Source organism: Chenopodium album, chromosome 2 (genome assembly GCF_948465745.1).
Source record: "Chenopodium album chromosome 2, dcCheAlbu1.1, whole genome shotgun sequence".
Classification (NCBI taxonomy): Eukaryota; Viridiplantae; Streptophyta; class Magnoliopsida; order Caryophyllales; family Amaranthaceae; genus Chenopodium; species Chenopodium album.
Window position 1 is genome coordinate 59733077 of NC_137835.1, and position 72089 is coordinate 59805165.

A 72089-nucleotide genomic window follows, 5' to 3' on the forward strand; every position below is an offset into this window, starting at 1 on the left:
AAACTCTAAATTGCTAAGTACAAAGACACTCAAGGACTTAAGTGGATTATGACTCTTTTGAAAGCTAAAAGATTGTAATGCTCAAGTGTGTATTTCTCAACAGAAAAACCGAAGCTATTTATAGAAAAGTTTGGAAGTTAAAATAACCGATGCCTCAATAACCACTCAATCACAACTCCCTTAAAACTAGGAAGTGCAAGGAGTGGGATCTTGGGCAGCAAACAAAACGAAATACTAGGAAGTGGTTTTACTGCTTCCTAAATCATCTCAACTTATTTTGACAAAGTAAAACACATGTTGAAGAGAATATTTTTCCAAAACAGATTTTCCTAAGAATAGGATAAAATCCAAACAGAAAATCTTTTCACAAAAGATATTTTAACTTAAAAAGATATTTTCAAAAATTAACAAGTTAGAATATGGAAAATAAAATATTTATCATATATTAAATCCACTTAAATCCTAAATTATCATTGTACTTAACATAAATACAAGAAGCCTAAAATTAAAATAAAATACATTAGACTCCTTGAAACTCTGAGAAGCTTTGACTCTGAAGCTTCAGTTCCTCACTCAAGGAACTTGCCTTCGGAGCTTCAACTCTGGAGCTTCAGTTCCTCACTAAAGGAACACGACTTGTGATTGACTTCTTTATCCTCCCATAGCTGACATAGACCTTGTGCCATGCTCCCTTCTTATTCCAGAATTTCATAGCATAAACATGTCATTAATCAAAGCTAAAAACGAAAGTTAAACTTACATGGGTTTGCTTAGGTTCTTTGAGTCATCATCAAAACTTAAGGTCAACAATATTCCCCCTTTTTGATGAATCACAAACCTAAGCAAACTCAGTAAAATAAAGAAGTGACAATAAAAAAATAAAAAAAATAGAAAAATAAAAAAAAACAGAACAAAAATGTAGAAAAAAAAAACGAACTAAAAAAACAAACTAGAAATATCTACAAGACAAGGAGCTGAGACTGATGATATACCTCAACATGAAGATGGATGGAGAGCTTGTCAACAATTGAGTTTGACGTTCTTTTCTCCCTTTTGGGTTTCATCAAAATTAATGCACATATATATCTAAACACAGCACCATTATAATGGTTTGTGTCCAAAGCACAGAACAACGCACATATAGGCAGAACATCAAAAACAAAAGAAAATACCCTGTTTAATTGTTTACAGACCAAAAGAAGCAAAATAAAACCAAGTTTAATACAGACCAAGTTCAAAAGAGATAGTTTCATAGGGTAGGCAAAAAGAAAATAAAATTCGGCTTCAGGAGCTGAGGACTGGTGCTCGTCAGCTGCAGTGTCATCTGGAAATGCTTCAAGGACCATCTCTTCAAGTTTCTTCAACAAATCAGCTTGACCTTGAGAGATAGTAGAAGTGCTTTGCTGGAAGGATGAAGTGAGTTCCTTGGAGGTCTTCACCAGATCAGCTATTATCTTCTCAAGAGCCTCGAGTCTTTGAATCAGAAGAGGCTGGGCATCAGTCATCTGTTTCATTGATTCCTTGAGGGCTTTCAGTTCCAGAGTTGAGTTGACGGAACTAAAAGCAGCAAATCTAGTACCTGTGGGAAAGGACTTTTCAACTGAATGTTGTTCCATGGTGCCTTGTTCCCCCTGAGCACCTAATTTCTCCTCACTTAAATCCACATATGGGACAGATTCTGCCTTCTCACTCTTTCTCTTTGGCTTAAAAGCCAACTTGACACTTTTTCTTTTCCCTTCACTTGGAGCACTCCCTTTCTTTTCTGACTCCTCAATTTTTTATTTCTTTTTCTTTCTCTCTCTCACTCTCCTGTTCCTCCAGCCAATTCTCCACCTCTTCATCTACAGATAGTTTCTTGATCTCATCTTGTTTTGATTTGGGAAGCGTTTTTAGAAGAAACTGAGTTTTTCCATCCACAACATGCAAGTTTCTGCTTTCTAGAGTTTTAGGTTGAACAAAGTGGTTGGTTTGAAGTTTGAGGTGCTCATAGTTTGAGGTATTGATACCAAAACTCTCTATGAGAGTGATGATCAAATTAGCATATCCAACTTTCAAATGATTTGCGAGGCAATGGGTGAGATGTTTTATCATGATGGAGGGAAAGTTAATTTGGATTTTGTTTTCAAGGTAATACATAAGCATGGCATCAAGATGATTAGCTTTGTGTCTATGCTGGGTTCTAGGATTAATGACTAAGTGAACAAAGATAAACAACAATTTTTGAATAGGGGAAAACAAATTATGGTTGGTTTGCACCTTAGACATCTTTCCACCAATTGATTCCACAATTTCTTTAATTGACACATCACCAATACCCAAATCAGTAGCACCTTTAAAATACTCATCAAACCCCTCATTCGGAATTCCAAAAATAGCACATAGATAATCAGCATCAAAACTAATTTTCTTATTTTTAACTCTAGACACACACACACCATCAATATTCTTGAAATTTGCACAGAATTCTTTCAAAGGAGCATACAATTGCACCCAATTTTGAGCCTCAAGAATTTCAAGTAATTCAGAGTACTTACTTCGCACCAATTTAAATTGATGCAAAATCCATGGATGAAACGATCAGAGCTTGATTTGATTTTTTTGATGGATGGAGGTTTTTCCATCATAATCTTTTCACCCATTTCCTCCCAGCCTTGATTCTCAGGTTCCTCTTCCTCTAGCTTCCGTTTCTTCGATTCACTATGAGCTACTGGCATGTTCTTGGGTTTTTCAACAGAGGCTTTGGCTTGAGTTTCTTGCTCGATTTCCATAGGTGAGTCCTTTTGTGGGGTAATTTGGGGTTTTGGTGAAATATCCCTGGGGGAATAAGCTGAATCAGTAAAATTAAAGGTATATTTTACGGTGTGAGGAGGTGAGGAACAATGTTTAGGGTTTGGCTTCATTTTTATAGAGGTGGGAATATCAAGGGTTAAAAGAAATCGATGGAAGAGTGTGGAAGGTTAATTTAATAGGTTAGGTGTCGATTGAAGAAGAGTGGTAAAAATACTTCTCACTTGGTCAGATTGATTAAGTGTGATTTGACAAGGAAGGTCTAGATTAATTGTTTGATCTGAATCTTTGAACTAAATACAAGGAGTCTAGGGTATTTTAAAAAATTTGAAGATAGATTTGAATTTCTAAAGATAAGCATTTGAGGATAATTCAAAATCAAAATAAAGTGATATGATTTTTAAATGGATAAAATTAATTAACTGATTAGCTAATTAATTTGCAAAGAGATAAAACAAAATCTAGTAGAATATTTTGGAGGAACTTGGAACAAATCAACATAGTTTGTTATAACATAGATATGCCTAATGCAAGTTGATTTCTTCACATACAACCACAATCCCATATGCAATGCCATACATTCTTATGCTCAGGACTATGCTTCACACATTCAGTTTGTGTAAAACATATATTGCATACATAATTGACTTATACCTTTTGGGGGAACTTGAGGTCTTCTTAACTCAATTGTATCATACCAAGTTCGATGCGCATCTTTTCAAATTTATCCCTGTTCAAAGGCTTAGTAAGAATGTCAGCAGTTTGATTTTCAATATCACAAAAATCCAATTTAATTAAGCCTTTTTCAACATTATCCTTAAGAAAATGATGCCTTATGTGAATATGCTTCACACGAGAATGATGAACTGGATCTTTTGAAATGCATATGGCACTTGTATTATCACAATAAATAGGAATGCAATTGTACTTCATACCATAATATCTTAATTGTTGTTTTATCCAAAGTACTTGGGAACAACAAGCTGCAGCAGCCACGTACTCAGCTGCAGCAGCCACGTACTCAACTTCAACAGTTGATAAGGCCACTGTATTTTGTTTCTTGGAGCCGCAAGAAACTAGACATGGTCCGAGGAACTGGACCATTCCGGAAGTACTTTTTATGTTCACCAAATCTCCTACATAGTCAGCATCTGCAAAACCTTTTAAATCAAAAGTATCACTTCTAGGATAGAAGAGACAAAGATTGTCAGTTCCTTTGGGGTATCTTAGAATCCTCTTAACTGTTGTAAGGTGAGACTCTTTAAGATTTGATTGAAACCTAGCACACAAGCCAACATTAAACGCAATATCAGGTCTACTAGCAGTTAAATAAAGAAGGGATCCGATCATACCTCTATACTTGGTTTGATCTACACTAGTTCCTTGTAGATCTTCATCCAATCTTGTGCCAGTTCCCATTGGTGTATGGTTAGTTTTTGCTTGATCAAGGTTGTATTTTTTCAGAAGTTCCTTGGCATATTTTTGTTGGTGAATTGCAATTCCTTCTTCAGTTTGTTTGATTTGAAGTCCAAGGAAGAAGTTGAGTTCTCCCATCATACTCATCTCAAATTCACCACTCATTAAATCAGCAAAATACTTGCATAAGATTTCGTTAGTTGCTCCAAAGATAATATCATCAACATATATTTGAACAACTAATAAGTCAGTTCCTTCATATTTCAAAAACAAGGTTTTATCAAATTTCCCTCTTTTAAAATCATTTTGAAGAAGGAACTTGGAGAGCCTTTCATACCAGGCTCTAGGTGCTTGCTTCATCCCATAAAGAGCTTTATCAAGCTTAAAGACATGATTAGGAAATTGGGGGTTTTCAAAACCAGGTGGTTATTCCACAAAAACATTTTCTTCAAGAAAACCATTTAAGAAAGCACAATTGACATCCATTTGGTATAACTTAAAACCCATAAATGAAGCAAAAGCAATTAACATTCTAATAGATTCTAATCTAGCAACAAGAGCAAAAGTTTCTCCAAAATCAATACCTTCTTGCTGATTATAGCCTTTCACAACAAGTTTGGCCTTGTTCCTCTCGATGGTTCCATACTCATCCGGCTTGTTTCTAAAAACCCACTTGAGCCCTATTACCTTTTTGTTCTTGGGTTTCTCTTCAAGATGCCAGAGCCTGTTCCTTTCAAATTCATTGAGTTCATCTTGCATGGCAATTATCCAGTCAGCATCTTTGAGAGCTTCTTCATGATTTCTTGGCTCAATTATGGATAGAAAGGCTTGGAAGGCACAGAAGTTCCTCATCTGTGATCTGGTTTGAGTTCCTCTACCAATGTCACTTATGATGAGAACAGTAGGATTAGAGCCTTGATATTTGAAGGGATTTGGATGAAACTCTCTGGATGGAACTCCTATTTGAGGCACTTCTTCTTCTGCTTCCTCTAGTTCCTCTTCGTTTCCTGTTTCTTCATGACCTTGTTCCTCATGAATTTCAGGTGGAGGAACTTCAGCATTTTCTTGATGATCTTGTTCAGGTTCAATTTGCTTTTCCTTAGGATGAATAGTTACCTCTTCATCATCCTCCCTATCTCTAATCATTCCAATTTCATAATCATTAGAGTCTTGTTCCTGCACATTCATAAACATATAAGTTTCATCAAATATCACATGAATGCTTTCTTCGACACACATAGTATTTTTATTGTAAACTCTGTAAGACTTGCTATTAGATGCATAGCCAAGGAACACAGCTTCATCACTTCTTTCATCAAATTTTCCAATGTTCCTTTTACCATTATTATGGACAAAGCACCTGCATCCAAAATCTCAAAAGTGAGAAATATTGGGTTTTCTGCCCTTAAACAGTTCATATGGAGTTTTATTGATGATTGGTCTTATCATAACTCGATTTATAATATAGCATGCAATATTGATAGCTTCAGCCTAGAAGTTCCTTGGAAGTCCACTAGCTATGAGCATTGTTCTTGCCATGTCTTCTAGGGTCCTGTTCTTCCTTTCTACAACCCCATTTTGTTGAGGGGTTCTTGGGGCTGAGAAGTTATGATCCATGGCATTCTATTTGCAGAACTCATCAAATCTTGTATTTTCGAAGTCAGTTCCATGATCTGACCGAATGTGGATAATTTGATTTCCACTAGTTTTCTGCACTTTCTTGGTGAATGACACAAATGAAAGGAATGGTGTCCTTCGAACAAGTGTACTATTCCGTTAGTGGGTTCAGAATTATTAGGAAGCTAATATATTCAGTAAGGTCAAGTGATCGGAATGCCTAAGTAGAGGCCACATCCGATCAGTAATATTAATGCATAATTAATATTTCATCTTAATCTTCACTGAACCCTTCGGGTCACACCCTTAGCAGTAAACGAACCGACTCAACGAATTAATTTGAAAGAAATTAATTCATCGTCCGAGTATTAAATATTTAGATGTCGGTAATTCAAGCTTGGAGCGTCGAAATCGAGCGTCGGAGAATCTCAAATATCGAGCCAAAATTTAGGATTTGGCGAGACAGGAAAATGCTTCAAGTAACAAGTAAAATCCTAGCCACTCGAAAGGCTAGGAAAGCGCACTCAATAGGAGCGTGCCACATGGCAGCACACGTGGCAACCGCCTAGTGGCAGCCACCAAGTGGCAGCGTACCACGTGGCAGCGCGCCACTGTGGCGACACATGTGGCAAGGGCCGTGGACCCGAGGCAATGGGTCATGGACACAGGCCTAAATAAAATGGCCCAACCGAACCCAACTTGGGGCTCAAGGTTGGGTGACACATGGTTAGTTCACATTGAATGTAAAATGCCTTGGGGACCAAGTGGGAAAGTGGTCCTCACCTAACCATGTGACACTTGTTACTTGTTCCTTGGTTTATTTAACTAAAGATTGAATTCATCAATCTTTCCATGTGAGATCTTTTTGTGAAAAGTCCCACATTGAAAGATGAGTGGAATTCACAAGATATCCTTCCTTATAAATAGCCAAAGCATGGCATGAGAATTCCTTGCTTGAGTAGGAGTTCAATAGAGCATTGCATTAGCAAAAACTCTTAAACTCATATAATACTCGGGTTTTGGTCGGACCTCGCTAACCTCAAGGTAACGGACCCAAAGGTCGCTAGTAGTTTTTGCGGGTGGATTTCTGTAGGAGCCTCGCGTATTTTCGGAGCTTAAGCTTTCAAGTAAGAGCCCGACTTTGAGGGCGAAGCACGCTTCAAAGGTAAATTCTGATTTCATCCTTTTATGTTTATTTGTTATGCTTTATGGTTTTATTAATTTCGAGTGGTTCTTTGGGTCGGGGTTGTTTCCGCGGTAAGTCAGACTTACCAAACCCCAACAGCGGTTTCGGAGCCTCGCTCGTTTATTTTTAAAATCATAATATTTTTCAAGGTGTTTTTATGGCTTAATTTTTCTGGTATTAAGTTGCTAATTAGATTAGTAGCTCGTATTATCTATTTTAACCTCGTATTAGAGCTGACTTCAGCTCGCGAACCCAGATTTTGACCCAAAAATAGTGAATTTTGGGTAGAAAAGGTGTTCTGGAAATGGTTTTATCTTTTTAGGACTCGGTTTTTAGCCAAAAAACGACCAGAAATGCACTTTTCGAGGGATTTTTCGTTTTGACGAAAATTTTTAAGTCTTTCTAACCTTGAAAATTAATTGCATATTTATGGTGGTTATGTAATTGGTTCAATACATATTTTATATGCAATTTGAAACCTCTTTAGACATGATTACTTGGTGGTAATTTGTGCTTGAAAGCTTAGTTTTATTTTTCACATAATTGCAAACTAATTGCATCAAGTGTGAAATTGTTGTTCTTTGAGGCTTCCAAGTACTAAAGATTCAATCTTTAATTATGTTAAGTGATTGAAACTTTAAGTTACTAAATTCCATGAATTTTTGTTAAACTTTGTTGATTTAATCATTTTTTAGTTGATTGGAATCATAAAGTTTGAAACTTTGTGATATAAAATTGTTTATCTTCACATTGGAAGATATAATTTTTCAAGGATTCACAAGTATTAAAGTTGGAATCTTTATTGAACTTATGTTCATTTTTCCAACTCCCTCTTATTTTATCAAAAAACTTAAGATTAATTTAAATTAATTAAATTAATAGTGAGTAATTGCCCTCTTATTTTTTGCACCAAGTTAAACCAATTTAATTAAAGAATGGTTCTTGGGAATTATTTTGGTTAGATGCACTTTGAAAATTTTATTTTAAGTTAGACTTGTTTAAATTTTTCATTTTGCTCAATGAATTAGTTCTAAAATTAATTTAGAATTAATTATAATATCACGGAAAATTTTGGGATCAAAGTCCCGTGGCTATGGCACGCAAATCAAGGCATAAGCGCCCTTGGCTAGCCGGGCATGTGGCTGCCAAGGGGCTGCCTTGAGGGTGCATGCAACCAAGCCGTGGCTAGGTGCGCACGGCCGCATAGCAGCAGCATCACAACAGCAGCACACTACCTTGGTGCGTGCATGCGTGTTGTGGTGCATGGTGTATGGGCTGCTGTGGTGCGTGGAGCGTGGTGCACGAGCATGGTGTGCTTGGGCTTGGTGCATACGTCGAGTAAAGGGGAATATACGTAGACGTTGCTTGGGAAGCAATGTAGTGCAATGAGTTCGTACAACATGGCCATCAAGGGCCACGTTATTGATGTGTGAAAGTTCGCTGATGTGGGCGGTGTAACGCTTAGCGACATCGGGCCCACTCCCACGTTTATTGAGCATCAAACGGTTGTGCGAAATGTGAGCACTCCATGTCTTAGTGCTAGGCACTTAGACATTTTGGACTACGTAATTTTTGCTTAAATTGTCGTTTTAATTATTCTATTAATCTAATTTGGTTTTAATTATTTTAATAAATTTTGGAGGCTAGGCCTCGGGTTTTGAGCGGCATTGGCAAAATTTATTTTGACAAATTTTGGGATTTACCGGCTTAATTAATTGGATTAATTGAGTTGGATGCGGAATTTAGTAGGAGCTTCAAATATTAATTGCGCTTATTTACATAACCGGTTAAAACAACTTTGACTAGTTTTAATTAGGCGTGTTAATTGGATTAACCACCTAGATTAGTTACTAGTTCTCGCGTGTTTATGCATTGTTACTTGTTTATCGTTGTAAAATGCATGGGCCATTCACAGATAGTGAATGGATGAATGAAATGTATATTCTCTCACAGGTTTTAAGAAATGGCAACTAGTGGGGCCCGATTAGGATAGAAAATACGGACTGTGATCCGTGATGTATTTTTGTAAATCTAAATACGGTCTGCGAATCGTTGAGTATTTTTGTACCTTAATATTGCATAAATATGGTCAAGTCTTGAAGATGGAGGTTCTTGGAAGACAAAGCTATGAAATTGCAAAAGAAGACCTTTTGAAGATTTGAAGATCTCAAGGGGTCATGCTAGTTGCCAAATGCATCTCTATTTATGTTTTTCGATAAATATATATATGTTTATGTATATGAATTATATGTTAGATGCATGTTTAGGATTTCGAATGTTGTGATGATTAATTAAGTTCACTTAAATCAACCAACATAGAAACCTTAGGTCCCTAAATATTGAGTAAAACTTGCCATTCCAAAACAACACTTACCAACCGAACAAGGGTAGTGGTGGGCTACGCCAAAGCAAGGCATCACTACCTCTCCAAGGAACGTAAGGCATACCGGGTATGCAAGTTGGTTTTGGTTGTACTCAACGATATGAGTGATGGAGTCCTAACATGTCATGGCAAAGTGAATAAATTGTTGAGAGAGCATTAGATGCGACGATTTATTCAACTAATAATGGCTTAGAGCCATTAGCAAAGCGTTGCTTAACTTGGGAGATTGAGTGCTAAGACAAGCCAAAGCATGCTTAACCACTCTTTGTTTCCTTGGATCTTGGAATCGACTTATTCTCGCCAAATGGGGACAAATTTAATGCGTGGATAAGACGTTTAATAAGATTGAAAGTTTTCATGAATACCTTTTAATTTTCAAACTTATTATGTTATTTACTTGATAAATGGTTATACTTTGCACTTATATTTTTAGAATTCCAAATCAAACTGTATTGTTTTCCATGATTGGTAAAGGAAATCTTTGAGAATGGTTCTCAAAGAAAAGTAAAGCATTTCTAAAATACAATTCTCATAAATGACTTTTATAACAAAGTCCAAAAGGACGGTTGGACATCATGTATTCAAAATACTAGGTAGTTTTGATAAAACAGGAAGTATTGAGTTGCAAACTCAAATTGTCAATATTGACAACCAACATATCTTTTCGCTTAATACATAGATGAGTAGGACTCATTGATGTAGTAATTCAAGAGTGAATTAAAGGAAAAGATGGAACTTTGTTTTACGGCGCATTAGATGCTTAATTAAGCCTAACAAAGTATAAAAGTCAAAGACTCTTAAAGAAATGGTTCTTAAAAGATTATGAGATAAAGTATTATAAGAAACATAGGAAACGAGGAATGAAGAAAAGGAATAAGATTCCATTTCAACCCATGAGTTCATGTTATCATAGTTAACTTAGAAATTCGTTATCTTCACAAGTATCGGATACTGCTTGAGTGTCCCACTTTGAAAGTGACCTCAAACTATTAAAGATAAGCTAAGTTATCGACTTACAAGCTAAGAATGAAGCAAGTGGTGCTACATCAGTTGTAAGGTCGTATGCTTTGTTTAAAGACCTTTAAGCTAAGGCTGGAACAAATAAATGGTTATTGTGTTCCATAATCAGCAATTGATCCGTTTACACGCGGAAATACTCACATTCAAAGCAATAAGCAATAGTTGCAAATTTATTTGAATGACATAGTTGTTTAAACCATGAGTCAAGAATGCTAGATTATAAACAAACATTTTCTTAATATGATAAAATGGGGGCATGATTTGCGTTCCGAATATCTTTAGCAATGTCACATCGACAAGAACGTACTCAAGGCTCTATTAGATAGGCTCTTGATAGTTGATCGATTCGGAATCGTTCTAAGAGAAGCAAGTCTTACTTGTTGAAACCGACAAAGTAAAGAGCTATTGTTCTTAGTATAGACAATTGACTCCGAAAGCTAAAGAGGATTCATTTACTTCAACGTTTCACAAAGAATTTGAAAGAATATGGCTATATTCATCAAATGTGAACAAACTTGAACTTGAATAGTTCAAGAGTTCAGTGAAGTCTAGAATCGACTTGGCAAGATATCAAAACGTGTAGATTAGATCGAGCGATGTTTGCTTGAGCCAAGCATGACCATCACAAAGTTATGAAATTGAAATTTTCATAAATAACTCCACAAAGAACATAGTGTGTCTTCACGGAGACCTCGATGCCATTTAAAAATGACTCGAACAATGATGGATCACATCCCTTCCTATAAAGTTCTTAAGATTTGCACGAAGGACTAATGTTACACTAAAGAAAATGTCAAAGCTAAGAAAGGACTCCATATTCAATTATGGATAGAATTATCTTCTAAATGTCTTTTCAAGTATATGTCTAAAACTCTTAGCCACAGTGGGAGTTCACTGGCTCAGTGGGAGCTAAGTGACTCAGTGGGAGCTCACCAGCTTAGCAAGATCTAGGTGGTTGAGTAGGAGCTTAATGGCTCATTAAAGGCTAAGATAGCTTAATTAGGAGCTGACTGTTTGTTTTACAACGAACTTTTATCCAAAGACAATTTACATGTCTCTTTGTAAGCATTCAAGTGAGACCATGGGCATTACCTCCACAACCTAATTGAGAACATAGTGTTTGTTGCTCTAAGTGGTGTCTTTCTGGAAAGTAACACGTTTCTAAAACGACAAGTGGGAGGAAAATGAACTCGATGACCATCGAGCTTAGCAACAAACTAGAACTAAGAATCTCAGAAGACCTTAAAAGGACTTCGTGAGAATTCTTGATCAAGAATACTCAAAAGGACTTTACAAATGCCTTAAAAAAGAGAATTCATTACTCACAAAACATCATAAATGTTGGAGTAAGATCAACATAATAAAAGGGCTTTGAAAGCGCCTTGAACTCAGTGGTTGATGCAATTGCCCCGTATAGGTATAGAATTCACCAAAGGCTTGGATTGAATCCTATAAATTTCTATTAAGTTAGGACTTACAAGCATACTATTTACTATTAGATAGTAAAGGAATAATCTCTTGTAAGATAGCTACGATAAATCCAAATTCCGAATAATGGTTAGAGGCCATAAAAATCCGAGATAGACTCCATGTTTGATAATCATGTTTGAAGTTAATAAGAGGATTGACTTATGGAGAAACAAAAAAATTCTTATGAATAAGAAGTTTAGTGGGAGCAAAAGTAAATTATATAAAGGTCCAACGAAAAGTTTATGAACTATATTGTTCAATAACTATCAAATGCTAAATGCTTTGATTTGAAAGTATTTTCGACAATGGACCAAGAAAAAGACGATACTTAGTACATATTGGTATTAAGATCTATTGTATAGACTTAATAAAATGTTTGAACGTGTAAAGGATTTTACCGTGTTAAACATGAATTGAAGGACTTTGAAAGACTTTCGACCCGTATGTAAAAACTAAGTAAATGTTTGAACTAAGTATAAGATAGGCTAAATACTAAGTCAAACATGAAAGACTGTAATAGAGACTTTCAACCAGTGAAACTGAATGAGCTAAAATGACAAATTGATGGAATAAGATTGAGAATTTCTCTGCAATTTAATCCATCATGTACGCTGTGATATGGAATCGTCGCACGACTTACTTGCTTAGAGCATGTGAAGTATGTATGTAGTACCAATCAACCTGAATCTATGTAATACATCGTTAGATTATGGCCAAGAACATCCAAAGTACTTGGATAAGTAACAAGATGAGTTCTTGACTTGTGGAAACAAATTCAATTTGAGAATTGATGTTGCAAGAACAAACCTTAACAAGGATTAGATCCTTAACAAGAAAGCCATTTATAAGCACGAGATAACAATAAGTCATGGCTTGAGAATGGTAACATGGACGTGCATCCATGTGTAATGTGCAGGAATTTAAGGAAAATTTCAATGATCACAAGTGACTAGGGTATCCCAAATCATTGTGAGCCGCTTGGAGTGAAACCCAAGCAAATCATCATCAGGAAGTCTACTAAAATACATGTTGAGAACATTGTTTCCTTAATGACGGTAATAAAGAAGATGTTCTATGGAAAGTTCGTTGCTGAACGTTAATGATTGTAGGTTGTCAAGTTGAAAGTCTCAATCATGAAAATGAGTGGGAGCCATCACTTGGACAATAAATCCTAAATCACATATAATCCATGACACTCTCAAATTTTATCATCTTATTATGAAAGTGATCAGTAATAAAGATACTAAGATTAGCAAAGTAGTTATAACTAAACCTATGCAATAAGTGAACGACAAAATTCACAATTTCATGAAAGAAATCAAGCATATTAGATATGGGTGTGATTTCTATAGATGTTTTATAAAGAGTGATACTCTTAAAACATTCGGAAAAACCATTTATTATAAGATGAACCATTCAGGTTTTGGAGTAATTTAAAATTTCATGCAATTTTTATCACTCCGTTTGCTATTTAATTGTGGTATAGAATTAAATAATGAGTCCATTCGATTCTTGGAATATTCAAAATAGGGTATCAAGACCAGTCTTGGTAAGGAAACACCTATTAAGTGAACGTTGAATATTATAATAAAAAATTATCCCTAATATTTAAACGATGCACGATTAATGACCAATTGAGATTAGTGTGTAGTTTGATTCATAGCACCGTTTCATGTGATACAAGGACATGATTGTCATGAATCATTTACACAGGTATTGGTTTAGAACCATACTGGATCGACCTATGAGAATACTTTAAGAGATTAAAAATCGTCATAAGTATACTTCTCATTCTGGCTATCGGAACCTATTTCCTCGACCATGAGTATTGTGAGTTATCTTGTTTGAGTACTAATCCGCTTTGATGTTGTCAAACGTCTGCCATAATAGGGGATTATAACGGCAACACTCGGGCGGCTAGGTCCTCTCAGTAAGAGGAGATACATTACAAGACTGGGAATGTCCCCCTACTAAAATAGGGAAGATGTCTTTGTTGTATACAAGGCCTCTCGTAGAGCGAGACTGTGAAAATGCATGGTCGTGCTCAGATGGATTTTAGAAATCATCTATTTATTGACAGTCGGACTCGGAATCGAGAAACACTTCTAGACGTAATAAGGATGACAAAATAATCTTACCTTATAGTTCATGAAGAGACATTAAGCGACATAGGAAAAAGGTTGTACACTAAATGCGCACTTGTCCGGAAGGACAAGTGGGAGATTGAAAGGAATGGTGTCCTTCGAACAAGTGTACTATTCCGTTAGTGGGTTCAAAATTATTAGGAAGCTAATATATTTAGTAAGGTCAAGTGATCGGAATGCCTAGATGAAGGCCGCTTCCGATCAGTAATATTAATGCATAATTAATATTACAGCTTAATCTTGACTGAACCCTTCGGGTCACACCCTTAGCAGTAAACGAACCGACTCGACGAATTAATTCGAAAGAAATTAATTCATCGCCCGAGTATTAAATATTTAGAAGTTGGTAATTCGAGCTTGGAGCGTCGAAACCGAGCTCCGGAGAATCTCAAATGTTGAGCCAAAATTTAGGATTTGGCGAGACGGTAAAATGATTCAAGTAACAAGTAAAATCCTAGCCACTCGAAAGGCTAGGAAAGCGCGCCCAATAGGAGCGTGTCACGTGGCAGCACACGTGGCAGCCGCCACGTTGGCAGCCACCTAGTGGCAGCGTGCCACGTGGCAGTGCGCCACTGTGGCGACACATGTGGCAAGGGCCGTGGACCCAGGGCGATGGGTCATGGACACAGGCCAAAATAAAATGGTTCAACCGAACCCAACTTGGGGCTCAAGGTTGGGTGACACATGGTTAGTTCACATTGCATGTAAAATGCCTTGGGGACCAAGTGGGAAAGTGGTCCTCACCTAACTATGTGACACTTGTTACTTGTTCCTTGGTTTATTTAACTAAGGATTAAATTCATCAATCTTTCCATGTGGGATCTTTTTGTGAAAAGTCCCACATTGAAAGATGAGTGGAATTCACAAGATATCCTTCCTTATAAATAGCCAAAGCATGGCATGAGAATTCCTTGCTTGAGTAGGAGTTAAATAGAGCATTGCATTAGCAAAAACTCTTAAACTCATATAATACTCGGATTTTGGTCAGACCTCGCTAACCTTAATGTAACGGACCTAAAAGTCGCTAGTAGTTTTTGCGGGTGGATTTCCGCAGGAGGCTTGCGTATATTTGGAGCTTAAGCTTTCAAGTAAGAGCCTGACTTTGAGGGCGAAGCACGCTTCAAAGGTAAATTCTGACTTTATCCTTTTATGTTTATTTGTTATGCTTTATGGTTTTATTAATTGCGAGTGGTTATTTGGGTCGGGGTTGTTTCCGCGGTAAGTCGGACTTACCAAACCCCAACAACAAATTCATCAAAGGTTTCATCCTTGCTAGACAGAAAAATCACCCAGGTAAATCTAGAAAAATCATCAATTATTACTAGAAAATATTTCTTTCCACTTCTACTTTGAACACGCATAGGACAACACAAATCCATGTGAATGAGTTCCAATGGCTTTGTGGTGGTCACCATGTTTTTACTTTTAAGAGATGTCCTGACTTGCTTGCCTCTTACACATGCATCAAAGATATGTTGTATGAGGAACTTGACTGAGGTAAGCCCTATGACCAAGTTCCTCGCTCTAAGTTTATCCATGAGTGAGAAACTAGCATGTCCAAAACGCTTATGCCATAATAATGGATCATCATTAATGGAACACAAGCATGTAAGGTTGTTCCTTGGAACAGAATTGAGATCCACAATATATGTGTTCCCTTTTCTAGTTCCTTCAAGAACAACCCTTCCTGTTTTGTCATTAATGATGTTGCATAAATCATAAGTAAAACTTACAGAGTTTCCTTTATCATAAAATTGTGATATGCTCAGCAAATTGTGCATCAAACCCTCGACCAAAAGTACATTTTCAATTGAATGGGAACTTGACCTTCCTACTTTTCCTTTTGCAATAAATTCTCCTTTCTTGTTGTCTCCAAAGGTCACAGTTCCTCCAGAATAGGCCTCAAGTGAGAGGAATTTAGATTTGTCTCCTGTCATATGCTTTGAACAACCGCTGTCAAAGAGCTCATTGATTAGTTTCAGGAACCCAGGTTTCCTTGGGTTCCTTGGACGTTGAAGCAATGTCAGATTTCCTAACCCAAACTTGCTTAACATTCTTACTAACAGATTGTTCCCTCTTATAACAAGTATTCACTAAGTGTCCTGTTTTTCCACAAAAGGAACAAACTTTATAGCTAGGTAAATCAACATATTTCTTTTTACCTTTATTCTTAGATCGAATGTATCCTAGTCCTTCAGTTCTTTTGGTTTGAGCATTCTCAATCCACTTAGGTATGCCAAGCTGACCAGTGTTTCTCTCTTTTCTGATTGCAAGTTCCTTTTCTAAATTTGCCTTTTCAATTCTTAACTCATCAAGATTGTCTTTTAATTTTTCAAAATCTTCATTAAATTTAGGCAATGATTCAGAAGAGGAACTTGACGATTTAAAGTCAGCACTGACAAGCTTGTATTGAGTCAGTTCTTCATTAACCATAATATTTTCATACTTCAGTTTTTCATTCATCTCTTTTAGAAGAAGATTCTTATCAAAAAGGTCAAAGAATCTGCCTTGAACATCAGTGCACTAGTTTTCAATCCAGGTACTGTGTTCCTTGCAGATTTTAAGAGCTTTTTCAGACTCATTAAGCTTTTTAATATCAATTCTCCAATCATCTTCCATTTCTAAAATGAAATCAATAAGTACTTCTTTAGGAAGAGTTCTAAGGTGATTAGGATCAACAAATACCTCTTTAGCCAGTTCTTCATTGTAATCCTTTTCATCACGCTTGGCCATTAGACAGAGATTGTCTTTTTCTTCTTCAGGTTGTTCCTCCTCATCTTCACTCTCAGAATCTCCCCAAGCAGCAATCATAGCTTTCCTAATGTCTGTTTTGTTGTAAGGAGTTTTGTTGCTCTTGTTTTGTTCCTTAGCCTTCCCTTTTCCTTTCTCAGTTTCCCACAGAGGGAATTCACGAATGAAATGATCTAGGGACCCACATTTATGACAACAGGAATCAGCTTTTGAGGTAGAGGACTTTTTGGTGAAGTTCCTTGTTCTATTGTTTCGATTAAACATTCTTTTGAACCTCCTCACCAACATGGAAGCCTCTTCTTCATCCACCTCAGATTCTTCTGGATCACCAGCTTTGAGAGCTAACCCTTTTCCTTTGGTTCCTTCACTACTGCTTATTCCTAAGTGTAACTCATGAGTCATGAGGGAACCAACAAGTTGCTCAATGTTGAATTTTGTGAAGTCCTTAGTTTCCTGTAAAGCAGTCACCTTGGCTCTCCATCTTTCATCTTGAGGGAGGCTTCTTAGAACTTTCCTAACCTGCTCATCAATGGGGATTTTCTTTCCAAGAGAAACAAGCTCAACTCATTAATAATGTTAGTAAACCTGGTTAACATTTCCTGGATTGTTTCTTTAGAGTGCATTTCAAAACGTTCATATTTAGACATAAGCAGATCAATTTTAGAGCGTTTCACCTCGTTAGTTCCTTCATGTGTTACTTGAAGTAAATCCCAAATTTCTTTAGCATTTTTACAGCCCATAACACGATTGTGTTCATGGGGAGCAAGACCATAGTGAATTAATTTAATAGCAAGTGCATTAATTTCCATTTTTTCAAAATCTTCCTTATCAAATTCAGACATGGGTTTAGGTACTACCTCCTTTTCACCAACGGTTTTGGAGATTTTGAAATCACCAACTTCAATAACTCTCCAAACTTAGTAGTTGTCAGCTTTGATAAAAATTTCCATCATGTTCTTCCAATAGGTGTAGAACTTCCCATTGAACATAGGAGGATGCTGCGTAGAGTAACCTTCTTCCAGTTTCTCGTGATTGTTCATGTTGCTTCCAGGAACTTAACTCATCAGGGTTTCCTGATTTGTTCGAGGAACTAGCTCTGATACCAATTGTTGACTCGGATGAAAAATACAAGAGGGGGGTGAATTGTATTGTAGAGGAACTAGGGTAATTTTTGCGAAATTTATAAAGGAACTCAAACAAAAAACTAAAAGCGCAAAGAGAGATTTTACGTGGAAAACTTCTTGGCCCTAATCAAGAAGAAAAACCACAACCACAAGAGATTTTAAACTCAACTCTTAATAATAATAGGGAAAACAACCTATTATAAATTAAGACTCTAAACTCAAGTTCCTCAACGAACTCAAGCTCCCTTCAATTGATCCCTCAATCAGTTGATCTCTTTAACTCTCTCTTTCTCCTTGCTTCACTCAAAGCAATAAAACACATTTAGAGTTTCCCCAAACTCTATCCCAATACAAATCAAGATTAAACTCTAAATTGCTAAGTACAAAGACACTCAAGGACTTAAGTGGATTATGACTCTTTTGAAAGCTAAAAGATTGTAATGCTCAAATGTGTTTTTCTCAACAGAAAAACCGAAGCTATTTATAGAAAACTTAGGAAGCTAAAATAATCGTTGCCTCAATCACCACTCAACCACAACTCCCTTAAAACTAGGAAGTGCAAGGAGTGGGATCTTGGGCAGCAAGCAAAACGAAATACTAGAAAGTGGTTTTACTGCTTCCTAAATCATCTCAACTTATTTTGACAAAGTAAAACACACGTTGAAGAGAATATTTTTCCAAAACAGATTTTCCTAAGAATAGGATAAAATCAAAACAGAAAATCTTTTCACAAAAGATATTTTAACTTAAAAAGATATTTTCGAAAATTAACAAATTAAAATATGGAAAATAAAATCTTTATCATATATTAAATCCACTTAAATCCTAAATTATCATTGTACTTAACATAAATACAAGAAGCCTAAAATTAAAATAAAATACATTAGACTCCTTGAAACTCTGAGAAGCTTCGACTCTGAAGCTTCAGTTCCTCACTCAAGGAACTTGCCTTCGAAGCTTCAACTCTGGAGCTTCAGTTCCTCACTAAAGGAACACGACTTGTGATTGACTTCTTTATCCTCCCATAGCTGACTTAGACCTTGTGCCATGCTCCCTTCTTACTCCAGAATTTCATAGCATAAACCTGTCATTAATCAAAGCTAAAAACGAAAGTTAAACTTACATGGGTTTGCTTAGGTTCTTTGAGTCATCATCAAAACTTAAGGTCAACAATATGTTATTTGAAGCATGATACAAGTTAAATATGTATTAATCATAGAAGTATGTATTATTTACAAGTATCAAGGAAGCATGTAATTAATAAGCAAGAATTATATAAAATTATAAGATCTAAAGTTAGAATTACTGAGCATGATTCATGAATTTATTTCTCACCCATTTATTATTGGTGTTGAGTCTATTTACTCACTCATGTAAGTTGAGTTTGAGTCAAGGAAGTTTATTTGTGCATCTTATGCACCAAGGTAGTAATCGTGCAATTTTGTACGCAAAACTAGACAAGGAACCATAATTAAAATAAATGGCATGTGCTCACTAATAAACTCAAGAATGAATTGGAAGTATTTGTTGGTTGTTGTCATGTTTATTCTTGATTGATTGTTTGGAGTCATCATAAGTTAAATTGGTAAATCAAGTAAAATGTAAGAGGCCAAAAACTCTTGGAACGTATATACATTGAGTATGAACATATGGAGAGAGTTATGGGGTTTTTTTTTTTTATTTAAACATAGATTCTACAGGGGTACAGGACGCTTTTAGACACCCATTTGTGTCTCCCCAAAACCAAACCCAGTGATGAGTACCTTTCGCGTCGAATCATAATCGAATGAAGTGAAAGTGTGGAAAGTTTAGTAGTGCGGATAGTTTTAATTTCTTTTCTCTTCTCTCTGTTTTTGAAAACTTATTTTAGGAAAACATCCAATACAGTTTGGTTGGTCCATGATATGGGTCCAATAATAGTGTAGTTGGATGGGGCTTGGCAAGAGCTTTCCAACGATATATTATAAGCCCAATTCCGATGAATATTGAGGAAGTTGTGGCCAATTTACTAAACTGGGCCCGGTTTGAGCCTTATATGCGGCCCAATGATCTAGGGGAGGGCCTAATATAGATTTATCATTCCTAATGCAATTAGGAATGGTTTTAGTCTTCTAGATTCTTCTAGAAGGTTCTTTTCATTCCTAATTCAATTAGCATTGATAAATTGACTTTGGTTGACTTTTCAGAGTTTTAATTAGAATCAAAGAGCATTTTTTAGGGAAATACGATTTTATCCTCCTGTACGACAATTTTTATCTGATTTTAAGAAAACGCGTGATTTTCTTAATCAGCGCCAAACGCCAGCTGTAGCGCCTGGCGCCAGCATTGGCGCCTGGCGCCAGCATTGGCGCCTGGCGCCAATGGCCAGCGTTGGCGCCAATTCATTTTTATCTGCGCCAGACTCTGTTTTGATATTTTATCTTTTTGGCTGATTTTCTTTATAAATAATCTCGTTAAAACTCCGTTTTCGATAACCAGTTTTAATCTAAAAACCAGTTTTTACCTACATTCACCAACTCTCATCAAGATTTTCTTGATTACTCTCTCTCTCTCTCTTTTCTAAGTTAGCTTCTCTCAAATATAAAAATTCCGCATTCATTAGATCTAGATACACCTATCCATATTCGAAGTTGCCTTCGCCCTAGACGTGAAAGGTTTAATTTCTGAGAGTTTGGTCCCAAATCTCTCTTTCCATTATTTAATTTAATTATTTTGATTTTATTATTTTCCTTGAAGTTACTAACGCGTGTATTTTGTTATTAGAAAGAGGTACGAGGATAGGGAAATAGGGCTGACGTGTAAAATCAAAAGTAAATACCTAAATCCTCTAACTAAAGTAGATAGGGAAGTAGGGTCGATCTCCATAGGGAAACAAGTCTTTTTACTCCTAATTAATTATTATAATCTAAATTATCTAAGTAACCAATATTTATATTTGAGTATGAAACTAAACTGCAAAGAATAGGAATAGGGAGAAAACAATATATAAAAGGATCTAGGGCATAGGTTCACCAATAAATAATACTCCAGGGTAAAACATAGTAATCAATCATTAACATTGAATAAATAACATGATTAACAGGCTCTCGCGATTTATTAATCAACATAGATCTAACAGGCTCTCGCAATTCATTAGATCTAAGTTCTTATTGAAAATAGCCTTTAATATCAAATTAACATCTGCTCGATTCATCAATTTAATATTGCTATACTTTTACAAGCCGCAATTGTAAAGCGTTAAAACAATTCAATAAGAAATTATCATGCAATATCAATAATCAATAATAGTCAATCATCAATGCATCAATTAACCAGATTGTAAAGGGCTTTCGCTACGTATTACAATCACACAATTAATTTATCGGTATTAAATCTCATCTCTCGAATCTCGACTTAACCATTTATAAATTAACCTGCCTATTGAAACTAGACCTAAACATCAATTCTCATCTCTCGAATCTTGAATCAATATTGTCAAACTCATGCATAAAAGATAGGCCTAATCTAGTCATAGAGCATTAAATCAATCAATAGGAAATTAATCTAGCATTGATAATCAACAACAATAAATTACCCCTTCATATTATTTATGGATCCCCATAAACCCTAGAAATAAAACTACTCACACATAATTAAATCTAAACTAATCAAAGTAATAAAATAAGTCATGATGAAAGGAATAAAATAACCAACTAAGATTAAGGGAAGAGAAATCGTTACCAAAATAAATCTGGAATTAAGAGTAGAATTAAGAACAAAGGTTTTTAGAGAAAGAAATCTAAGAGAACAATTAAGAGAGAGTAAAGAAAGAGTAAAAAGGGAAGAAGAGATCCTAAAATCGTATTACGGAGGAGTATTTATACTCCGTACAAAATCCTAAATTAAAACAAATTAAAACTACGTTAAACATCTACTAAGAAATACACGCGCCCGATCGGGCGAGGCACCGCCCGATCGGGCGCGCCTTTTTTGCTCCTTATACTAAACTTGCGCCCGGCCGGGCGCGTCACCGGGCGCCAGCCAAAGCTTCTCCCGCCCGGCCGGGCGTGCCTCCGGGCGCCAGCCTTTTTGGCCGGGCGGCTCATTTGGGCCACTATTTGGACTTCGATTGGGCTCCAATTCTTCGGGCCAATCTGGGTTTCCTCTTCCGGTCTTGAATACTCGGTCCAAATGCCCTGGTATCACCTATACCGAGCCCTTAATCACCGGTTCGATGGCTCTAACCGGCTATAGAATCTGGTCGTGCTTCTCCAATGCTCGTGATTGCTCCAAAATATCTCGGGAAAATACTCCAAAAGCATAAATCCCTGCAAAAGTCAACCAAATCTATGAAAACACTAGAAAACACCAATTAGTAATAAAAGTGGCTCTAAAGAGCCAAAAACACTACTAATTATGACCAAGGGACGGGGGTAAAATACTATATAAAATGGACACATCAAACTCCCCCAAGCCAAACCTTTGCTTGTCCCTAAGCAAATATCTCATCAATGAATCAATAAATATACTTCACCCCAAAAAGTAAAAATCAAGCACAAACGATTCAGGGTAAATCAAATAAACATGCTTCAAAGTCAACCAATCAAATCCATCTAATCACCAATCTTCCCTAACAATTTTCAAATAGAGCAAACCACAAGAGCATATAGAATTCAAGACTAGTGCTCACGCACTCAACTCTCATTTTTGTGGCGAGTAAAAGATGTACTCGATCGCTCTCCATCCAACCCCTTTATGTGAACAATGCCCTCCCAACTCACACTCTCGTGTGTATAAAACAATAATGAACGCTCAATACTACTAGTCGACTCGAAATATGTCAAATCATAACTTGCATTGATAAACAACACTTTCACATTCATACAATTCTATGCACAAAGGTCAGAAGGTCTTTAAAGCTTGTAATGTAAGGCTAGGGTAAAGGGTAGGATAAATTTGTGAATAAGTGAGAGAAAAGCTATGCTTAAAGGAGCCATATCCTAATAAAACCCATGATCAAAATAAATACTGATCATACATCTCCTACATAACCAACTCTAACATCAACCAAATAAATTCCAATCATAATAAATAAACCCAACTCTTACAATTTCACTCATAAGATATAATAATGAAGTAATAGAGTGAATAAACAAACTTTATTTTCCAAACTTGAAATTTTTTTCATTGAGGCTCTATCATTTTTTTTTCTTTTGATCAACCTCAAACTAGAACATTTGAACACTTTTTTTCTTTTGAAGTTCACTTATTTTTTTTCACATTTTTTTCTTGAACTTCTCTTTCTTTTTTTTTCCTGATAATATCATGCTTTATTTTTTCAAGAAAATATAACTCTCAAACTCATCAAAAATAAACATGAATAACAACAAAACAACTTCTCAAATCCCACCCAAATTGTGCAAATAATAAGCACACTACAAACTCCCTCACCTCACTCACTAATAGCTCCCCCAAGCCAAGCTTGGGACTAGTAACCAATGGGGCAAAATAGGCTTGTAATGCGGCTAATAAACAACAAAAAGTCAAGGCAACAACATGGGTAGCAAGAAGGGAACAAATGTATCTACAATATCTGGAGGCTACCTAAAAGAACAAATGTCTTCGTCCTCCACAATGTGCATAACAATGAATCATATAAACATTACTTATAGTTGCAAACCAATACTCAAATTCATTGACATACCAGGAACTATGGAACTATCACACATTCCTAACCAAATAACTAGTCAAGCACTATATTCACAAGCAGTTGGGCAAAATTGACGCAAGTTAAGGTTTCAAGACAATCAAACATCAAATCATGATCAACTAATCCACAATGCCTATCATCAAATACCAAGAATCAAAACAATTTTCTCAAGTGAGGGGCACAGGGAAGCATAATTTATAATTCATTGGAACGTATTTTTGGATTTTTTTATTTTTTAATTTTTTTTGTATTTTTATATATAAAGAAAGAAATAAAACTAACCTAAAAAGCAAGAAATCTAACCTAAGAAAACACACCAAAAATAAAAGAAAAGAGAAAAAGAAAAATACCAAACCAAAACCTCCCCCAAGCCAGAATCAGACAATGTCCTCATTGGCTCGGAAACAAGCCCAGCATAGCTAGTCCTCATCATCCTCGTCCATCGAGCCGAAACCCGCACCTCCACTGCCACCTGCACCAGAAGAGCTACCACCAAAATAATCAGCGTGAAAACTCCCCCCCCCCCCCCCCCGCCGGTCCCCCAAAAGGAATGTCCTGCCCGTACCCGAAGAAAGAAAAATAGTCAGTGTAAATACCACGGGCAGTGGGATCCCTATCGTATCCCTGGGGTGGAGGCTGAAACCAGTCAGGGTGAATAGCGTCGTCGGGAATGTTGCCCCGACGAGCATAATTATCGTACATAGGGTAGAGAGCTCTACCCTGGTTCCTCTCTAGGTACCCTAACCTCTGGTCTAAGGAGCCTACCATCCTCCTAAGGTCAGTATGTGAATGCTCGATACGTCCTAGGGCCTGACCTGTACTCTGAAGATCCCAAACTGGGTCAAAGTCAACATGAGGGACAGAGTGGGACATACGAGGTGGAGAGAAAGCCACCTCGGGCTGAGGCTGGGGTGGTGGAACTGGTGGTGGTGGTGCCTGCCCCCTAGCGTTGGCAACTAAAACATCATAAGTGTAAGAAGGTTGCCCTGGGGGAAAGGTGGTCAAGTCAGGACTAGGTAAGGGAAAATAGGCAAAGGTTGCTCGCTCCCAGTCCGAATACACCAAAAGGGTGTCCGCTCGCTATCCGGTCTAACCCACCCCACATCCTCAAAATACCTAGCAGTCATGTAGGTATCTGGTCCACAGTTAGTCAGCTGGTGGGGTCCGTCTACTACAAAACCGACCTTTTTCACCGCTATTCGAGTGATAAGGCCTCCTAAACAGATAGGGGACTTGAAAGTGGTGCTGGCTGTGGCATGCCTACTCAAATGGTGAACTATAAACCTACCTATGTTCAATTTCCCGTACCCGTACACATAATGTCCTATGACAGCTAGTTCGTTAGTTTGAGCGTTATGGGGCTCGACCCTACCTAAAAAACACAAACCCGCAAATCTTTGCCAGATTTTTGGGACAGGGTGGTGAATAGGTTTGGTACTAGCATGTTGGGGGTCGGGGGTAGGTAAACCAGTCAAAGCATAATATAAGTCACCCATTTTATAGTCCGCATGCCACTGGTGAGATAATTATGAATTTAATTCAAAAATTTTACAAAATTCTACAAAAGTTAAACTAATATTTCTATTATTTAACCTGAAAAATAAATTTGGCCCATTTCTACTACTAACAACATGAAAAGTGGACAGGAATTCACAAGTAAGTTCTCGGTATGTAGGATAGTGCATGTCAACAAATTTTCTCATGCCAATGTCATTCAAAAATCGTTTAACAAAATCATACAAACCAAATGATTCTAGGGTAGGGCGGTGTAACCACCGAGAAGGAATTACCTCACGACCGACCAAATGCTCTAGCCGTTCCTTTTGTTCCCGGCTCACAATCCGGATCGTCGGCCAGTATGGGAGTTGCAAGTCCGGGTCGTATTCCTCCCTCGAACTGGAGCTCCTACCAAAAATGGACCTAGCCCTCTTTGATGCCATGTTCAAGAAATGGGTTTGAAAATTTATTGAATTAAAACTGAAAAAATTTTATATGAAAGTGAAGAGGATGAAAAGAGGATCACAAATATGTAAAGAGTTTTGAATTTGGATAAGAAATGGAGGAGAAATCTTAGAGAGAAGTTAGAGAGAATTTGAGTTTTAGAGAGAGAAAGTAATGGAGAAAGAAGAAATAGAGGAAGAAAGAAGGAAAGAAAGAAGAAGAAGGGGGGCAGACGCCACTCGCGCCCGGTCGGGCGATCTGGGATAATTTATGTGCTGGTACTCGCGCCCGGTCGGGCGGCCTTCGCCCGATCGGGCGATATAAGTTGCCCAATTTTAACCAATTCTCGCGCCCGGTTGGGCGATCTATATGACCCAAAATTTACCTGGTCTCACGCCCGGTCGGGCGCCCATTACCCAATTGGGCGATCTTGAGGTTCAAAAATTTGCCCTTCTCGCGCCCGGTCGGGCGAGGCTTGCCCGATTGGGCGGACAATTAAGTCCGTAAACGATAAGTTCCGCGCCCGATCGGGCGCCACTCGCCCGGTCGGGCGAAATTACTTATTTTTGAACCTTTCTCTCGCGCCCGGTCGGGCGAGCTTCGCCCGATCGGGCCCGAGGCTAAATCGTCTAATTATCATTTTCTTCTTATCTCCAAAATTTGGCTAACTCTTTTCTTCAAACCTGTACAAACACTCATAAACCTCATTAAATTCCCTCATCTCTCCTCTCATAAGAAAAAAAAAAAGGAAAAAACTAGACTAAAAAGCATTTAAAATACGGGTTGCCTCCCGCAAAGCGCTGGTTTATCTAGGTCCCGCACGACCTTCTTACCAAGTACAATATCTAGGACCCTTGGCCTAACGCTTGATCGGGTGGTTTCTCACCCGGTCTAGCGGTGTTCAGGCTGCGGTGGGGCTTTCTGACATACCTTGTGGGACGCCAAAATTCCTTATCTGGTGGATCCTCCTTGACTTGGATTGGGGGATCTTCAATGCTACGCACTAAAAACCCTTCTTCGATCGAATGTTGCTTCAAATTGTCATTGCGTTCAACACTTGCAACTCGATCTAGCGGAACACTTACCGTAGGCTCGATTCGCACAACTTGCTCGATCGGTTCCACTTGTTCATCCTCGAAACCATGACCAACATTATAGAGTGCTCTTTCTATTGCATCGACTTCCTTATGCCATTTGTCTATCTCATCTGAAAAGGATGCAACACAAGATACCGCCTCCAAGGGATCTTTTTCAAGAGCTTGGGGCTTGTTAGAATAATTTACAACCACGTTAACACTGAAACATTTCTCCTCAGTCATGGAGCTTTTAGGGGCATTATTCAGATTAAAAACAACTTTATCATCCCCTACTGATAGTGTTAACTTACCACTTCTTACATCTATGACTGCTCCTACAGTGTTAAGGAATGGTCTACCTAAAATAATTGGGGTTTGCATATCCTCAGCCATATCAAGAACAACAAAATCTACGGGTATATAAAATTTACCTACTCTAACGGGGACATCCTCTAAAACACCTAAGGGGTATTTGAAAGAACGGTCGGCCATTTGTAGAGTTATATTGGTAGCTTTTAATTTACCCATATTCAACTTAGAACACACAGATAATGGCATGATGCTAACACTAGCACCCAAATCACATAATGCATTATCAATCAAGAGATTACCAATATGACAAGGGATAGAAAAACTACCCGGATCTTTTAATTTAGGTGGAGACTTATTTTGAAGTACGACACTACACTCTGCAGTGAAAGCTACTGTCTCTACCTCACTGATAGACCTTTTTCTCGTCAATATTTCTTTCATAAATTTTGCATACGAGGGGATTTTTGTGATCAATTCAGTAAGGGGAATTGTTACCTTCAAATCTTTTACCACCTCCAGGAACTTACCAAACTGCTTATCCAAGTTTGTCTTCAATTGACGATTGGGGAAAGGAAGTTTGATAATTGGCTTTGGAGCATTATTATTCTTGTCTGGAGTAGCCACCTTCTCTGGAGTTTTACCCTGCAATGTAGAATTAGATATGTTAGTATTATCCTTTAGCCCTGCAGGGCTATCAACTACATTGTTTGGTTTAATGGAATCAAGATTAGCATTATTTGATAAAACAGGTTCATCAACTTTGGGCATAGAGGGCCCTTCATAGTTTGAACCACTCCGTAGAGTAATTGCAAATGTTTGATTCGTAGGCCTAGTAGGCTGTGCCGGCAAGGCTCCCTGTTGGCGGGCTTGTAGAGTAGCGAAGAGTTGCGCAATTTGATTATCCATAATTTTATTATGCGCTAGAATTTGATCAATTGTCGCATCTCTGCTCTCCATGTGCTTTTGCATATTAGCCAACATTGCTCTAATTTCCACCAGAGAAGGGTCAGAAGATGAGGGGGTTTGTTGTGGTTGGTTCTTCTGGCTAGCATTGGGATGATAATATTTCTGCTGCTATGGCGCCTGTGGTTCTTGTGGTGGTGGATTTTGAACATTAGTGCTCCGGTAAGAAAGGTACGGATGATTCCGATACCCAGGATTGTAGGTGTTGGAGTATGGGCTATTCTACCTATAAGCTTGGAAGGCATTAACTTGCTCCACGGAACTCCAGCAATCTTGCTCCCAATGACCTACAATACCACAATTTTCATAGAAAGCCTCATTAGAATTATTATTAATTGCAGAAACATTAGCTACATTAGCAGTGCTCAGATTATCTAATTTTTGGCAAATAGAGGTTAGTTAAGCTTGCAAAAAGGATACAGAGTCGACACTATGCTTCCCCTTGTTAGCAAATCCTCTAGGATTCCCATATTGGAATTGTGTATCGCCATATCTTCAATAACCTGATCTGCATCATCAACATTAAGATTCATGAATCTCCCACTAGCTGCAGAGTCTAAAATTATTCTAGAGGAATTTCCAATGCCGTTATAAAAGGCTTGGATTAACTGCCATTGCGCTAAATTATGATGAGGGCATTCTCTTTGTAAGTCCTTGAACCTCTCCCAAGCCTCATATAAAGATTCATCGGCTTCTTGGGCAAAGTTCTGGATCGCACTCCGTAGTACTGCTGTTCTCTCTACAGGATAATACTTGTTATAGAAATTCAAAATAAGAGTTTCCCAGTCAGTTATACCAAGTGTAGTTCTATTTAAGCCATTAAACCACAATTTAGCTTTTCCAGTTAAAGAGAAGGGAAAGAGAATCTCCCTTATTTGGTCTTGAGTGACCCCGGCTTGCCTGATGGTGTTGCAATATTGACAATAGTCAGCAATGTGAAGATTCGGGTCTTCACCCTTGGCTCCACTGAATTGTTTCCTCTCTATCATCGTTATAAATTGAGGTTTGATTTCAAATTGAATCCCATCAAGAGCCGGAGTGGGGGTGAGATGTGGAAAATCCGTAAGCTTTGGTTGTGAATAATCACTAAGCTTCTTTGGAGCCGTCATCTCTGATTCTGCGTCTGATGATGTCTTTGAATCGCTAGAACCAGTTGGAGGATCTCGGTGATTATTGTTATTATCTCCAGAATCCGCCAGGATTTGCTTGTAGAAATTTTTCTGTCTATGGAAGGAACGTTCGATCTCAGGATCGAATGGGATGTAACCTGATCTGGAACACCTGGGCATAAACAAAAACTAGAAGCAAATATGAGATTTGTCTCAGAGAACTAACGCTCTCTGAGACAAAAGGGAAATAATCTAGACTACAAAAACAATCAGAAATAAAAATAAAATCGTTTTCCCCGGCAACGGCGCCAAATTTTGACAGGGTGAAGTCGTATCCCCTAATCAAAAGTAAATACCTAAATCCTCTAACTAAAATAGATAGGGAAGTAGGGTCGATCTCCACAGGGAAACAAGTCTTTTTACTCCTAATTAATTATTATAATCTAAATTATCTAAGTAACCAATATTTATATTTGAGTATGAAACTAAACTACAAAGAATAGGAATAGGGAGAAAACAATATATAAAAGGATCTAGGGCATAGGTTCACCAATAAATAATACTCCAGGGTAAAACATAGTAATCAATCATTAACATTGCATAAATAACATGATTAACAGGCTCTCGCGATTTATTAATCAACATAGATCTAACAAGCTCTCGCAATTTTTATTAGATCTAAGTTCTTATTGAAAATAGCCTTTAATATCAAATTAACATCTGCTCGATTCATCAATTTAATATTGCTATACTTTTACAAGCCGTAATTGTAAAGCGTTAAAACAATTCAATAAGAAATTATCATGCAATATCAATAATTAATAATAGTCAATCATCAATGCATCAATTAACCAGATTGTAAAGGGCTTTCGCTACGTATTACAATCACACAATTAATTTATCGGTATTAAATCTCATCTCTCGAATCTCGACTTAACCATTTATAAATTAACCTGCCTATTGAAACTAGACCTAAACATCAATTCTCATCTCTCGAATCTTGAATCAATATTGTCAAACTCATGCATAAAAGATAGGCCTAATCTAGTCATAGAGCATTAAATCAATCAATAGGAAATTAATCTAGCATTGATAATCAACAACAATAAATTACCCCTTCATATTATTTATGGATCCCCATAAACCCTAGAAATAAAACTACTCACATATAATTAAATCTAAACTAATCAAAGTAATAAAATAAGTCATGATGAAAGGAATAAAATAAACAACTAAGATTAAGGGAAGAGAAATCGTTACCAAAATAAATCTGGAATTAAGAGTAGAACTAAGAACAAAGGTTTTTAGAGAAAGAAATCTAAGAGAACAATTAAGAGAGAGTAAAGAAAGAGTAAAAAGGGAAGAAGAGATCCTAAAATCGTATTACGGAGGAGTATTTATACTCCGTACAAAATCCTAAATTAAAACAAATTAAAACTACGTTAAAAATCTCCTAAGAAATACACGCGTCCGATCGGGCGAGGCACCGCCCGATCGGGCGCGCCTTTTTTGCTCCTAATACTAAAATCGCGCCCGGCCGGGCGCGTCACCGGGCGCCAGCCAAAGCTTCTCCCCCCTGGCCGGGCGCGCCTCCGGGCGCTAGCCTATTTGGCCGGGCGGCTCATTTGGGCCACTATTTGGACTTCGATTGGGCTCCAATTCTTCGGGCCAATCTGGGTTTCCTCTTCCGGTCTTGAATACTCGGTCCAAATGCCCCGGTATCACCTATACCGAGCCCTTAATCACCGGTTCGATGGCTCTAACCGGCTATAGAATCTGGTCGTGCTTCTCCAATGCTCGTGATTGCTCCAAAATATCTCGGGAAAATACTCCAAAAGCATAAATCCCTGCAAAAGTCAACCAAATCTACGAAAACACTAGAAAACACCAATTAGTAATAAAAGTGGCTCTAAAGAGCCAAAAACACTACTAATTATGACCAAAGGACGGGGGTAAAATACTATATAAAATGGACACATCAAGCGCCAGACGCCAGCATTGGCGCCAGGCGCTACAGCTAAAACTTGGCGCCAAGCTCTGTTTGCTGGCGCCAAATTCTTCCAATACCGAGCCAGAAATATGCGTTCTAATTTCGACCAGTTTTTCGTATTGTTTGCTCGATCCTACTTCCTAATTGAGTTTTTCTCACTTTTCTGGAACCCATATGTGTTCTACATATGGACATAACCCTCTGGGAATTCATGCTCCATCTACCTGATTGAACGCTCTGAGCAACAAAGGGTACATCCGAGAATGTTGAATTCACCAAACCATGGAAGCGAGTTTTTCTAAAACTCGCGGTGTCCCATCCACTCGCGCCAACCCTTCACGGTTAGGCTTCCGCGCGGTGCATCCGGAAAATTAACCATGGACCCTCTATTGACTAAACCATATCCCGAACTTTAGAGAACTAGAGCCATGGTTAGGTTGCAAACTCATTGCATCATATTATGCCTACTTGACTAATTATGCATTATTTTTTGTGCATATACTTTATGTTTCTCTTAACCGTTTGTTTGACTTGTGTTGAGATTTAATAAATTAATGACTTAAAGAACTTTGCCTAATTAATTAATTGATTAATTAATTTGAGTAAAGAAAGTCTAATATTTCAATCAGAATTGTCCTAGTACGACTTTAGGCATACCTCTGTCGATTAATAACACCGAAAACAGTCTCAGACTGAAGCTCCAGCAATGGCGCCAAAGCCTGGACTGTAGCACCACTTTGTGGAATGTCGCACCTGGCGACAGCTCTGTCGTTTGGTGCTACACTACATAGTGCGACGCCAGTCCTGTCGTTTTGACGACAGTTCGGATTATTGGTCAAGTCATCACCTAGCGTCTAATTAACCAGTTTGCTAATTAATTCGGTTAATTATTACTGTCAATCATACTTTGTTAAGTCGTTAATTGAGTCTAGTCACATAGTCTAGCTATATGGTCATGACACGAGTCTTAACATGTCACCTACACTCATTAGTCTTAGCACACACTTTGAGAATACATCACCTTGACCATGTCTTAGGTTCATGCATGAGTCGGTTTTTTTCCGTCATTTGAGTTGGGGGTACATTCTATTCCTAATTTTCCATATCCCTCCATTTACATCATTTTTTCTTCACATTCTATTCCAATCTTTCTTCACTTCCTCCATCCATTGCATGTTGAATAAAGTTTGAGTCAAATAATTAACTATGAATATCCCCAAATTCCTTTTCCATAGTACTTGGTCGAGGAGAGAAGGGTGATTAATCAAGGACAACCTCTTTATTCAAATCTCGCTTTTTGATAAACCAATTCGTCAAAAGAGGAAGGCTAAAAAGATAATGGGAAGTCAAGAAGAGGTCAATGAACTTAGGAATCAATTGAATGATGTGACTGAGGTGTTAAAGGCCTTAACCCTCAAAATTGATGACCCTGTAAAGCAACAACAAATGAACCTCATGCAAGAAAGTTTGAGAAAGCTATCTAGTGACTATAAATTTCAGGGCATGAGTTCACAAGGGGTCTCGCTGGACAAGGAACTTCTTCCGCATAAGTTCAACGCCACTGACATCCCTAAATTCAAGGCAACAGATAACCCTTATTTCCATCTAAGAGCTTTCGAAACTATAATGAATATTAAGGGTATCGATAAGAAGGTTTTCCCCTCTCTGTTCTCACTATCTCTTGAAACTGTTTGCCATCAATGGTTCTTCTCCCTTGGCAAAGAGAAAACCTCTACCTGGGAATCGATAGTAAACGCTTTCGTTGATAGGTACAAGTGCAATATTCAAGTTGAAACCGAATATAGACAACTTGAGATGTTAAGACAAAAATAGAATGAAGGCTTTACTTCTTTCTTTAATAAATGGAGGGAAACTTCCGCTAAGATGATTGAGGTGCCCATTGAAAAAGAATCTGTGAGGATGTTTATTAAGAATCTCCAAGAGAAGTATTCGAAGCATTTAAAATATTAACACAATCTGAATACTTTCAAGGCCGTTTATGACATCGGAATTGAAATCAAAGATGACCTCGAAAAGCAAAAAGCCACTAACAATAGTAACCATGGTGGCTGGAAAGGAAAGAAGAACGACAATCCTTCTTCTTCCGAAAACGCCCACTCTAGTAACAATGTTAGTACCTTTGATCTCAGTGAAGTTTTAGCCATGGATAACCAAGGATCTAAGAAGCAACTAAGGAAAGACTTCACCCCCATTGGGATGAGCTACGATACTGCCTTCGATTGACTCCATGCCAAAGGACTCATTACTCCCATTGGACCTATTCAAGATCCCGCACCTGAAAAGAGATTGCCTAGTTAGAATCCAGACGAACACTACAAGTACCATCAAGGTAGGGGTCATGCTACTGAGAGCTGTTGGAAGCTAAAGGAGGCTATCCAACATTTGATTGATAATAACAAGCTTCTCATGCCTCTATTTAGCGAGAAGACCGGGTGATGATGAAGCGAATGACACAAGACAAGAGGCGAGCTTCAACAACAAGATTTGATGACCTCTTTTTCTATTTCTTTTTCATTTTTTTCCTTTCCCCAATAAGTCTAGCATAGGAACCTTTCTTTTCCCTTAGATTACTTTTGTAGATTCTCTATTTGCATATGATCATCGCATTGCATTGCATTAAAAAAAAATATAAATAAATAAATAAATCCATGTCGAGTTAAGCACAAGGTATACCAATAATTTGAGGCACCCCTTGTAGCCACATCATATCTCCTTTAACCTTTCAAATTTACAATCCTTTCGTCATAAACCACTTTGAGCCTCGTCTAACGATAGACCTTTCTTTTTTCAGCCTACATCTACCTAACCTTGGGATGGGATGGTGTGTAACTTATGCAATTCTAAAAAATCTTGAGTGATTTCAAAAGATCAAAATAAATAGCAAAAAATAAAAAATAAAAGTGTACAAAAGGGTAAGTGTTCCAATGTCTTTGATATGAACACGTCTCGGATTGCGTCTCTTATCGAGTGCTTGGTACCGTGCCTGAGAAACATGAATGCCAAGTGAGTGATAGACCGCATGATCAGGATTGCCCACACTTATAAAAATAAAATAGATGCTAAAGCAAAAGAGAAAAGAGAGCTAAAAAAGAGTTAAAAGCCTCAAGCATAAAAGTATAAATATTCAAAAGCAAAGTTGCACACCTTGGGGGGCTTATCTAGGGTCTTGAGCCTTTATCCCCTTCTTCTTCTATATCCTTTAGCCTAACCACGTGACAACCCTTAAAAAGACCTTTTTGAGGTATACACATACTTGTGCGAGGTTCGGCTAGAGCTATGTTTGGCCTGATTCCTAACGGATACGTAGGCAACCTCACATCGAGGTGCGGCCGTAATAAAAATGCATTCATATTCAAATTCATACACTTACACCATGATCATATCAAGGGATCTCCTATGCTCATCCCTATTTACTTATAGCTAGACTTGGGGGCTTGATCCCTACATCATTAGCTTACATAGCCTAAGAGTCACCACCATTTGACTCTTTTAACAAACAATATATTTGCCACACACTTAGCCTTTGCGGCTTAACTTTAGTATCACTTTCACACACCGCACAGATACATGACCAAATATACTTTCCCTTAGGAACCCTTTGTCATGAAATCTTAACACAATGTTGAAGCATGTATTGCCATATCAAAATCACTCATCAATCATAATCATCATTACATCGAAGTATGAAGTGCTTAGCCTCCGTGCCTAAGTTATCTAAATACTTTCATTATCGAGTCAACTAGGATAGTCTAAGACATTATAATCCTTGTACTGTGAGAAACAACATTTGACTAAGCTCATTCAGCATGCATCTTCAAAACTTCGCTTCGATTCTTTTTCGTGTCTTTCTTTTTCAAGAGAAAGTCAGTACCCTCCACAAAAATGACGGGAAATTTTTGCTTTTTTTGCATTTTCGAGTCGCACAATCATAATAAAATGCACACACGGGTCACGAGTCACACGTGTCATTTCACTTCGAGTCGAGTCAACCTCGAGTTAATCACAGAGAGTCAAGTTTATACCTTGAGTCGTGTCAAGTCAATGAGTCAAGAGACATTGAACCTTAGGTCAACCCTAAGATAATTAAAGAGAATAGCAAAGTTCTATAGTCAAAAATAAATACAGGTGCAGCAGAATAGGGAAGACCCTACTCCAGCGCCTGACGAAAACATCTAGCGTCTGGCAAAAGTTTTTAGCGCTTGGCGCTAGATCCCAGCGTTTGGCGACAGAGCCAATTCCTGGCGCCAGAGATATTTCAGCAGCGACAGAGCTCGAAGCCTCTCAGAACAGCAATTTTGAGTTCCTTGGTACGCCAGTTAGCCCCTATGAGCCATTTGACATGATTAAGTAGTCGGTTTGATTACAGTCTAAGTGATCGACCTGATGAAAGATCGTCTCACTTAGCTTAAAGCGCCTAAGAATTGGCTCATCACGGAGACACCGACATACTAGTTTTAGAGGAAGCAAAGTTCAAGCGAGCTTTAAAGATCGACAAGCGTTGGTCTTCGGTAGTTTTCTTCGGAATAATATCGCAACAATTGAGGATGACTTCAAATAAAGTTATTTTCGACAGCGTTCGCAAAGATTGTGGAAGTTGTCACCAAAGATTTGAGAAGATATCACGAGATGGGCGGTCTTCGACGGCATTCGCTAAGATTATGGAGGTTGTCACTAAGATTTGAGAAAATATTTGAGAAGATAGCACAAGATGGGCGGTCTTCGACGGCATTCGCTAAGATTGTGGAGGTTGTCACCCAAGATTTGAGAAGATAGCACGAGATGGGCGGTCTTCGACGACTTTTGCTATGATTGGAAAGGTTGTCACTATTATTCAAGAAAAGGCTCGAGATGTAGCAACATTGATCGACGGCGTTCCCTAAATTGCGAAAGATCGTCAAAACAAGCATCAAGATGGCATTCCATAGATTGGGGAAAGTTGTCAAAAAGCAATTGAAGGTGATTTCAGGGGAAGTTGTCTTCGATCGTGTTCCCTTAGACGTGGAAGATGGTCATAAAGCGGAAGGGGATGATTTCAAGCGAAGTTATCTTCAATAGTATTCCCTTGGACGTGGAATATTATCAATGCGGAAGAGGATTGTTTCAAGCGAAGCAATCTTCGATGGAATTCCCTTGGACGTGGGATATTATCAATGCGGAGGAGGATCGTTTCAAGCGAAGCAGTCTTCAAAATTGGAAGCAGTTACAAGCGTAGCGGTTTTCAAGCGGGATGGCATTCTCTTGGCAGGAGGTCATCAAAACAACTGCAAAAGCGGCAGCAAATCGGTTACTTTCAGAGACGTGTGCTCGACGGTGCAAGATACGCATTTCTTAACTCTCTTATCTGTTTAACTAACGCTAGTTTGCAAATATCGGCGTTACAAGAGTGATTTAGGATCGCAGAATGTTCTGAATCATTCTCCGTCCCTGTCAATACTTTGACTTTTGTTTTCAAAACTTACATTTCTCCAAACTCAGTCAAAGTGGGGGCTTCTGTAGACACCCATTTGTGTCTCCCTAAAACCAAACCCAGTGATGAGTACCTTTCGCGTCGAATCATAATCGAATGAAGTGAAAGTGTGGAAATTTTAGTAGTGCGGATAGTTTTAATTTCTTTTCTCTTCTCTCTGTTTTTGAAAACTTATTTTAGGAAAACAGTCAATCCAGTTTGGTTGGTCCATGATATGGGTCCAATAATAGTGTAGTTGGATGGGGCTTGGCAAGAGCTTTCCAACGATATATTATAAGCCCAATTCCGATGAATATTGAGGAAGTTATGGCCAATTTACTAAACTGGGCCCGGTTTGAGCCTTATATGCGGCCCAATGATCTAGGGGAGGGCCTAATATAGATTTATCATTCCTAATGCAATTAGGAATGGTTTTAGTCTTCTAGATTCTTCTAGAAGGTTCTTTTCATTCCTAATTCAATTAGCATTGATAAATTGACTTTGGTTGACTTTTCAGAGTTTTAATTAGAATCAAAGAGCATTTTTGAGGGAATACGATTTTATCCTCCTGTACGGCAATTTTTATCTGATTTTAAGAAAACGCGTGATTTTCTGAATCAACGCCAAACGCCAGCTGTAGCGCCTGGCGCTAATGGCCAGCGTTGGCGCCAATTCAGTTTTATCTGCGCCATACTCTGTTTTGATATTATATCTTTTTGGCTGATTTTCTTTATAAATAATCTCGTTAAAACTCCGTTTTCGATAACCAGTTTTAATCTAAAAACCAGTTTTTACCTACATTCTCCAACTCTCTTCAAGATTTTCTTGAATACTCTCTCTCTCTCTTTTCTAAGCTAGCTTCTCTCAAATATAAAAATTCCGCATTCATTAGATCAAGATACACCTAGCCATATTCGAAGTTGCCTTCGCTTTAGACGTGAAAGGTTTAGTTTCTGAGGGTTTGGTCCCAAATCTCTCTTTCCATTATTTAATTTAATTATTTTTATTTTATTATTTTCCTTGAAGTTAGTAACACGTGTATTTTGTTATTAGAAAGAGGTACGAGGCATCAAAGTAAGTACTTTAATGGTTTTTATTGATGTTAAGATATATAATCATGCTTAGATTGTTATTATGATTCATAGTATCATGTCTAGGGTAACTTTAATATCAAGTATGATTAAAAGTATGATGCTTCCTATGCTCTTCCTAATATTTATGATTGTTAGTATCATGTTAGGGTTAAAGATATGATTTCTATTGCTTAGTGACATGCTAGGGTTTGTTGTTAATCTTGTTAGTATCATGCCTAGGATCTTGCTATTATTATGCTTTAACATTATTATGATTATTTTTTATGATTTATGATTATAATTGTTATAATTATTGTTATGATGATTATTTTTAATTATGATTGTTATGATTATAATTTTATTATTATGTTGCTTGATTATATATTGTTATTGCTTGATCACACCTTTTTATGCATGTTTAAAGGGAATTGATACTTGTAATCACGCTTAATAAGATATTTAATAATCTTGTTTAGGGTTAATATGGTTATAATTCAAGTGATCGCCAATAATAGTTTTATTTGTGCATTAATATTCAACCAACATAGATAAACAGGTTTAGGGAAATCCTATTGATTGTATGTTAGTCAGAAAGCGCACATGAATACGATCAGAATAAAGTAGAGGCCTATTATTAGGGCAGGTTCAATCTCTTTTAGGTTGGATTTGTACCTTCATCCCCGAACCCTATTTTGGTTCAAGACCTTATGGAGTTGACGAACTCTTGGATCGTTAAGGGGTGTAACCTTCACCCTGTGAACGGTTTACAAGTTCCTAAAAAACTTATTGGCGACTCTTTTGCTCTATCTTCTTCCCTTTTGGACGCCATCGTACTTTAGTGTATGATCACATTGGGGTTCAAGCTAGGGGTTAACGCTTGAAATTATTCCCTACAACGCTGTACTTTCTTTATTACTATATGTCGGAATTCCGTCACAAGGTGACACTAGTTGGTAGTTGCTTGGTTAGCTCCCAAGTGAGAGGCCCCTTATTATTAAGGGATAGTTAAAACAAGGGAATTCGTTCGATGTGTTATTAAACTATTAATTAATAGTTAATATTTTTAGTTATGGGTTAAAGGCTAGTTGAATTGTGAATTGTATGACGAGCATGTATTAATTATTTTTATCATTGATAGGATGTTCATGTTAGTGTGGTGCATATATACTCAGTTTTTGCTGATTCGTACTTTTGTGTTTGTGTTTGTCTTTCGTTTGGATTGACTCTACAATGACCCATTTATATTGTGAGTAGAGGATTAAAATAAAGAGAAAATGGTAGGTACTTAAAGCACATGAAGAGCATGAAGCTAGGGAATGAGTGTCGAGAGTTACTTGCTATGTTTTCTTAGTTTTATATCTTGGACTATTGATTGATGGATTATGGATTAACATTGCAATATTTATTTTTAAGTAGGTTTTTAAAAGGATCATGTTTGAATTGGTTCCAACTTGTAAACGATTTAATTTTACTTTTGTTTTGAGGTTGTGAACTCAAGTTTTATTTTGAAAGGTTGATTTATATTTTAGACTCCCGATGTGTGACTTTGAAAATATCCTTAGCCGTTATCACAGTGGCGGTAATATTTTGGTCATTTTCTAAAAAGGGTTTTTTTATTTAGAGTAAAAAGAGAATTTTAAAAGAGGGAAATTGCCAGCGTATTACAATCAATGTGGGACTTAATTACGTGTGTTGTTTCAAAAGTCTATGTTAATAGAAGTTATTTTTTGTGTTATTTTGTATTTGAAAAGGTATATAAAATTTTTTACGACTATTCCACCATATGCCACTAAGCACTTCAATAATTCACCAAATGCCATCAAGGTTTTCAAAACTCACCAAATGCCACCGAGTTTTTGCAAAATTCACCGAGTGTCATTAATGACTAACAGTCGTTAACTCCGTTAGTCATTAGGATTAAACCATGACACATGTCATGATATGCTATGATTGATTTGGGGGGTAATTTTCTCGATTTTTGTGACGAAATTTGTTTGGTAAAGTAAGTTTTGGGGGTTATTATACTCCTTTATGGTTTCAAATGAAGCTCAGAATTAGCAAAACAATAATGTAAATGCCCCGTTTTGTGTGTCAAAAAATATCTAGATTTACGAGTCATTATTTTTTAACCATGCAAATTGATCGGGTAAGGTTTTGGAGATTATTTTGACCCTGTTATTCGACATAAAATTAAAGTAATTGCCCTATTTTGCAATATTCACAATAAAAAAATTACGATCTTAACACGCAAAACTAGGCGTTTACATTAATTTTTTGCCAATTCCGAGCTTATTTTGGCCCAAATGTCCGCCAAAACCTAACCTGGAAAACTTACATATAGTTAAAAAAATTGATACGCAAATTGAGATATTTCTTGACACACAAACGGGGCATTTATGTTATTTTTTTTTGCCAATTCTAAGCTTAATTTGATTCCATAAGGTTCAAAATGACATTCAAAACCTTACCCTATCAATTTTCATGTTAAAAAACTAATGACACACTAATCGAAATATTTTTCGACCCACAAAACGGGGTATTTACGATTTTTTTTTGCTAATTTCGAGCTTAATTAAAACATATAAAGTGTAAAAAATAACCCCTAAAACTTTACCCGTACAATTTCGTCACAAAAATCGAGAAAATTACCCCCAAATCAACCACATTATGACATGTGTCAAAATTTAATCCTAATGACTAATATAGTTAAGAACCGTTACTCATTAATGACACTTTTGGTGAATTTTTAAAAAATTCGGTGGCATTTGGTTAATTGTTAAAGTGCTAAATGACATTTGGTAAAATAAATACATTAATAATTTACAAAATAAAATATATATTTTAAAAAAGAGTTTAATTTTTAAATTATATATTGATAATTACAAAATAAAATAAAAAGGTTTTAATTTTTTAAAAAATATTTACAATTTTATTAAAAATATGGCTAAACCGCACCAAACCGCATTCGGTTTGGTGGTTTGAAAAAAAAAAACAAACCGCAATTTTCCAAACCGCTCCGCGAACACCCCTGGTCCTAACAAACTTAAACTAAGCGAATCATGATCTCCTAGATAAAACAAATTGTTGGATCAAATGTTGGATGATTAATATTTTAAACATGGCAGGAAGATACACCTTAAAAAAATTAATCCTAAATACCTATCCAATACTTGCTATGCAAATTACTCACCTTCATTAATAATTATCAATGAGTTTGAAAAGTGATGTAGGAATTTTCTTTGGAATAGAGTAGATGGTTTCTGATATATTCTTAGAACTAGTAGGAAGGTTATTCGTGTTCATATTAACAAAGAAGGCTTTAGAATTAAAAATTTAAAAAGATTTAACCTTGCTTTTTACAGCAAAGTTAGGTTGGAAGATCCTTAATCTGTTAGGAAAATAATCAAAGGGACGTGAAGAATCATTGACCTTAAAGTTTTACTTGGCCCCGCTAGATTTGCACTTCGGAGATGGCAAAGATACTTCCAGGATTATCCCTAAGATACTAGTGTTTGATGACTGCAAAAATCAACATACACTCCATGAACGTTTTTATAAAAAAAATTAAAGAGAAGAGAAGGAAAATATATAATGTTGTTTGGTAGAAAATAATCATGTTTATTTATAGAGAGAAAAAAAAAATTGATAAGAAGATACAGTTATATTTTTTTAATCTTATCTTCTTAAGCCTCCAACTGACATCATTATTCATAATTAACTTATTAATTACGAATTTATTTAAAAATAATAATGAAATAAATAAGTAATTAATATATGTATTAATTACAAACCGTGGCGCATGTAGTCCTGCTAAGTGTTCATGATATAAATTATACATATACCAACACTAAGGGTCTGTTCTTATACGTTGAAATTAAGTTTAGTTTAGTTCAATTCAGCTCCTAATTTCCTTCTCTTATAAAATATTCATTTCAGTTCAGTTCAGTTGAGTTTAGTCAATGAGAACAGACCCTAAGCTCATGTATATAGTCTTTTCTCTATTTTTTTTTTTTTTTTTTTTTGATAAAACCCCATAAGGAGAGCTTAATTAATTAAATCACCAGAAGCAATAGCAAGTACATGAGACGGGAAATCACTATTCCACACTCTTTGACCAACCTCCCAAGGTTGAAGATGAGCCAATTCGTGAGCTACCTTATTACCTCCTCTCTTCACAAATGACCAATCAACACTAACAAAATTATTACAAAACAATAAAATGTCTTCTATGATTAAGGAGAAGGAACTAGCCCCGTCTGACTGATTTTTTAAAGCTTGAATGACTTGCAAACAATCACCTTCGACCACCAGCTTATCCATCCCAGCATCCTTCGCCAATTGCAAACCGAACATCACTGCTTTGGCTTCCGCAACAGCCGTATCCCACCTGTCCTGTGACTGGGCAGCACCACACACCAACACCCCCCCCCCCCCCCCCCCCCCCCGTTCTCATCTTTCACTACAACACCAAGTCCCGATCCCAGTCCATTGATAACACCCACATCCACATTAACTTTATAGCAGCTCGGACTAGGAGGAGACCATGAGACAGGAAGAGTCACCCCAACAGCCGTAGAATTCCTCTTAGCTAGAGCATCACCTACCTCGCTACTAGTTTTCTCAGCATAACTCACCACATTCTCAGGGAAAGGCGCCAAACCCTCCATAAGCCACGAGTTGCGAGCACCCCAGATTGCCCAACACAAAGTAATAATACCCGCTGCATCAAACTCATCAAATTCAGCAAGGCACCCTTCCCACCAGTCAACAATAGAGCTAGTTCGTGACAGAGCAACATGGGCAAACCTACTCTTATGCCAAACATCACGAGCCAACTTGCAGTCCCTAAGAGCGTGCAAAGTGGACTCAAAATCCCTCTCACAGATACAACAATCAGAGTCGTAATCCTTGATACGGTAGCTAATGTTGCGACGGGTAGGGAGAGCATTCTGACATGCCCTCCAAGCAAAGACTTTAACACGAGGAAGCGCTTGAAGCTGCCATATCTTCTTCCAGATTGTGTGGGCAGCAAAAGAAGTAGCCTCTACATCACCCTTCCAATTATCATCGAATATGGCCTTATAAGCTGACTTGACCGTATACTGTCCACTCTTCTCCAAATCCCAACATATGCTGTCACCTGGCAGCCTTGAGCTCAAAGGAATGCTAGCAATCTGATCACATTCAAAAGGCAAGAAGAGCTGATGTAACCTGTCAAAATTCCAACAAGCAACATTCGGTAACAGTAAGGAACGCACTCTCAGGTCTGCATTTTCATTACCCCGTGGGGAAATAATCATGTGAGATTGAGTTCCCGGGATCCATGGATCACCCCAAATCCTAGTCAAATCTCCGTTACCAATTCTCCATCTCATACCTCTCTTAACTACCCATCTAGCTTCTGCAATTCCCCTCCAAGTATAGCTAGGATTGACTCCAATGTCGGCCTCCAAAAAAGATGAATTCGGATAATATCGCCCCTTAAGAACTTTCTCCAATAGGCTGCCCGGCTGCACCAATAACCTCCACGCCTGCTTTCCCAACAAAGCCCAATTGAGCAGCTTGAAATCACGAAAACTCAACCCACCTTCATTCTTTTGTTTGCAAAGCTTCTTCCAGGCTAACCAGTGAATCTTATGTTCCCCTTGTTTTGACCCCACCAAAATTGTGAAACCAACGACCGGAGCTCATCACAAAAAGAAGATGGAAACTTGAAAACACTCATCGCGTAGGTAGGGAGTGATTGGGCCACCGCCTTTATCATGACCTCCCTACCCGCCTTAGAAAGCACCATCCCCTTCCACCCTTGAAGCTTCTTCCACAACTTATCCTTGACCCCTCTCGTAATCACCTTCTTAGATCTCCCTACCACCGTAGGAAGCCCCAAGTAACGATCATAAATATTGATAATGGAGAAGACACCTTTATTCGCAAAGGGATTTTCTAAACTTAAGGGAGCACCGCACCTTCAAATTATGTGTGTGTATGCATGTATGTATGTGTGTCTAAGGATTGGAGGGGTAACCCTAATATGTCCGTCCATGATCTACATAGCTGAATTCTTTGCTTCCTTAAGCTTTGAGATGATTGTACAATTTATGGTGTGTTCTATTCACCTGATTTTTACATATGTGAACTTATCTGATCTAATATGAACTTATCTTAAATTATCTAAACTAATCTGAATTTATTTGATATTATCTAAACTTATCTGAACTTATTATAATTTATTTAGTTATAAATTAAACTTGGGTAGCCCTGATTAACTCTTATCACAACTTATCTGAACTTATTTTTCCCGAATTTATCTTATCTGAGCTAATTAACCCTTATCTGAACTTATTAACCCTAAAATAAGTAAAAATAAGGTGAATACAACAGAGCCTTAATTTTGAGCTTGAAAAATGATGGTCGGGATTTATATGGCTTATTTGAATTTTGAAGAGTGTATATGGATTTCGAAAGATAATGAAAGGAAAACAATTATCAACGTATCTATTGCACCTTATCCCCAACCAAATAAGACAATTGCTTCTCATCATTAAGCACCATTGAGGAAGACACAAATTTGGTGTCTATAGTATGTAGTCAGTAGCATAGGCTACGAAGTGGTTTGGATAAACCGTGTCATAAGTTGTAAACAGATTCAAGTATAACAAGTCACAGTTTTAAACAATCCATGTTTTATGGGATCTTTATTTTTTATTTATTTATTTATTTATTTATTTATTTATTTTTTGAAACAATTCCAAGCGAAACTAGTTCGAAAATATTTAGTTTTGTTCAAGATTTGGAGTAATCAAGCTTCGAATTGATTAAATGTATAGTGGGTCATAAATGGTTCAACAAAAATCCAATTTATTCTTTATTTTTTGAACGGAAAAATCCAATTGATTCTATTTCAAGTAAATATAATCCTTTAGGATTAAATTTCAATTTCCAAATGACGGGTTTTAATGGTTTAATTCTTGTCAAATTGGATCAATCACACGCAATTTCACCAGTTCGAATTAAAATTCAACCTTTGATAGACACAGTCGCACAAGTCACACAACACAATATACATGTATCTTCGTCCCTCCCTCCCTCAGTCCCTCCAAGCAAAATACAAATACAGTCCTACACTCGTACAGTGGTACCCTGGTAATGTATATTGATACACAAAAAGTGGACATAATTAATTACCAAGAACATGGAAGAATATCAAATAATAACAAAAATTAATTACACACCATTAGTACAACTTCTTTAAAAAAAATTTCCCCTAAATTCCCTCCCACTCAATCCATCCATATTCCATTCCTCCCTAAAAAAAGCAACACTACTCTCCCCACCTTTCCCTTCTCTTTTCTTTTTCTCTCTCCAGAACTTGCAAATTACCATCATTCATGGCTGCAATTTCATCAGACCACACAATTGCAGACCATCTCAAATGCCGTAAACCCAGAAATCATCATTCATCAGATCCAAATAACCCTCAAATGCCTTCAATTATCCAATCTACTCGCTGTAAATCCTCCATTTCTTCCCTATTACTCTCTACCTTTTCAACTAACCATGAAACCTCGAAATTCACCCCCAAAACACGAAGTTTACGGGGTTTCGGGTGCGCGGCGAGGCCCGAGGTTACCGTCCCCGGTGTTATAAGGTCCTCGGCTGATTGGGAAACCAGCCGACAGAATAAGAGTGACAACAAGAACAACAACAATAACAATTGCAATAATAATAATAATAGTAAGAAAAAGAAGAAGAAAAATGGTAAGAAGAAGAATGTTCAACAATTGCAAGGTGCTTTAATGGAAGACCCAATTGGCGTTCAAGATTTATGGTGTGGGGATGCTTCTGCTGCTGCTTCTGTTGATTGTGTTAGACCTCTTTCTACCAATTTCAACCGTGGTAAAATTGATCTTGATAAATTGCAACATAGAGAGGTTATTATTTTCTTTTCTTGGGTTTTTCTTGCTGTAGATTGATTCTAAATTTTGATAGATTTTGGGTCTTGGGTTTCTATTTTTAAGCATCAATTTTTGTTATTTTTTTTTAAAAAAAAAATTAAATGTTTTGGTGAATTTTAATTGAATTTAGTGATTTTCCTATAATATTTTTAAAACCCAGAAATTTGAGCCGATATTCGTGGAAGATGATGACATAATGTAGCCGGGTTAAAATAAAGTTCCTTCCTTTATCTCGAATAAATTCTTACCCTTTGGACCGCAATTTCTCGAAACAGAAAGGAATTTTAGAGACGGATGATATAAAATTTTAAAGTAGAGGAATTCAACATTAACTATGCGAAGTAATAATGTGGAGAATTTGTTAAGATTTACGAGTACTAAATTAAATTTAAAACCTTTTTGTGTGTAATAAGGGTTTGTTCATATTTACTTATTTTCAGTTCAGCTCAGCTCCAATCAGTTCAGTTCAGCTCCAATCAGTTCAGTTCAGCTCTTAATTTCCCTCTCTCATAAAATATTCATTTCAGCTTAGTTCAGTTCAGTTCCAATTCAGTTCAATTCAGTTCAGCTCAGCTCCAATCAGTTCAGTTCAGCTCAGTAAATATGAACAGGCACTAATTTGTTGGATTAGATGAAATTATGGACATAAATTGTTAAATATATGATTTTTGAATCGAACTTTATACCTTAAGATTGGTGCTGCTTTTTGTCTGGGAAGGCGGAAGGCATATTTTTATGCAGTAGATCATTTTTTTATCCTTTGTTTGATTTCAATAATGCTAAGATAGTATGTAGTTTTTCCATCAATTGTTGCGATTATAATAACATGGAGTATATAGATTGGATGGCCTAACTTAAGTCTTCTTATATTTGTCTTAACTGAATAACTGATTAGATTAATTGGTTTGATACAACGATACACATAAAATGGTGTTAATTTAGTAATTAATGATACAATCACACGTCGGTTGAGTTTTGGGTATTCTGGAATTAATGATACTGAAGAGAGTTTTGGCCTAATTTATACGAGTACATTTATTAAATTTTATTGCTAGTTGTTCGCTTGAGTTGTATTACTGTCTTTTGGTTTGATTTCTATCCGTTTGCCAGTATCATTTGACTATGTTTGAATACAATCTGTCGTTAATTCGTTGTATATTTGTCTACTTGCAGAGAGCCTCCTATTCTAGACAAAGAGTGAATGCTGAGCAATTCGCTGCTCCGGGCCTGGATTCTGCCTTTGATATTCCCCCTTTTGGGCCGGATGTTTTTGAAGCCCGTTACTATCATCATTTGCGTAATCGATCCCCGGAGGGGCTAGCTGAGGTTTGTTTATATGGTGCTTATATGACTTTAGTTATCAAATCTACTCGTGGCGAATACCTCTGGTTGCATTGTAGGTTAACCTTTATGAAAGGCAAAACTTTGCTTAGCAATTTAGTAATAGATTTTGAAAGTGCCAATTCATTTGTTTGTCAAGTGACTTTTACTTGATGATGTTTTAGGCTTTTAGGTATGATTTGTCCCCTAAACCAGAAATATAATTTCATGTGCGGCGTCTATTTCATTATTACATTAGTGTCCGGTTTTTTATATGGCATTTATTCATGAAAAATTATATATTTCAGATTAATCTATATTAGGTGTAAAGTAATGATCCACCCAGATCTGCCTTGTTGTTTAAACATAAAACTATAGGGCGTCCCAGTTATCATTGTTGACCCCATTCCTACAGTCCTCTTCACAGGATTTGTTTGGTACAACTAGAAAATATTAGCCTAATATTAATTTTAACCATATGTATTTTTTTTGGTATATTATATGGTATAAATGTTATAATCCTGCTGAAGTACTTTCTAAGATAAAATATAGAAATCTAGTTTTAGCGACACTCACTTGATAAGAAACAATAATAACAGAAAATTTCAACTTTCTTTAAATGTGACCAATTATCTTATAACAAAGTCCATAGTTGAGAAAGCACACAAAGTTTAAATTGAAAGGATTTTTATCATATGCTTATCACCAAGTATTTAGCCAATTGTTTATGTTTAAGCCCAAGAAGAAAGAGTGGTTTTCTGTAAAAAAAAACAGCATTTTTTATACTTTTTGCTTTATAAAAATTGAGAAGATTTGACCATAAAAATCAAACATATCCTCTGATTTATAAATGGGATGTCAAAAGATTTAAAGTTTAAATTTGCCAATTCTAATTGCTGATATTAGTGCATAAAAGCAGGTAAAGTGGACTTGACTTTTCCCTTGTTCTCAACCTTGAAAACCACATCTTTATCATAATGCCCTTAATTCTTTATTTCTCTAAAGATTCTGTTTTGCTTGGGAAAACTATTAATTACATTCAGTAGCTTGCTCGTGAATTTATGTTGCTACTTTAGACCCTCATTCGAGGGATTTAATAATGATTTGTTAGGCAAGTTTTGATTATATCCTCATGTGGTTGGATGTTTATAGTGTCACAGAATCATTCCTCTACTTATAGGAGTATATTCTAATAACCTATATTGAGAGTTTGACTTTTGTGGGTAGCTACCTGAAAAGTAAACAATAATGTGTGAAAAAAATGAGAAAGTTATGGATGCATTATGGCCATTATCTATGCTTAGGTTCTAGCTTAAAACGAGGACAGTTTATTAAAAACAAAAATAAAATTACAAAGTGTTCTATTTGTGTAATATCTGTTAACCCCTAGAAGAAAGGAAAAAAGAGAAAATAAAAAATAAAAAAAAAAGAAAAAAGCAAGTGACTAAAAAATTTGAAAAATAAAATAAAAAGCAGCATGGATTCTGATAGATTTTTATTTTATTTTATTTCCTGCTTCACATAAGTAGTCCCCATGGCTGTGATCTATATTTCCTAAAAGATTGAATGGAGCTCTTTATTTATTTGAATTTATTTTGAGACAGTTGAAGATATTATTGAAGTAGCAAAACCAACACATTTAAAATGGAGTAAGGAACCTTGAATTCCTGTTTTATTGACTTGATTAAACAAATTCTGATATTTTATGATTATTTGGTGTAAAGAATGTCGTCCCAGATGCCCCATCCTTTGTTTTTCTTTCTCTCTCTTGAATCATGATGGTCGTGAAATAATATAGACTAAATGAGTCAGCTACATTGCATTGGCCCAGAAAATTTATAAAGTTGTTGGGTGTTTTGTTATTTGAAGAAAACCCTCAAAATTTCAAGCTACTCTTCACAACACCATTTTATTAGAACACTTTGGTCACAATCATCTTTGTTCTCATTCCAACTTGATGAAGTGATTGCTAGATGGGCATTTAGAACTATGCTTTGTTGATATGGATTTTGGAGATGTGCTATGATAAATAGCTTGCTGTAAACTTATTCTGGACCCTGGCTTTAGTTACAAAATAATTTAGAAAGAGATTGATAAAACATAAGATCTACTTTAGTGTTCCTAAGGAAGAAAAAAATAGTATATTAAATATATGGAGAAGTTGGGTTGGTGATCTTCATCTTGTATTTCTGTAATTCATTGGCTTTGGAAGATTTCATATCAAATAATATTTGAGTTGTACTTTGAATGGGAAATGCCTGATGTCATAGAATGATCTTAGTGGTTTTATTTTTTTTTTTATATATTTTATATTTTATATTTTTTTTTTTATAATAATTAATTTAATGCAAGTAGTATTCAACCTGAAGTCTACTGTGGTTACTCTTTTTCTGACCACCTATGATTTTTCTGTACTGAGTACTGACTGCTGAATTCTCCCATTGTTTTTGTGCTACTTGTTAGTAATTGAAATTGAAGTAAATTATGTTTCAAAATATCATGTTGAATAAATGTGACATCTTACCAAACATATGGGTATGCTGTGTACACAGATCTTAATGTTGCAAAATGGTCTGTTGACGGGCAGAAGATCAGGTAGTGCTGATAGATATCGGGATTTGAGACTAGATGTTGATAATATGACATATGAAGTATGACTATCTTTTCTCATTCCCTTGTGATCTTGTCATTGCTTTTCAATTTAATTAACATATAGGCACGAGTGTGGTTTCAGTTTTGCTTATATGTTGCTACCTATCTTTCTGATGGTCCAAACAGGAATTGCTTGAACTTGGTGATAGAATCGGGCATGTGAGTACTGGATTGGGAGATGATCAGATTGGTAGATGTCTTAGGAAAACCAAGCTCTCTATCCTAAATGAACTTCCATCACAATCCCACATATCAGCAGACATAGAAGGAAAATGCAGCATTTGTCAGGTCAGTTTGAAGTTGCCACTACATAATGTTAATATCTGACAATCCGTTCATGTCATTAAGTTAAAATTACTGAAAACAATAACAAACCCTAAATACGATAGTAACATGAAATTAAAGTTGTAAGTTGTATTTGCTGTCAATTATGCAGGAAGAGTACGAAGTGGAAGAAGAGGTGGGGAAACTGGAATGTGGACATGCTTATCACTTGCATTGCATAAAGCAATGGCTTGTGAGGAAAAATGCTTGCCCTGTTTGTAAAGCTGAAGCATCTTCTCTTTAGGATTCCGAGTTGGTTATATTATGTGATTATTGATATTTTCCCATTTGTATAGATTTAAATTCAACGGCCATTGCATAGTAGGATAGTGTGTTTATTGTTGTGTTGTGAGTTTGTTGGCTGTTCAGAAGCTTGGTTTCCTACTTCAACCGATTGGGAAACATTATCAAATGGGTTTTTTTTTTCCTCTTATATTTGTCTTCCCTGCTGAGAGATTCATGAGCTGCATTAGAGAGTTTTGTTTTGTGTTATTTGATCCATAAATTTGCTGATTTGGTCCATATTTATACCTTTGTAATTCTGTTCGATTTCATTTTGGGTACTGGAGGTTAAAATTGCATTTGCTGAGCTGGTATGATATTTGGAGTGAATTATTAACAGTGTTGGATTGAATTTCCCAACCCGAGCTAAAAAGTAATGACTAGTATGAACTGATGTTTAATGATAAGCAAATCGACAATAGAAGAGTCGAAGTTGACTAGCCATTTGAACGCGACTGATTTGAACTTAATTTATTCAAATTGAATACAATTAAGTAATTAACCTAACCCGCTGAAAAAAAAAAAAAAAAAGGATTAACCTGTATTTTTTTTAAAATTTTTATTTTTTAATTTTTACTAGTAAGGACAAGAGATTCTATTGAACCAACATCTCCATTGGTCAATCAATTTAGCTATATAGGTCAACGCTTAAGAGTAGACGGGGAGGGTAAAAAAATCCTCAACTCCGTGGCAAATATAGGCAATGGGGCTTAAACTTGTAATTTCAAAGCCATAGTATAAATTTTCCACCACCTCCACCAAGAACGCTTGGTTGGTTATCTACCTAATTTATTTGCCACATCTAATTATCAATAGTTTATTTCTTTCAAAAAAAAAAAAAAAAAAAAAAAAAAAATCAATAGTTTATCCATTGTCCACGACCATCTACGGTGAGTCGGTGATTACGATGTCAAGAAAGTTAATACTGTAGCTATCATTCATGTTTCCATGAACTTAAATAATTGAACAACCAATGAAATATTATGTTACTAGCTTCAATACCATGCAACGCATGGATTTGACAAAACTTTATACGAAGTAATAAACTAGTTTAGGTCCCATGTTATGTACAGTAATTTTCGGTGTTATTATCAATTTACAAATATTCTAATCAATGTTAAAAATTGTCAAAAATTAGTGTGAATTAAATTACCGAAATATTTGCTAAAGTGAACCGTAGTCATGAAAAAACCGATTAACTTATTTGGCATAATTTTTTGTTTTCAATAAAACAAAAAACCAAAAACAGGAAACAAGAAAAGATGTTTCTAGTTTTTTGTCATTAGTTTTCAAAATTAGCATGATTTTAATAAATTTGACTAATTTTTTTATTCATTATATGACATATATCATAAGATTTTGAAAATAAAAAAACCAAAAAAAGAAAATCACAATAATGCCAAACAAACCCTTATATGTGCTTTAAAGTTAAGCACTTAAGTATATGATTATTTTATGTATTTCGGTGTGGTATTGTTAAAGTGATAATTTTCTTGTTAATTAAATGTAAAATTTTAAAGGTTTATACTAACCTTGCGAATAAATTTTCTTTGTACACACTATTAAAATACTCTATTATTTCTCATCCAAAATTGTGCAATCTAAAATAATATTACTCCGTATTACATATCATTCTGACAACATATTATTTGTTATATGTAAGCGTCATTCAAAGCGAGCCTATTTGAGCATGTTGTGAATATGTTTGACACTCTTAGAAAGTGGGAATTGAAATACAATTATGGACACAATTAGAGACAAAGCAAAGTAGGGAGCCGCCAACAAGTTTTTAAGGATTTTGTAAACCGTTCACATATCATTAGAAGGCAACCACGAATAAGGGACTATGATAGGCAATAACGATTGACCTATGAAGGTTACGCCCCATTCATAATCCATGAGATTACTAACTCCATATGATTCGGAACCATGAAAGGAGGATTAGGGATGATGGTACGAAGTGAGTCATGGAGTCACATTCGCCCATATTGGTCTCTACTCTATTCTTATTGCGAAAAGTATTTCTTGCGATCTCAAAGGCATACAAACAAAGATTTAATTTGCTCCGAACTAATATTAACATATAATTCTAAATATTCTGGTCACTTGATTAAACAACAAGATTAAAAAGGATCCTAAACGGTTGTCCAAATTATCTTATTAAGCGTGATTTTAAATTACACATTCCCATTAACATCAATTTTGGCCCTATGACTTTGATTCAAATCTTATTTTGTTGAATAAGCCTTAAAATAATATTTCTAAGCATATATCATATGTCCAATTCCAAATTAAAAAGAATCAGATATGAGCAAAACACTGAAACTCAAACCAAAACTAACACCCTTGCACTCAAACGACCATATCTTAAAACCTACAAAATATTTTGAACTAATTCGAATTGGGTTTGAAAGTAGACTTCAAGAACATTTCAACGGTATACAACAAGATATTATATTCCTTATATGGAATTTTTCAAAATTGCGCAAATCTGCCAAATGTACCGTGCCACGATACAAAATACCGTGGCACTATACAAAGCACCGTGGCATGACAGATTGTACCATGTCATAATACACAATTTTTTTGCACGGCACCTATTTTTCTATTTTCTAGCCTATAATTACGACCTTAATTCTATATTTTTAGAGAAAAAAAAGAGAACACAACACCATACGACTAAAAACACAATAATTTCATTTGATCTTTGTTATAATCATCGTTTTCGAGTAATTCAAGTCACTTACAATATTTGGGGTTCTACTTGTTATTCTAAGCGTAAAAGGTTGAATTTCTAAGAGTTCGGACAAATCTAAACTTTATTATATTTTAATATATTTATTTCAATTAAACTTATATATATATATAATTAATTCATGTTGTAGCAGTTTAAAGGAACGCAAACAATATCTATAATTAATTTAATTAATTGCTTAACATAATTATTTTATTAGTATTAGATTTAGGTGTATTGTTATGACTGATTCTTCAACTAACAATGTTATGACGTTGCTTCCAATGTTTATGCCGTATTATTTTATTTATTTTGATCACCCTTTTGCATGTTTAAATCAAGAGTATGTAACTGATTTTCAAGACTAATTATTTAAAAATTATAAAAACAAATGATTCATTCAACAAAAATATTATCATTTTGCAGAGGGCCTCCAAAATGTCAGAAACGACATTGAATACGCAATTCTAATTATAGGTGATTTTTTTAATTGAAAAAAAAAATTACAATTAATTTTTGGGAAATTTTACATTGTAACCGCTAAGATTTATATTTCTTTTTGGCTAATTCTATAGTGATCCCCTAGATTCGTATAATCTGTGTAGTGACCTTTTTTATTTATTTTTTTAAAAATGACTAACCATTTCTGATTTTGGGTTTATTTTTAACCCTATAAATTAAATTACCAACCTACTTCTCTTTAACTAAAACCCTTGTTAACTCATCACCTCCACCCATTTGCCACCGCCACCCCACTATTCTACAACTACCTACCTTACCATTTAGCTTGCTGCTAAGTAGCCACCCAACTCCAATACCCGAAACTTCTTACCACCACCAGTCGCTGCCCCCTCCGCCCCCTCTCAATTCCCCTTAAAAAATGGAAGTAAATAGAACGACATCTATTGATTTAGATGCTTTACCACTATAACCAGTGGCGGATCCAGGATTTTCGAACTGCTGAGTCAACATCAATAATTGATCCCTTGTTTCAATCCAAAAATTTTATATATATATATATATATATATATATATATATATATATATATATATATATATATATATATATATATATATATATATATATTCAATTCAAAAATAGGACATAAAAATCCATACTACAATAGTACTTAAAAATTCAATCTTACAAGTCGAAAGTACGTATTCCAAATAAATAACATGTTACAAACAATTGTACTATAAAATTATTACATTAAATTAACTTTATGATTTTTTACTTAATTGATAAGCTTTGTGGGAAAATATTAAAATTGGGTGCATAAATATAGTATAAATAGAAACAAGAATTATTAAAAAAATTATACGGAGTACCAAAAAAAAAAAAAATAAAATAAAAAAAAAAAAATAGTGAATTACTTAAGAGACCTATTATTTAATATAACAGGTCTCTTTAATTAAAAAAAAAGCGCAACAAATATTTCAATGTCAGCAGAAAAGAGACCGGTTATCTAAATAACAGGTCTCTTTGATATTTAAATAAAAAAATCTGACAAAGTGCTACCCAGGTAGGCGGCAACAATAGCAGCAGCAAAGAGACCGCCTATCTATAATAGGCGGTCTCTTTGATATATATATATATATATTTTTTTTTTTTTATTTTTTTTTTAAATTTTGCTGGTGAGTCACGTCCCTGACTATAACAAGAAGTATTGGGATTGCTACTCCTACCATTGAGATCAACAACTTCGAACTTAGGCCCTCATTTGTCACGCTCATTTAGAATCAATAATTGGTCTATAATATGAGAATCCCATAACTCATCATAAGCAATTCTAATGGTATTGTAGCACCATGAAGGCAAACAAAGTGTCAGAATCCAACTCCTTTGATGTATTAGATCCCTTTAGATGCTTTCCTAGAGTTTAGTTTATGTTTTCTTAGCTTGAGGTCCCATTATTGTGTTACTGTCAGTTCAGCGTTCACTAGGGATTCTCCTTGTAATCAATTTAAAGCTCTTTAGAGGGTGAATGATTAATGAAATCTTAAGCCTTCTACCAAGTGTTGCTTTTATTTTATGCTTGTTTGTTGTTGGACCTTTATAGATATTGTGTCTTACTTGCATATTAGCTCCCCTCCAAACCAACTTGATGCATTAAGAACTCGTGGTTCGAACCCGCTTGTGCCCGCCTTGAAGTATCGGCCATCATAAGCCCCAACCACCCGTACTTAGTCGCCCAAATAGACGTGAGTGCTCCGTTAATTTAATTGCACGCTTGTGTTGCTTTGTGCTCACAAGCCCCTCTTCCGCTCAAGGCTAGCGTTCTTGCCGCCAAAAGGCTAGAGCGCGCCGCACGTTTTGGGGTCCAAACTCCCGGACCGTGACAGTTGGTATCAGAGCCGAGCCCCAAACCTCGTCGCAAGCAACCCGTGTAGGCACCAAGGAGGGCTACACGAAGATGGAATTCATCGAGGAAGGACTCGGTTGGCTCGAGACGAAAGTGGACGAATGGTCCCAGCTACAAGTCATTGTGCGCGAGCAAGTCGAGCAAATTGTGAAATTGATGGAAGATAGAGATGCTCTCCGCGAACAATTGCAATTTGTTCAAGGAGAAGTCGATGAAGCACTTGAGAAATGTGCTAACTTAATGCGCGCTGTGGGCAGTGACGCACATGGGGTTGGTGCGGTGAAGATCAAGCCGCCCAAACCTTGCGACTACAGTGGCACCAGAGATGCTAAAGAAGTAGATAACTTCCTTTTTGACATGGAGCATTACTTCCGAGTGTGTCAATTGAGTGACGATCAGAAGGTGGATACTGCCATAATGTACTTATCCGAAGATGCCAAGCTTTGGTGGCGCACCAAGCATGCAGAAATCGAAGCAGGAAGAATCAAAATTGATAAATGGGCGGAGTTCAAAGGGGAACTCAAAGAGCAATTCTACCCCGACAACACAGAATTTGTTGCTCGGATGAAGTTGATAAAGTGCCACCAGAAGGGTTCGATTCGTGACTATATGAAAGAATACTCGGCGATAATGTTGGACATCACAGACATGAACGAGAAAGATCGAGTGTTTAACTTTGTCAATGGGTTGAAGGAATGGGCGTAGCAAGAAGTTTTAAGGCAGAAGATTGATACCCTCGTTGCTGCAATGTGTGCCGCCGAGAGATTAATGGACTACTCAGTCGGCAAAAGCCGGCAATCCGAGAATCATTCAAGTAGGACGTCAACACGCTCCAATAGCCCGACTCCAATCTCTCCAAAGGGTGCAAAGAACGGCTCTCAAGTATCTTCCAACACTGCAAATACTTATCAGAGAAGAAGTGGAGGAGGTGATGTGCAGAGATCTACATCAACCGGCTCCCACAACTCCGGAAACTCCAAGGCCAGCGCGTCCTCGACAAATACCAAGTCGCCGAACTGCATTCTTCGTCGAGGCCCACACAAATGGTAGGAGTGGGAGCATAAAGAAGAGCCTGACAAGATACAAAAGAGATTGTCATCTATGTCCGTGCAGGAGATCCCAGAGGAGAAAGAGACCAGCCGAGACAATAGCCCATACTACGGGATGTACTACATGCGAATGACTGCACTAGAACCTGAAGTCCGGTACCTATCAACAATGCGAGTGATGGAGCCAGAGAAAGAGGCGACATCGAAGAAACAAAGCTCGCACTAAAGACACCCAGAGGCAGGAGATGAAGCCTAGAGAATTAGCAACATCCCAGATACACACCCGCCAACCTCAAAATCAGACACCCGGTTCGAATCAAAGAGTGACGAGCCCAAAGGCACCCCAGAGACAAGCTCTAGAGTCATCAAAGATTCCGGTAGTCAGCCGCATCAACGGCGCGCCAGAGACTCAAGATAGTTTAGGATTTTCTAGTTATGTTGTAACTCTTGTAAGTCGTCGAGGTCGTCGACAGCTTAAGTGGGGGAGGGTGTTAGAATCCAACTCCTTTTGATGTATTAGATTCCCTTTAGATGATTTCCTAGAGTTTAGTTTATGTTTTCTTAGCTTGAGGTCCCATTATTGTGTTACTGTTAGTTCAGCGTTCACTAGGGATTCTCCTTGTAATCAATTTAAAGCTCTTTAGAGGGTGAATGATTAATGAAATCTTAAGCCTTCTACCAAGTGTTGCTTTTCTTTTATGCTTGTTTGTTGTTGGACCTTTATAGATATTGTGTCTTACTTTCATATTAGCTCCCCTCCAAACCAACTTGATGCATTAAGAACTCGTGGTTCGAACCCGCTTGTGCCCGCCTTGAAGTATCGGCTGTCTTAAGCCCCAACCACCCGTACTTAGTCGCCCAAATAGACGTGAGTGCTCCGTTAATTTAATTGCACGCTTGTGTTGCTTTGTGCTCACAAGTCCCTCTTCCGCTCAAGGCTAGCGTTCTTGCCGCCAAAAGGCTAGAGCGCGTTGCACGTTTTGGGGTCCAAACTCCCGGACCGTGACACAAAGTCACACCTAAATATACACATTCTATTTATACTTGATGTTTGGAGAAGTGTGAGAAAGCCAACCTAGACCTAAATGTTGGGGTTTGGTAAGTCCGACTCACCGCGGAAACAACCCCAACCCGAGGAACCACTCGCAATAATTAAAATCATAAAGCATAAATAAATAATCACAAAGAAAAGATAACGAATCTTACCCTCGAAGCGAGCTTCGCCCAAAAACCGGGGCTCTTACTTGAAAGCTACGAGCACGTCAAGCGCCGCGCCTCCGACGGTATCCACCCACAAAAAGGCGAACACAACTTTAAGGTCCGCTACCTTGGGGTTAGCAAGGTCCGACCAAAACCCGAGTGTTATATGAGTTTAAGAGTTTTCCCAAAAATTATGGAATGCTCTTTTTAACTCCCACTCAAGCACTCCACTCCAAATGCCAAGGTTGGTATTTATAGAGGAAAGTATGAGTAGGAATTTCTATCCCATCAATGTGGGATCATGAAATTCCACAAATTAATTTAAAGCTAAATTAAATTAAAATTTCAAACTAATAATAAATCTACAAGTGGCATTACCATGTGAGATGGGTTGGTGAGGACCACATGGAAAGTAGGGGACCATACTTGCTCCCCACTCAATGCTCTCCTTGTGCCACATGTCCTCACCCACTTACTCCCATATTCCAAGCTTCCCCTTATTCACGGCCCTATGGCCCGAGCCAAGCCACGAGCCAAGCCCGAGACCGGCCCGAGCCCAGCCCGCACCAGCCCGCACCCAGCCCGCACCCAGCCCGCACCTGGCCCGAGCCCAGCCCGCACCAGCTGCTGCTATGGCGCGGCTGCTGCTGTGGCGCGGTGCGGCTGCGGCTGCTGCCGTGGTGCAGCTGCTGCCGTGGCGCGGCGCGGCTGCTGCTGTGCCTAGCCGCGGCTGGCCGTGGCTGCCAGCACGGTGCGCTAGCTCGTCTTGCCCCTAGCATTCGGATGCTCGGGGCACTCCGATGCTAGGGGTATTTTCGGGAATATGGTCGATTTATTATTATTTTGTGCGTCTCGTCTTTTATCATTTAGACTCGACTTCTGACGATCGGTTTCGACGCTCTAAGCTCGAATTACCGACGTCTAAATATTTAACACTCGGGCAACGAATTAATTTCTTCCGAATTAATTCGTCGAGTTGGTTCGAATATTTTGCTTGGGTGTGACCCGAAGGGTTCAGTCAAGATTAAGCTGTAATATTAATTATATTAATATTACTGATCGGAAGCGGCCTCCACCCAGGCATTCCGATCACTTGACCTTACTGAATATATTAGCTTTCTAATAATTCTGAACCCGCTATCAGAATAATACACTTGTTCGAAGGACACCATTCCTTTCAATCTCCCACTTGTCCTTCCGGACAAGTGTGCATTTAGTGTATAGCCCTTATCCTATGTCTCTTCATGTCTCTTCATGAACTACAGAGTAAGATTACTAGTCATCTCTGTTACGTCCAGAAGTGTTTCTCGAAATCCGAGTTTGACTGTTAATAAACAGATGATTTCTAAAATCCATCTGAGCACGGCCATGCATTTTTCACAGTCTCGCTCTTCGAGAGGCCTTGTAAACAACAAGACATGTTCCCTATTGTTAGTAGGGAGACATTTCCAGTCTTGTAATGTAGCTTCTCTTACTAAGAGGACTCACCCGCCTGATATCTGTCTTTATAATCCCCAGTTACGGCAGACGTTTGGCGGATACCAAAGCGGACCAGTACTCAAACAAGAGATCTCCCACTACTCATGGTCAAAGGAAAAGAGTTCCGATAGTAATAATGAGAAAATACTTATGACGATTTTTAAATCTCTTAAAGTATCCTCATAGGTCGATCCAGTATGGTTCTAAACCAATACCTGTGCAAATGATTTATATCTTCATAGCACAAGAAACGGTGCTACAAATCATACTACACACTAATCTCTGATGGTCATCAATCGTCCACAAAATATGACCTTGATTAGGGATAATTTTCGATTAAAATATTCAATGTTCACTTAATAGGTGTTTCTTTATCCAAGCCATTGACTTGATACCCTATTTTGAATATTTATTAAAATCGAATGGACTCATTATTTAATTCTAAACCACAATTAAATAGTTTTGTGGAATATTTAGAAATATTTTATTCCACTATGAAACTTCACAATGTTTCATCTTATGATAAATGGTTTTTCCCAAATGTTTTAAGAGTAGTACTCTTCATAAAACATTCATAAAAATCACACTCATATTTGATATGCTTGATTTCTTTCATGCAATTATGAATGTTGTCGTTCACTTATTGCATAGGTTTAGTTATAATTACTTTGCAAACCTTAGCATCTTCATTATCCACCATTTCCATAATAAGATGATAAAATTTTGAGAGTGTTAATGGATTACATGTGATTCAGGATTTATTGTCCAAGCAATGGCTCCCACTCATTTTTATGATTCGAGACCTTCTACTTGACAACCTACAATCATCAACGTTCAACAACGAACTTTTCCATTTAACATCTTTCCTTATTATTGCCTTTAAGGCAACAATATTCTCAACATATATTTTAGTAGACTCCCTGATGATGCCTTGCTTGGGTTTCACTCCAAGCGACTCACAACGATTTGGGATACCCTAATCACTTGTGAGCATGGAAATTTTCCTTAAATTCCCGCACATTATACATGGATGCACATCCATGTTACCATTCTCAAGCCACGACACTTCTTGCCTCGTGCTTATAAATGGCTTTCTTGCTAAGGATCTAATCCTTGTTAAGGTTTGTGCTTGCAACATCAAAACTCAAATTATATTTGTTTCCATGCGTCAAGAACTCATCCAACTACTTATCTAAGTTCTTTGGATGTTCTTGACTATAATCTAATGATCTAATACTTAGATTAATGTCGATTGGTATTATATACGTACTTCACATGCTCTAAGCATTTAAGTCATCTGACGATTCCATATCATAGCTTTACATGATGGATTTAATTCTAGAATTATTCTCAATTTTATTCCATCCATGTAACATTTAGCTCATACAGTTACACTGAGTTTTGCCAAATTGTTCGCTATATGATGTGGTTGAAAGTCTCCTACTAGAGTCTTTCTCGTTTGACTTAGTACTTAGCCTAGCTTATACATAGGTCAAACATTTACTTAGCTTCATACATATGGGTCGAAAGCCTTTCAAAGTCCTTCATGTTTAACATGGTAATTTCTTTTACTCATTTAAACATTTAATTAAGTCTATACCATAGAACTTAATTCCCAACATGTACTAAGTATCGTCTTTAGCTCGGTCCATTGTCGAAAATACTTTCAAATCTAAACATTTAGCATTTGATGGTTGTTTCACAATAGAGTTCGTAAACTTCTTGTTGGACCATTGCTTTTGCTCCCACTAAACTTCTTGTTCATCAGAATTTCTATGTTTCTCCATAAGTCAATCCTCTTATTAACTTTATGAGAAAACACGTTCCAATTCCTTCATGCAATGCTTCCTTTAATCCTATGACGGATTCCATGTGCTTGCTTTCAAACCTAGCATTATTTAGATTTTCAAAACCCTTAGACTATTCCATAGTCACTTCCAAAATCCTATTTTGGGTAGGCGGTTTTTGTATCTATTTTGCCATATTTCATATGTGCAATTTTGCTAGATCAATCACGAAAAGACTTGAGCATTCCGATTGGTGAATGGGATTTTATTAAAATCAACTCCTTGATATTAATTATATCCTTTACAACCAATCTAGCTATGTATGCATATACATTTCCACATTTGTTAGTTTTCTCCTTGAAAACTTATTTGCAATTGATGGGTCTTTCACCTTTCATGCAAATTAATCAAGTTTCAAACATGATTTTCAAACATGGAGTCTATTTCGGATTTTCATGGTCTTTAACCATTATTCGGAATTTGGATTTGTCGTAGCTATCTTACAAGACATTATTCCTTTACTATCTAATAGTAAATAGTATGCTTGTAAGTCTTAGGTTTGTTTCTAACTTAATAGAAAATTTATAGGATTCAATCCAAGCCTTTGGTGAATTCTATACCTATACGGGGCAATTGCATCAAACACTGAGTTTTAAGGCGCTTTCAAAGCCCTTTTATTATGTTGATCTTACTCCAACATTTTTAATGTTTTGTGAGTAATGAATTCTCTTTTAAGGCACTTGTAAAGTCCTTTTGAGTATTCTTGATCAAGCATTCTCATGAAGTCCTTTAAGGTCTTCCGAGATTCTCAGTTCTAGTTTGTTGCTAAGTTCGATGGTCATCGAGTTCATTTGTCTCCCACTTGTCATTTTGGAAACGTGTTACTTTCCAGAAAGACACTACTTAGAGCAACAAACAATTTTTGTTCTCAATTAGGATGTGGAGGTAATACCCGTAGTCTCACTTGAATGCTTACAAAGAGACATGTATATTGTCTTTGGGTAAAAGTTCGTTGTGAAACAAACAGTTAGCTCCTACTTGAGCTATCTTAGTCTTTATTGAGCCATTCAGCTCCCACTGAGTCACCTAGCTCCCACTGAGCCACTTTGCTCCCACTGAGCTAGTGAACTCCCACTGAGACTAAGAGCCTTAGACATATACTTGAAAAGACTTTTAGAAGTTATTTCTATCCATAACTGAATATGGCGTCCTTTCTTAGCTTCGACATATTGTTTAGTGTAACATTAGTCATTTGTGCAAATCTTTAAGAACTTTATAGGAAGGGTTGTGAACCATCATTGTTCGAGTCATTTTCAAATGACACCGAGGTCTCCATGAAGACACACTATGTTCTTTGTGGAGTTATTTATGAAAATTTCCATTCATAACTTTGAGATAGTCACGCTTGGCTCAAGCAAACATCGCTCGATCTAATCTAGACGTTTTGATATCTTGCCAAGTCGATTCTGTACTTCACTGAACTCTTGAGCTACTCAAGTCAAGTTTGTTCACATTTGATGAATATAGCCATATCCTTTCAAATTCTTTGTGAAACGTTGAAGTAATTGAGTCCTCTTTAGCCTTCGGAGTCAACTGTCTATACCAAGAACAATAGCTCTCTGTTTTGTCGGTTTCAACAAGTAAGACTTGCTTATCTTAGAACGATTCCAAATCGAGCAACTATAAAGAGTCTATCTAATAGAGCCTTTGAGTACGTTCTTGTTGATGTGACATTGCTAAAGATGTTCGGAATGCAAATCAAGCCCATGACTTGAACTTAGTGAGTTTATCATGTTTAGGGAAATGTTTGTTTATAATCAGGCATTCTTGACTCAATGCTTGGATAACCATGCCATTCAAATAAATCTCGCAACTATTGCTCATTACTTTGAATGAGAGTCTTTCCGTGTGTAAACGGATCAATAGCTGATTATGGGACATAATAACCATTACTTGTTCCAGCCTTTGGCTTAAAAGGTCTTTAAACAAAACATACGACCTTACAACTGATGTAGCTCTTCTTGCTTCATTCTAAGCTTGTAAGTCGATAACTTAGCTTAACTTCAATAGTTTGAGGTCACTATCATAGTGGAACACTCAAGCAGTATCCGATACTTGTGAAGATAACGAATTGCTAAGTTAACTACAATAACATGAACTCATGAGTTGAAATGAAATCTAATTCCTTTTTTTTCGTTCCTTCTTTCCTATATTTCTTATCATACAATATCTCATAATCTTACTTTAAGAATCATTTCTTTAAGTACCTTGACTCTTATACTTTGTTAGGCATAATCAAGCACCTAGTGCGCCGTAAAACAAAGTTCCATCTTTTCCATTAATTCTTACTCGAATTACTACATCAATGAGTCCTACTCAATTATGTATGATGCGAAAGGATACGTTGGTTGTCAATCTTTGAGATTGCAACTCAATTCCTCATGTTTTATCAAAACTACCTAGTATTTTGAATACATGATGTCCAACCGTCCTTTCGGACTTAGTTATAAAAGTCATTTATGAGAATTGTATTTTAGAAATGCTTTTCCTGTCTTTGAGATCTATTCTCAAGGATTTCCTTTACCAATCATGGAAACAATATTATTTGATTTAGAATACTATAAATATAAGTGCTAAGTATAACCATTTATCAAGAACATAATAAGTTTGAAATTTAATAGCATTCATGCAAACTTCAATCTTATTAAACGTCTTATTTACGCATAATAATTGTCCCTATTTGGCGAAAATAAGGCGATTCCAAGATCCGAAGAAACAAAAAGTGGTTAATCATGCTTTAGCTTGTCTTAAACACTCAATCTTCTAGGGTAAGCATTGCCTTGCTAATGGCTCTAAGCCACTCTTGGTTAGACAATCGTCGCATCTAATGCATCTTTGACGATGTATCTCTTTTGCCACGGTATGTGAGGACTCCTCACTCATACCGATGAGTTAAACCAAAACCAACGTGCACACCCGGTGTGCCTTATGCCCCTTGGAGAAGTGATGGCACCTCGCTTTGGCGTAGCCTACCATCACCATCGTCCGGTTAGTAAGTGTTGTTTTGGAAAGGCAAGTTTGACTCAATATTATTAGGGACCTAGGATTTCTATGTTGGTTGATTTAAGTGAACTTAACTAATCATCGCAACATCAAGAAAACCTAAAACATGCATCTAACGAATAATTCACACACACATATATATAAGCATAAAATATAGAGCGAAATTATAGATGCATATTGGCAACTAGCATGACCCCTTGAAATCTTCATATCTTCAAAAGGTCTTCATTTGCAATTCAAGGCTTTGTCTTCCAAGATACGCCGTCTTCAAGACTTAACCAAACTATGCAAAAACTAGTGTCTACAACTAGGAATAATCTAAATATTAAAGTACAAAAATACTTAACGGTGCGTAGACCGTATTTAGATTTACAAAAAAAATACATAACGGCACGTAGTCCGTATTTTCTATCCTAGTCGGGTCCCACTAGTTGTCATTTCATAAAACCTGTGAGAGAGAATATATATATTCCATTCATCCATTCACTGTTTGTGAATGGCCCATGCAATTTACAAATTTAAAACAAAGTAAAAATGCATTTAAACAACGCGCGCACTAGTAACTAATCTAGGTGGTTAATTCGATTAACACGCCTAATTAAAACTAGTCAAAGTTGTTTAACCGATTATATAATTTACGTCATTAATAATTGAAGCTCCCACTAAATTCCGCATTTCCTTAATTAATCTAATTAATTAAGTCGGTAGCACCCAAACTTGTCAAAATGAAATTTTGCCAATGCCGCTCAAAACTGAGGCCTAGCCTCCCAAAATTTTAATTAAAATAAATAAAACGGCAAAAAAATAACATCAAGCCTTACTACGGCTAGTCACCTCACCGCACCAAGCATACGCACACGCCAAAAACCGAACACACGACCCACGGCACACGGCCGTGAGCTGCTGCCATGGCACAGCCGCGCGTGTCTGCTGCAGCCCGCGTGCTGCTGCCGCGCGTGTGCTGCTGCCGTGCGTGGCTGCTGCCGCGCGTGTGGCCGCAAGCAAGGCGGCGCTGCCACCTTGGCAGCCACATATGGGCTGTTGTGCAGCCCGGCTCGCCAAGGTGATGCATTGCCTCGTTTTGCGTGCCACGGCCTCGGGATTTGATCCCTTTTCGCGAGACAACAATAATTAATTCTAAATTAATTTTAGAACTAATTTAGAGAGCAAAATAAAATTTTAAACAAGTCTAACTTAATAAAATTTTCAAAGTGCAAATAACCAAAATAATTCCAAGAACCATTCTTAATTAAATTGGTTTAGCTTGGTGCAACATAAAATTGAGGCAATTTCTCACTTTCAATTTAATCAATTTAAATTAAACTTGAGAATTTGACAAAGTAAAGGGAAGTTGGAAAAATATGAACTTTAATGTTCAAATGAAAATTCCAACATCTAAATTTTGTGAATCCTTGAAAATTATATCTTCCAACATGAAGATAACCAAATTTCTATCACAAAAATCGAAACTTTATGTTTCCAATCAACTCAAAATGATTAAAACAACAAAGTTTAACACAAAATAACATGGAATTTAGTGGTTTTTAAAGTTTCAATCACTTATCACAAATAAAGATTGAATCTTTAACACTTAGGAAGCCTCAAAAATAAAACTTTCACACTAAAAAGCAATTAGTTTGCAATTATGTGAAAATAAATCAACCTTTAAGCATCAAATACTACCAAGTAAGTGTGCTTTAAGGGGACATAAAAATGCAGAAAATAATGCAAATAATCAACCATATAATCAACAATTTATGCCATTAATTTCAAGGATAGAAAAGACTTAAAATTTTTCGTCAAAAACGAAAAACCCCTCGAAAAAGACATTTCTGGTCAGAATTTGGCTAAAATCACAGTCCCCTTGGGAATAAAAACCTTTCCAGAACACGTTTTCCACCCAAAATTCACTAGTCTTGGGCGAAAATCTAGGTTATAGGCCAAACTCGACATTAAAAACGGGATTAAAATAAATAAAACCGAGCTACTAATCTAATTAGCAACTTAAACCAGAAAATTAAGCCAAAATTAACCTTGAAAAACATGATTATAAAAATAAACGAGCGGGGCTCTGATACCACTGTTGGGGTTTGGTGAGTCCGACTCACCGCGGAAACAACCCCGACCCGAGGAACCACTCGCAATAATTAAAATCATAAAGCATAAATAAATAATCACAAAGAAAAGATAACGAATCTTACCCTCGAAGCGAGCTTCGCCCAAAAACCGGGGCTCTTACTTGAAAGCTACGAGCACGTCAAGCGCCGCGCCTCCGACGGTATCCACCCACAAAAAGGCGAACACAACTTTAAGGTCCGCTACCTTGGGGTTAGCAAGGTCCGACCAAAACCCGAGTGTTATATGAGTTTAAGAGTTTTCCCAAAAATTATGGAATGCTCTTTTTAACTCCCACTCAAGCACTCCACTCCAAATGCCAAGGTTGGTATTTATAGAGGAAAGTATGAGTGGGAATTTCTATCCCATCAATGTGGGATCATGAAATTCCACAAATTAATTTAAAGCTAAATTAAATTAAAATTTCAAACTAATAATAAATCTACAAGTGGCATTACCATGTGAGATGGGTTGGTGAGGACCACATGGAGAGTAGGGGACCATACTTGTTCCCCACTCAATGCTCTACTTGTGCCACATGTCCTCACCCACTTACTCCCATATTCCAAGCTTCCCCTTATTCACGGCCCTATGGCCCGAGCCAAGCCACGAGCCAAGCCCGAGCCCAGCCCGCACCAGCTGCTGCTATGGCGCGGCTGCTGCTGTGGCGCGGTGCAGTACTTCCGAGTGTGTCAATTGAGTGACGATCAGAAGGTGGATACTGCCATAATGTACTTATCCGAAGATGCCAAGCTTTGGTGGCGCACCAAGCATGTAGACATCGAAGCAGGAAGAATCAAAATTGATAAATGGGCGGAGTTCAAAGGAGAACTCAAAGAGCAATTCTACCCCGACAACACAGAATTTGTTGCTCGGATGAAGTTGATAAAGTGCCACCAGAAGGGTTCGATTCGTGACTATATGAAAGAATACTCGGCGATAATGTTGGACATCACAAACATGAACGAGAAAGATCGAGTGTTTAACTTTGTCAATGGGTTGAAGGAATGGGCGTAGCAAGAAGTTTTAAGGCAGAAGATTGATACCCTCGTTGCTGCAATGTGTGCCGCCAAGAGATTAATGGACTACTCAGTCGGCAAAAGCCGGCAATCCGAGAATCATTCAAGTAGGACGTCAACACGCTCCAATAGCCCGACTCCAATCTCTCCAAAGGGTGCAAAGAACGGCTCTCAAGTATCTTCCAACACCGCAAATACTTATCAGAGAAGAAGTGGAGGAGGTGATGTGCAGAGATCTACATCAACCGGCTCCCACAACTCCGGAAACTCCAAGGCCAGCGCGTCCTCGACAAATACCAAGTCGCCGAACTGCATTCTTCGTCGAGGCCCACACAAATGGTAGGAGTGGGAGCATAAAGAAGAGCCTGACAAGATACAAAAGAGATTGTCATCTATGTCCGTGCAGGAGATCCCAGAGGAGAAAGAGACCAGTCGAGACAATAGCCCATACTACGGGATGTACTACATGCGAATGACTGCACTAGAACCTGAAGTCCGGTACCTATCAACAATGCGAGTGATGGAGCCAGAGAAAGAGGCGACATCGAAGAAACAAAGCTCGCACTAAAGACACCCAGAGGCAGGAGATGAAGCCTAGAGAATTAGCAACATCCCAGATACACACCCGCCAACCTCAAAATCAGACACCCGGTTCGAATCAAAGAGTGACGAGCCCAAAGGCACCCCAGAGACAAGCTCTAGAGTCATCAAAGATTCCGGTAGTCAGCCGCATCAACGGCGCGCCAGAGATTCAAGATAGTTTAGGATTTTCTAGTTATGTTGTAACTCTTGTAAGTCGTCGAGGTCGTCGACAGCTTAAGTGGGGGAGGGTGTTAGAATCCAACTCCTTTTGATGTATTAGATTCCCTTTAGATGATTTCCTAGAGTTTAGTTTATGTTTTCTTTGCTTGAGGTCCCATTATTGTGTTACTGTTAGTTCAGCGTTCACTAGGGATTCTCCTTGTAATCAATTTAAAGCTCTTTAGAGGGTGAATGATTAATGAAATCTTAAGCCTTCTACCAAGTGTTGCTTTTCTTTTATGCTTGTTTGTTGTTGGACCTTTATAGATATTGTGTCTTACTTTCATATTAGCTCCCCTCCAAACCAACTTGATGCATTAAGAACTCGTGGTTCGAACCCGCTTGTGCCCGCCTTGAAGTATCGGCCGTCATAAGCCCCGACCACCCGTACTTAGTCGCCCAAATATACGTGAGTGCTCCGTTAATTTAATTGCACGCTTGTGTTGCTTTGTGCTCACAAGTCCCTCTTCCGCTCAAGGCTAGCGTTCTTGCCGCCAAAAGGCTAGAGCGCATTGCACGTTTTGGGGTCCAAAATCCCGGACCGTGACACAAAGTCACACCTAAATATACACATTCTAGTTATGCTTGATGTTTGGAGAAGTGTGAGAAAGCCAACCTAGACCTAAATGTTGGGGTTTGGTGAGTCCGACTCACCGCGGAAACAACCCCGACCCGAGGAACCACTCGCAATAATTAAAATCATAAAGCATAAATAAATAATCACAAAGAAAAGATAACGAATCTTACCCTCGAAGCGAGCTTCGCCCAAAAACCGGGGCTCTTACTTGAAAGCTACGAGCACGTCAAGCGCCGCGCCTCCGACGGTATCCACCCACAAAAAGACGAACACAACTTTAAGGTCCGCTACCTTGGGGTTAGCAAGGTCCGACCAAAACCCGAGTGTTATATGAGTTTAAGAGTTTTCCCAAAAATTATGGAATGCTCTTTTTAACTCCCACTCAAGCACTCCACTCCAAATGCCAAGGTTGGTATTTATAGAGGAAAGTATGAGTAGGAATTTCTATCCCATCAATGTGGGATCATGAAATTCCACAAATTAATTTAAAGCTAAATTAAATTAAAATTTCAAACTAATAATAAATCTACAAGTGGCATTACCATGTGAGATGGGTTGGTGAGGACCACATGGAGAGTAGGGGACCATACTTGCTCCCCACTCAATGCTCTCCTTGTGCCACATGTCCTCACCCACTTACTCCCATATTCCAAGCTTCCCCTTATTCACGGCCCTATGGCCCAAGCCAAGCCACGAGCCAAGCCCAAGACCGGCCCGAGCCCAGCCCGCACCAGCTGCTGCTATGGCGCGGCTGCTGCTGTGGCGCGGTGCGGCTGTGGCTGCTGCCGTGGTGCGGCTGCTGCCGTGGCGCGGCGCGGCTGCTGTTGTGCCTAGCCGCGGCTGGCCGTGGCTGCCAGCACGGTGCGCTAGCTCGTCTTGCCCCTAGCATTCGGATGCTCGGGGCACTCCGATGCTAGGGGTATTTTCGGGAATATGGTCGATTTATTATTATTTTGTGCGTCTCGTCTTTTATCATTTAGACTCGACTTCCGACGATCGGTTTCGACGCTCTAAGCTCGAATTACCGACGTCTAAATATTTAACACTCGGGCGACGAATTAATTTCTTCCGAATTAATTTCTTCCGAATTAATTCGTCGAGTTGGTTCGAATATTTTGCTTGGGTGTGACCCGAAGGGTTCAGTCAAGATTAAGCTGTAATATTAATTATATTAATATTACTGATCGGAAGCGGCCTCCACCCAGGCATTTCGATCACTTGACCTTACTGAATATATTAGCTTTCTAATAATTCTGAACCCGCTATCAGAATAATACACTTGTTCGAAGGACACCATTCCTTTCACTAAATTGGAAACATTACTGCTTTATGGTCCAAGAAGAATTGTGTGTGCATGGGGCATAAAGTGCCACACAAAAGAATTAAGGTTGGTGATAACTCTAAGGCCAAAGTGGAAGTGGTTGAGGAGCTCTCACCTCCTTTCAATGTGAAGGGAGTGAGATCATCTAGGTACACGATAGTCTCTATGGATATTTCATCAAGCACATTATAAAATTGTCAAACCTCTCACCATTCGTCTCCAAAAGGTGAGTGAATTTGAATTGTTTAACGATACTTGTCTAATTGTTTTTCACATGCATGATAAATAATTCACTAATAACAACACCAATTCTTATATCGAAGAACTTCAATGACCTATACAAACACGTTTATTCATCAAGTTAACAAGGATTATACATTATATCCGTACAAGTATTGCTTGATATGATCTATGTTACATTGACGCGAGTTCAGGTATCTGTTATTGGTACGAATCTGAGTGTCTAAAATATTTACACCGTCTTAACTTTGAACTCGATTATGGATATAACAATAAAAGAAAAAAAGGGGGTTTTTCTAAGCTACACCTCCATGGTTATTGAGTTTCTAAGGTGTGCCCATCACTACAACAAATTGACCTTTGTGCCACGAGTAAATTCGTGGCACAAGTTTAAAATTCTCGTGGCAATGTAGTAAAGCCACAGAAATTTTGATATTTACTCTTGTGACACAAGAGGCTGTGGTTTGGAAATTTGCCACGGAAAAATGGATGTCGTGACAAATTTGAATTTTTATGCCACGAGTATGTATGGGGAAAACAAATTCACTTGCCACGAATACTAATGTGGCTAACAACTTCTTTGCCACAAATTCTACCTGACTAATAAACTTGGTTGCCACAAACATTACCGTAACCAGTAATCCTCTTTACCACAAATATTACCGTGGCTAATAAAATTTGACGCTACAATATTACCATAGCTAATTATTTGTTTGCCACAAATAATACCTTGGCAAATAAATCCATTGTTACATTACTATCGTGACAAATAATACCTCTTGACACTAATGACTATTGTGGCTAGGCATAAGCTTTAATTTGTTGCAACATTTATGGTATATGCATAACTGAATATTAGAGATGGAGTTTTTCTCAAATATGTCATATTTGTCATTGTTGAAATCAATATATAACATATTAAAAAATCATATTAATGTCTTGGAATCCCATACATACTTGAATTCGATACCCATACATTCAAACATACTTGAATTCGATACCCATACATACAAACATACTGGAAATCAATTGTCTCATCACTAGCTCACTCTTCCTAAAAAAAAAAGGAAAAAAAGAAAAAAAAAAGAAAAAAGAACACTCAAATCATTTTGCTAAAGAACAATATATGCTCTATATATACCATGTGACAATATGCCTGTGCTCCGCTCCTTGTTACCTACAATAAACAAATTGATAAATGATGAAGTTAGTATGTTTTCAAAAACAACACCAAAAAAATATATGATTTCAAAATGAAAAAGTCAAATTGACACAATATATCGAACAATTTACGTCAAACTCATAAATTATAACTTTCAAATCTTATTAATGCCTCCCGTCACTTCACTGACCGTGTCCATGCGTTGCCCATCTCCTACACAGCCCCTAGCCCCTATCCCCTCCCTGCACCACCCTTCTTACTGCACTACCTGCACTGCACCCTTCCTACATTGCACCGCCTACCCTTCCCGCATTTTCCCCTCCTTGCACCCCGCCCCATGCAATAAGACTTATCCTTACACTGCCCCTCCCTGCACCACCCCAATGAATTGTAATACTCCCTACGTTGACCCCCCATCCTTACATTGTCTCCCCTTCATACAATGCCCCTCTCCCCTGAACCTATGTATACTAAATTCCGTATATACTTGTTCATCATAGTGCAAAGAGAAGTAGTAAGATGGGTGAGAATAAATTAGAATTGAACAGTTTACAACTGAAAAATATAAATAATGATTTTGTGAATTTACAATTAGGATTGAAAGCAGATTTATATCTTATTTTAAGCTATAAATCTTCTATTTATCACAATGCTAAGATTTCTGAGAATCAATTCGGACTTAGGATTGCTTAATTGCTTGTTATATCCAGTGCCTTCTATTTGTTTATTTTTTAGTTTACTTTCAAGTTATGTATTTTGATAAAGCAAGTTGTTCAATATAAGTAAGTTGACTTGTTGTTGTTAGCCTTGGTATGTCACGGAAAAAAAAAATTCTACCAAGGTTGATTAATAGGTTGCCAAACAAGTTTCTTCATTAGGTTTTAAGAGAATATTTTAGGTTTTAGGAAGGCTTATAAGCCAATCGTAAGAGGTCAAGATTCTTTAGCTTAAAAAAATATCAGCAACAATATTGAATATAAGAAAAAAATTTATAATGCATAACAGGTGAAGATAGCATTACTTACTTCATTCCTTTGAACCTTGACTCCTAACTTCCTACTCCAAGAAAATCCATAAGTTGACTAAACTTCTTCTCCCAAACTGCATTGTTCTCAGCATTTATCT

General features: G+C 37.2%; 1 protein-coding gene, 1 non-coding gene and 1 pseudogene across 2 annotated transcripts; 2 read left to right on the plus strand and 1 right to left on the minus strand.

Annotated features, from left to right (window-relative positions):
- Positions 1 to 4629: 4629 nt before the first annotated feature.
- On the minus strand, positions 4630 to 4962 carry LOC145573671 (putative mitochondrial protein AtMg00820 pseudogene; annotated as a pseudogene).
- A 23538-nt stretch (positions 4963 to 28500) lies between these two features.
- Positions 28501 to 28607, plus strand: LOC145606902 (small nucleolar RNA R71). Its single transcript, XR_014105458.1, has one exon. It is a non-coding gene; the product is annotated as a small nucleolar RNA R71 (small nucleolar RNA).
- Positions 28608 to 44796: 16189 nt separating this feature from the next.
- Positions 44797 to 50326, plus strand: LOC145599059 (uncharacterized). The gene is made up of 5 exons (XM_081655475.1): positions 44797 to 45449; positions 46647 to 46799; positions 49346 to 49444; positions 49572 to 49733; positions 49882 to 50326. Exons 1-5 carry the CDS (start codon positions 44907 to 44909, stop codon positions 50011 to 50013), a joined length of 1089 nt encoding a protein of 362 aa, XP_081511601.1. The 5' UTR covers positions 44797 to 44906; the 3' UTR covers positions 50014 to 50326.
- Positions 50327 to 72089: the final 21763 nt, after the last annotated feature.

Excerpts from the sequence above, each read along its gene's own strand:
- LOC145599059 (XM_081655475.1), top strand. The coding sequence starts at position 44,907 with ATGGCTGCAATTTCATCAGACCACACAATTGCAGACCATCTCAAATGC. Across the intron at positions 45,450-46,646 it reads ATAAATTGCAACATAGAGAG|AGAGCCTCCTATTCTAGACA; the intron begins GTTATTATTTTC and ends GTCTACTTGCAG. Across the intron at positions 46,800-49,345 it reads CCCCGGAGGGGCTAGCTGAG|ATCTTAATGTTGCAAAATGG; the intron begins GTTTGTTTATAT and ends CTGTGTACACAG.